This window comes from Dipodomys spectabilis, unplaced genomic scaffold, assembly GCF_019054845.1.
Source record: "Dipodomys spectabilis isolate Male_0828 unplaced genomic scaffold, ASM1905484v1 ptg000319l, whole genome shotgun sequence".
Lineage (NCBI taxonomy): Eukaryota > Metazoa > Chordata > Mammalia > Rodentia > Heteromyidae > Dipodomys > Dipodomys spectabilis.
This window is the reverse complement of record NW_024870996.1, coordinates 1,797,027-1,869,115: the sequence shown is the minus strand read 5'-3', so window position 1 is coordinate 1,869,115 and position 72,089 is coordinate 1,797,027.

Genomic DNA, 72,089 nt, shown 5'->3' with positions numbered 1-72,089 from the left:
AGCTTGAGCTGAGGGCCTAGCTGCTGATTTGAGGTTGACCATCTACCATGGCTTCACTTTAGTGGTTAACTGGAGTTAATGCTCTGAACAACTTTTCCACTATTGATGCTTTCAAACCTGAATTCTCAGATCTCAACATCCTGAATACTTAGATTACAGACATTTGTTACCAAGGTAGAGTAATGCCATGTTTTTAATATGGGGATTCAATGAAAAATGGTAAAGCAGCTGGGTGCTGGTGGCTCACGCCTGTAATCCTAGCTACTAGGGAGGTTGAGATCTGAGGATCTCGGTTCAAAGCCGGCCCAGCCAGGAGAGACCGTGAGACTCCTATCTCCAATAAACCACCAGAAAAACGGAAGCGGCTCTGTAGCTCAAGTGGTAGAGCTCTCTCCTTGAGCTGAAGAGCTGAAGGACAGTGCACAGGCCCAGAGTTCAAGTCCCACGACCGACCAAAAAAAAAAATAGAAAAGAAAAATGGTAAAGCAAATTAAAATGTGCAAAGGCTTTACAGCGTATTTCCTTTCCCATCCACAGAGTGACACAGAAAGCTCATTTCCCACAATTCCCAGCTGGATCCAGAACTATGCTTGCACATCTCCCCATGATAATGCCAAAGGACCATGGTAAACAACATTGTTTTTGTCATTGTTTTTTGGTTGTCTTGTTTTGTTGTGCTTGAAATCCTTTTGGGAAATAAGATCACATTATATTTGCTAGGCCATCCTAGAACTTTTTAATCCTTCTGTTCAACCTCTCCTCAGACGCACTTATTGCAACCAATTAAGGCTACGCTCTGTTAAGAGCAAATTTTCTGTTTGTTTTCTATCATTAAATTTACTGTATATACATACATAAATTTATTTCTATGCTACTATATATATACACACACACACAAACACACACATATATACATACATACATGAATACATTTTTTTTTGGAGGAGGTCTGGTCTTGGGGCCTGAACTCTGGACCTGGGCGCTGTCCCTCAGCTCTTCAACTTAAGGCTAGTGCACTACCACTTGACCCATAGCACCACTTCCGTCTTTTTTTTTCTGCTTATGTAGTGCTGAGGAATCGAACCCAGGGCCTCATACATGCAAGGCAAGTGCTCTACCACTGAGCCACCTTTCCAGCCCACATACATATATTTTTATGCTACTACAGTCCTAGGAATTCAATAAGTCTAAATAAACATGACAGAGAAATTCAGAGAAGAGCTCAACAGCTTTGTTGAGGAATATTTGGAATTGTCTGCTCTTTATACTTTAATCACTGTTGTGAAATGGTAAAAGCAATTTTTTGTCAGTTACAGGCCTGGGACCTGGGCACTGAACCTAAACTTTTTCTCTCAAAGCTAGCATTCTACCACTTTGAGCCACAGTGCTACTTCTGGCTTTCTGGGGGTTAATTGGTATAAGTCTTCATGGACTTTCTTGCTTGACCTGATTTGAATCATGATCCTCACAACTCAGGCTCCTGCATAGCGTGGATCACCGATGTGAGCCACCAGTGCTAGGTGAAAAAAGCATTTTAAAAGGAGGATAAGTGAAGAAAAATGCTAGACTGTTCTTCCTCTCACGTTTATAAGGTGGCAATATCAAGTTCATTTCCTTGAAAGCCAAGATTATGTTAGGAACTATGCTGCTAATTGTCCACAAGATGGCCCACATATCAGAGAAACCCCACAATATTTTTGCTGCTGTTGTTTTGAGGGCATTTTTGTTTTAAATTCAATTATTGACTTATTGAATGAGACTTGACTATACATGAGAGGCTGGTACAAAGCTGTAGCTGTACATCTTCTATTCTAAACTTTCTCTTGATTCACATGTTCTTCCTGGTGGATATGCATCTGCTACTGTTTTAACCTCTGGGTGCACATTCTTCAGTTGATACAAATGGGCTGGTTGGTCAACTCTCCCCTACTGGTGCCCATAAGCCTACAGATGAGTGAACCTGCTGGTGCACAGGCTCATGCTGGCTAATTGTCACTACTGGCATGCATGTATCAACTCCTGTGTGTGAACTTCTGGGTGTACATATGCCACCTGAGCACTGTCCAACTGCTTAGCATGTGGGCCTCTGGTGCACATGTACCACCTGTGGTTTTCTGGCCTGCTTTGGCTCCTGGGCCTGTTGGAATCCATGTGACTGCTGGGTGGCGCCAGATACCTACTGATAGCAGCACAATTCCTTTCTTTCCCACAGGGTGGTGCTAGAGTCCTCAAATCTCAATCTTTCACTTTAGTGGAAAGAAGTAGGCACACAAATTTCCACTCAGTGGAGCTAGAGGTATACTGAAAGCAACACAGTTATTCTCGTCCACAGAGTGGTACTATACATGTCAATTCCCAGAAGTCCAATCTGGTATCAAGAAATTATGCATAAAAATTTCCCTTGGGTAGGGCCAGAAATCTCAGGCACACAGGGTGGCAATAGAGTTCTCTGTTCTCATAATGCCAATCGGCGACCAGGATATTATGCACATAAAATACCACTGGATGGCACAAGAGATCTAGTGAAATCAGCACAATTTTTCTATTGCCCACAGTGTGGAGCTAAAGTCCTCAATTCTCAAAATTCCAATATAGTGGCAGAAATTTATGCACACATTTTTCCATTGGCTGCCACTAGAGATTCACTGAAAGCTGCAAGGTTTGGATTTCAGTTTGGTGGCCTTTTACTCTTTCTGTGTCTGTCTGTGTCTCTAAATCTTTCTCTCTCTCTTTCTCTGTCTTCCTTCCTTTGTAGCTTTTCTTGGTGCAAGCATTTTTGGGACTTGAGCTGAGTGCCTTAGTGCTGAGTTTAAGGTCAATAGCTTACCACTTAATTCACAGCTCCATGGTTTTGGTTGTTAGTGGGAATGAAACCTCTCAGCCATATTTATGCCCATACTGGCTTTGACCTGAGATCTTTATATCTCCACATCCTGAGTCCTTGGATTGTACTCTTCAGTTACCAGTTCATAGTCAGTATTGTGGATTTAATAAGGATTCTCAGATGAAAAACAATAAAAGCAAAATAATGTGTGAGAAGTTCTTACAGTACTTTTCCTTTCCCAGCCACACAGGAATACCAGTAAGTTTTTCCCACAATGCCCGGCTGGTGCCAGCAAGCTAAACATGCACATCTCCATTGGGTAGTGCCAAAAACAAGGAAACTGGCAATATTGTAGCTCTTGTTTCTTTTGTTGTTTTATTGTATTGCTTTGTTGATCTTATTGGATAATGAGATCCCCCAGTACTTGCTAGTCTCTAAGAATTTTTGTCCTTTTACTCAACCTCTCCATTGGTAAACTCATTTCAATCAACAGAGGCTCTTCTATATCATTTACTTATTTCCATTGTTTTGACATTTCATTCTTTTTTCTAATCATGCACATTTCTAATAATTTGGTTTACCTAAGTCTCCATGGCTATGTAGGTTCTACTGAAGGACACTTGAGGGGAATTTGCAATCTCCTGTTCTTAATAGGTGGGGTTCCTCTCAAAAGCTAAGGATATTGAAAGGGAGAATGAATAAGCAGAAACACTATCAAACACTTAATCTAATGTCCACATGGTGGCAGCTTGAACACAATTCCCAGAATGCGGTGCTGGGAGAATGAATATGCAGAAACACTATCGAACACTTAATCTAATGTCCACATGGTGGCAGCTTGAACACAATTCCCAGAATGCGGTGCTGGAATAAAGTTGCTATGACTGCCTATCACTCCATTTGGGGGCACCAGTTACACAAAATACATTAGCACTAATGGTTATTGTTGAAAACTAAAAGTAGAAAACTTGGCCTCAAGAAAGATCTTTCCTGACTTGGTTCCATTTATTCTATAACTTGACAGGCTGAGGCATGAAGGCTCAAAACAAGCTGTGTTGAAAACTAGCACTATGTCTCTGAAGAAGGGGCTGGGTGCAGTGTGTTAAACTCTTATCTAGGTAGGAAATGGATTTTTATAGACTGCAGTTGAATGCTAGCACAGGGGAAAAGTCAATAATTCAGTCATCTCAAAAAAAGTAGTAGAGCCAGGCCAAAATACAACCTATAATATGAAGTGCCTAAGAATATCTAGCCACAAAGAGAACAAAATAAAAGGGGGCTGACCAGACCCACTCTGGGAATATACACATGTTATCCCAGCAATATATGTGATAGAAGTAATGGATTTCTGGTTTGAAGCCACTTCTTGGTAACAATATGAATCCACCTAAAAAAATAACTACATGGTGGGGAAGGTAGATCAGTGGTAGGGTGCTTACATTGAGTGCATGAATTCCAGAGCTCGATTCATCACCACCACATAAGCAGAAATTGTCGGAAGTAGCACAGTGGCTCAAATGGTAGAGCACTAAACTTGATCTGAGGAGGCAAGGGACAACATCGAGGCACAGAGTCCAGATCCCACAACCGACAAAAAAATGTAACTAAACATCATGACAAAAACTAACTGCCATGCTCAAAAATAATTTGAAAGAGGATGAATGTGGAAAGTAGGTAGAGCATACTTCCTCTCATGGCAACAGAGAGCAAGTTTCCCAGAATGCTTAGATGGTGGTAGGATGCTGTGCCCTCATTTTCCACTGGGTGGCACGACACAGAGACTCTGAATCCAGCAATGGTTTTCCTGTTGTTATTATGGTCATTGTGTAATTATCTTTATTATTTTCTGGATTGTTTTGCAAAAAATACATTATAATGTATATACCAGAGTGGTCCAATATGACTCATTGACAACTTTCCAGTACTGTAAGCAACCCAATGTGTACCAAACTATGGTTATACTGACCTTTACTATAGTGTTTACATTTACTTCCTATACCATTAGATTCTTTCAGTTCGTTAAGTGCTGAACTTTCATATATGTGAATATTAATCTGTGTGCTTAATTATTATTTTAATTGCGAGACACTATTAGGCACTTTCTTAAACTGGATCTACATCTGTATACATTTTCTTTTTTTCTGTTTCTTTTTCTTTTATTGTGAAAATACTGTACAGAGTGGTTACAATTACATGGGCAAGATAATGAGTACATTTCTTGTCAAGCATTGTTGCCTCCTCCTTTGTTTCCCCTTCCCATCCCTTCCCATCCTTTCCCCTCCCCTCCACCTAATCCTCCCCCCACCAAAGTTGTAAAGTTCGTTTTTCCACATAGTTTGGGAAATAAACCCTAAGATATATATTCAAATGTTTTTTTTTTCTTTCAGGTGATTGTTTCTAACACATTTATAAGATTATTTCTTTGTTGATTTGTACATCTGTATACATTTTCTTTAAAAGGTAGCAGATTCTGGTTCCAAATAGGATTTGAAGTCTCCTACTCTTCATACTGAACACCAGCTAATAAAGGGAGAGCGAATGTTACAAGGAAAATTCCTACTCAAACACAATTATCTAAGTCTAACCTTCAGGCAGCTGTGGGTTTGGATGTTTGAGGTTAGACCAGACAGGAACATTGATGAAACCAGTGTTTCCTATTAACCATGAAATACTGAGAAATAGAAATACAGCCCAAGTGGTTGGGTATTATCTTCGAGCACAAAAGTTTATTGGCCCAGCCAATCCGTGTTTATGACTGGACACCAGAGCAAAAAGATAGACAGCTAGAGAGAGAGACAGAGACAGAGAGAAAGAGAGAAAGAAAGAGAGAGACAGAGAGAGAGAGAGAGAGAGAGAGAGAGAGAGTTTTCAAATGCCTGCCTAATAGTAGCAGGTAACAATTCACCTCTTCCCTACACAGTGGCACTACGGATCTCAATTTCTGAATTTCAGTTGGATAGCAGGAATTTATCCACACACAATGATTTGAGCCACTGATTCACTGAAAACGGCAATGTTTTTTTTTTCCTCCTGTAGTTTGCTGTTATTGTTATTGTTTAATTATTATTATTATTGCTGTCGTTTTCTGGGTTGCTTTGTGTAAATACATCTAAATATACATGCCAGTGTGGCCCCAAATGCCCCAGCCTCCATCTTCAACTTTGCTTCTAGTAATTCCATGCATATTCAAGTGTGGGTACATGAATCTTTAGAAAATGTGTCTCCAAAAAAAAAAAAAAAAAGAAGAAGAAAAAGAAAATGTGTCTACATTTACTTTCTCTTATATTTGATTCTTTAAATTATTTGAAATAACTTCCTTTTATATATTTAGACATTAATAAATAGGATTTGCAGTGTCTGCTGTTCATACATGAATCCCAGCTGGCAAAGGAAATTATCCACTTCAATGCCATTGTTTCATAGATTTAAAACAACCTCTCAGCATGCTGAGATATGAGTTTGGGGCTAGTCCAGGCAGGGGAGTCCATGAAAATCTTGTTTCCAATTACATCCAGATATGGGGTATGGCTCAAGTGATAGGGTACTAGCCCTGAGTCCAAATGCTCAAAGACACACACAGACCCAGAGTTCAAGCCACACAATTTTCACAAATTGGCACACAGAACTAGATTGAGACAGAGAGAGGGGGGCGAGGAAGAGAGACACAGAGAGACAGAGAGAACACCTGCAGAATAGTGCTAGGGAGCAATTGTTCTTTTGTCCCCAGGGTGGCACCAGAGAAGTCAGAATCCTAATCTGCTGGCAAGAAGTTATGCATACAAAAGTGCAGTGGGTGACACCAGCCATTCACCCAAAAGCAACAAGTTTTGGATCTCAAATTTGGGGAATACCTCTTTGTTTTTCTTCCTTCCTTTGTTTCCTTTCTTTCAGAGGCCTCTTCTGGGGCTTGAACTGAAGGGCTAGGATCTGAATCTGAGCTGAACTTCTACCCTTAAAGGCACAGGTCCATGGTTTTGCAGTTTAGTTGTATTTAAATCTCTCAGCCACATTTATTTAACCAAGCTGTCTCTGAAGCAAGTTCCTCAACTCTCAGCATACAGAGTAGTTGGATTATAGTTGGGAGCCAGTAGCACATAGCCAGATAAGAGTTTCCAGATAAAAAGTGATAAAAGTTATATAAAGTGTCACCACAGTGTGACACCAGGGAGGCCATTTCTCACAATCCCCAGTTGAAGTCAGGGAGCTATAGCTGCACATCTCCACCTGATGGCAGGTGAGGACCAGAGAAACCAGCAATGTGTTTGCTGTTGTGTCTGTGGTGGTTTTTGTTGTTTGGGGATCATTTTAAGAAAAAATAAATCTTACTCCTTGCTTGGCTGTCCTAGATTGTTCTGTCCTCTGCTGAAATAATTCTGTGGTGCACTCTCACTCACAATCAACTGAGGCTTCACTACTACTTCTACTACTAAGAACAAATTTTCTATGAGTGACATGTAATTTTCCTATTAATATAATTCACTATATTGCTATTAACATAATTATGTATTAATATAATAATAATATAATTAATTACTATGTAAGTATATATATAAGCATTAATTTCTTTCTAAGTCTATTTAATTATATTTTAATATATTTCTTTCATTTTTGGTGACAAAGTTGTTGGAATCCAGAGACTTTAGCTCAACCTGATCCTGTGTTTTTCAGAGAATAAGAAGCTAACTTTATTAAAGAGGAGTTCGAATCTCCTGGTCTTAATATTTGAATCTCCCTTAGCAAAGAGTAAAGGCAATTTAAAAGAGGATGACTGTGAAGATGCTGTACAGTGTTCTTCCTCACAAGGTGGCATGAGAGAGTACTTTTCACAGAAAGCAAAGATGATGCTAAGGAGTTAGGCTAATAAGTGTCCTCCAGATAGAACCACTGGTTAAGGAAAGCCTTCAATGTATTTTGCTGCTGTAGTTTCTATGGCATTATTTTAAAACTTTTCCTGTGGGGTGGGTGAGAGGCATCCTCTTGTTCAGCCCCTCATCCTCCATCCTAAACTTCTTCCTTGTGTGACTGCATATCCAGATTTGTGTGTGCCTGTCTGGTGTGACTTGGCTTCATGCTGAGCATGGACCAGCTGGTAAGAATAGAAAGCCTGGTGCGCATGGCCATAATATTTCATGCCCCTAATAGTGTGCCCCTAGGCCTATGACCCTAGTAGTGCGCAGGTGCATACCCCTAATAGTGCACTTGCATGTGTCCCCAGTAATGTGCAAGCCATTGGTAGTGTGCAGGCATGTGCCCCTAGGAGTACACAGGTGCATGTCCCTAGTAGTGTGCGTGCCCCTAGTGAGCATGCACATGCATCTAGAAGCATACATGTGCATGGCCCTAGTAGTGAGAATGTGCATTGCCACAGTAGTGGGCATGCCCATGCCCCTTTTAGTGCTCAGGCCATGCCCCTCGTAGTGCACACATGCATTCCCCTCTTAGTGTGCATGTGCATAGCCATCGTAGTGCGCAAGCCCAAGGCCCTAATAGTGTGCATGTGCATGCCCCTAGTAGTGTATATGTGCATGCCCCTTGTAGTGTGTTTGCCCATGGCCCTAGTAGTGGGCATATGCTTGCCTCTTGTAGCGCTCAGGACCATGCCCCTAGTAGTGTGAATACACATGCCCCTAGTTGGGCTCAGGAACTTGCCCCTAAAAGTGTGCATGTCCCAGTAGTGAGTATACCCCTTCTTGTGTGCACACCCATGCCCCTAGTCCTATGCTTACACATGCCCCTAGTAGTGCACACTTGCATTGCCATAGTAGTATGCATGTGCATGCTATTAAAGTGCTCAGGCCCATGCCCCTAGCAGTGCGCAGGTGCCTACCCATAGTAGTACACATGCCCATCACCCTAGTAGAGCGCAGGCACATGCCTCTAGTAGTACAAAGGCAGAGGCCCCAGTAGTGCACCTGAGCAAGCCACTAGTACTGTGCATACCTCAGTAGTGCATATGGGACTCAAGAACATTTGATCCTACTCCCTCACCCCTCCCATGCTGTACCTACTGCAATCAATTGTGGTGACACTTCTTTTTTTGGCAGTCCTGAAGCTTGAACTCAGAGTCTGTGCACTGTCACCTGAGCTTCTTTTGCTCAAGGCTAGCATTCTACCATTTGAGCCACAGCACCACTTCCAGCTTCTTCCATGTTTATGTGGTACTGATGAATAAAACCCAATGTTTCATGCATGCTAGGCAAGCACTCTACCACTGAGCCACATTCCCAGCCCCTACATTGTTCTTTATAAAAATTTGTCTATGGTAATTTTCAAAGAAAGACATAAATTTCTTTGTATTAACTCAATCCTTTATATATAGTTGCATATTTATTCATTCATTTATTCTATAATGAAAAAGTTTTAGGAACCCAATTAAGTGAAATAATATGATGCTGTGCTTTTCAGGAAGGAATACTTGTCTTAGTGAAGAAGACATGCAATCTCTGGCTCTTAATTCTTTAATCTCACTTAGAAAAGGGTAAAAGCAATTTAAAAGGCAGATGACTATGGGAAGTTGCCAGAGCTTACTTCTTCTCATGTCCCCAATGGCAACAGAGAACTCATTCCCCAGAATTCCAAGTTAGTTCTAGGAAGCTATACCTCAGAACTACACTGAGTAGTGCGATAGGACCCCTGAAGCCAGAAAAGTTAATGTGGCTGGTTTTTTTGGCTGCTGTTGTATGTATGTATATATATATTTTTCATGGTGAGACAGTTATATGAACCCAATTAAACTAGATATAAACGTATATGTGTTTGTTACAAAAAATACATTCCTCTTAAAAAAATAGGATTAACACTTTCCTGCTTGTAATACATGAACTCCAGTTGCCAAAGACACACTGCATGTTAAAAATTGCCTAATCCAATACTGTTGTCTTATGACTCTAAGGCTAACTGATCAGGATGCTGAGATATGAGGGTGGAGTTTAGAGGCTGGCCTGAGCAGGAATATCCATGAAACTCTTGTTACTAGTTAATCAACAAAAAGACAGAAATGAAGATGTGGCTCTTGCGGTAGGGCATAAGCCCTGAGCTCAAAGCTCATGGACATACTCAGGCCTGCATTTCATACTCCAACATCAGCACACAGAGAGACAGAAACAGAGAAAGAGAAAGAGAGACAGAGTGATAGTAGGGAATCATCCTGCTATCCACAGGGTGACACTAGAAAACTGAATTTCTAGAAGCCAATCTGCTGGCCAGAAGTTACAATGTACAAAATTCCCCTAAGTAGAGCCAGAGATTCACTGAATGCAGCAACTTGTATACTTATTGCTTCATTTCATCATTCTTTTTTATGTTGTATTGTGATCATTGTGCTTAATTTTGTTTGTTTGTTTGTTTTACCAATCCTGAAGCTTGATCTCAGGAGGTAGATACTGTCCCTGATTTGCTTTTGTTCAAGGCTAGTGCTCTGCCACTTGAGCCACAGCGCCATTTCAAGTTTTTTTTTGTCTGTGGTACTGAGGAATCAAACACAGGGCTTTATGCATGCTAGGCAAGCATTCTACCACTAAATAACATTCCCAGCTCTGTGGATCACTATGAGAAAGAGAACCACAGAAGTCAAGTCTACAACTCATTCCTTCCTCCCTCAACCTTTCATGCTATGCAATTGAACACAGTGACTTTATTCTTTAGAACAAATTTAGTACATTAACTTTGCAGCTCTGACATTACGTTATTTTTTTTGTCTTTACTTTTTTGGTACTGGGGATCAAATCCAGGACATTGCACTTGCTAGGCAAGCACTTTGCCATTGAGCTACATCCCAGCCCAACATTACATTATTTATATTGATAAGTATTTGAATTACTTCTTCATTTATTTCTTACTTAGCACATGTCTAGGAATCTGGTTCAACAGTCTACATGACTTTCTACTTTCTATAGAAGAATACTTCAGCCTTGTTGAAGAGAATTTGCAATCTTCTGTTCTTAATAGGAGGATTCCACTGTCAAAGGGGAAGGGGAAGTTAACAGGAAACTGTGTGTGAGTGCATTCTGGAGTTCTTAATTTCCTTGACACAGGGTGCCAGTAGACAGCTCATTTCTCAGAATGCCAAGCTGGTGCCAAAATGCTTATGTCCTCCTATGTCACAAGGGGGCACCCGGTGTACAAAAATACATTGAGCAACCTAAATATCAGAGTTGGAAATTAAAAGCAGAAAATTGTTTTCAAAAGAAATCTGCCTAGATTGCTGCCTATATCTCCAGGATTGGGAGAACATGGCAGATGAAAATCAGCAAAAGCAAAACAAAATGTGAGAAGGCTTCACAGTGCTCTTCCTTTCTAAGCCACAGGATGACATCCGAGAGTTCATTTTCCCCAATGCCAAGCTGAAGCCTGGGAGATATACCCACACATCTCAACTGGGTAGTCCCAAAGGACCATGGAAAACAGCAATGTTTTTGCTGGTTTTTTTTTTTTGTTGTTGTTGTTGTTGTTGTTGTTCTGTTTCATTGTTTTAGGGATCATTTTGGGGAAAATGATCTCAGTGTACATGCTAGGTTGTACTAGAATTGTTTATCCTCTCCTGTGCACCCATTGCAATCAACTTTGACTGCTATGTAATAAACAAGGTTTCCATATATTATCCAACAATAATTTTGATTCTTATTAACTTATCTAACTATATGCTCCCCTAACTAACAGAGGTGATGTTAGAAGAGAGCACTTCATCCTAAAATTCCTCTTCGGGTACATGCACTTCCTATTGGGCATGTACTTGCTGGTATGCCTTGGCCTCCTTGTGCACCAGTAGTAATACTGCTCAAGCACCTGACTGTGCAAGAATGTCGCCTCAGGCACTTGGTGCATGTGGACTTCCTGCTATGTGAATAAGAGAACTGTTGGTGAAAGCAGATGAACTGTTCAGTGAGATATTGGGGTGTACATCAGTGTGCTGTTATGTATAGGCATGTTGGTGGGTTGGGCTTCCTTTTACCATTGCATTTGAATGTGGTTTTTTTAAAATTCCTGTGTGTGTATGTGTGTGTGTATGTGTGTGTGTTGGTATTGGGGGCATTCCAGTTTAATTTTTCTGCTGTAATTTGGAGCATTTGTACGTGTATTCATTTATGCTGTTCCACATATAAGTATAAGTAAGGTGAAGATCTGAGTCTGTCTGTAGCACTGGCCAGAGTGTCCTGCCCATGCCATAACCTACGTGCTTTGCCTACTGAATGTTAAACTCACAGTCTGCCCCTTAAACTCAGACTGCGACCTTGAACTCAGGGCCTGGAACTTGAATTCCAAGCCTGAGTCTTGGACTCAGGGCTGAGACCTGAACTGAGGACCTGGATCTGGAACTCAGAACTTAGGATTTGAATTCTCAGCCTGAGCCTTGAATTCAGGGCCTAGGCTTTGAATTATTGGCCTGAGACTTGAATTTAAAGCCTGGGATTTGAACTTTTTGCATGGGACTTGAATTCAAGGCCTGGGCCTTGAACTCAGGATGTGCGACTTAAATTCCCAGCCTGAGCCTTTAACTCAGGGTCTGGGAATTGAATTCAGGGCCTGGGTCTTGGACTTACAACCTGGGCACTGAACTGGGTTCTGGAGCCTTCAACTTTGGTCCTCGGACTTGCCCTCAGACTGAGCCTTGAACTCTGGGTCTGGGCATTAAAGTCAAAGACTGGGCCTTCAACACTCAGCTTAGTACTTGAACTGGGGCCCTGGATGTTGAACTCAGGAGGTAAAGTGGTATAGGGCTTCAATTTGAAGCCTGGGCTTCAAATTCATGGCTTAGGCCTTAAACCTTAGGCCTTGTTCTTAGTCTCATGGTCTGTGCCTTGAACTCTAAGGCTGGGATTTGAACTCTTGGCCTGGGCCTTGATCTCCGACTGGGCATTGACTCAGGATCTGGGACTTGAACATATTGCCTGGTCCTGAACTTTGGAGGCTGGGACTTGAACTCACAGCTTGGGTCTTGAACTCATGGCAATGTATTGAGCTGGTGCCCTGTATATTTATATTAGGGACTGGGACTTGACCACATGGTCTGGGCCTTGAACTCAAAACCTGGTTCTTTAACTGGAGGCCTGGGACATAAACTCATGGCTGGGCCTGAAACTCAGAGCCTGAGCCTAGAACTCACAGCCTGGACCTTGAACTCATGAACTCGTACTTAAACCTGGACCTTGAATTCAGGACCTGGAACTTGAATTTTCAGCCTTGTTCTTGACCTCAGGGCCTGGGCTTTCAGGTTACAGGTTGGAACTTGAGCTTACTTCCAGGGAGTTGCTTTGGGCCTTAGCCATTGAATTTGGGTCCTGGGCCTTGAATTCACAGTCTGGGTCTTGAACTCATGTCCTGAGATTGAACTGGGACTTTGGACCTAGAACAATGGCCCTGGGCCTTGAACATTGAGCCAGGGCTAGGAACTCACAGGCCAGGTCTAGAACTTGACCTGGGCCTGAACTCAGGGCCTAGGACTTAGATTCAAAGCCTGGTCTTGGAACCTGAACTCTTGCCCTGGAATTTGAATTTATGGACTGGGAATTGAACTCACATATAGAGTATTTAACACAGGGTCTGGTCCTTGAACTCAAGACTTGGGACATGAACTTGGATCTTAGGATTTAAATTGTGACTAGAACTCATAGACTGGGCCTTAAACTTGCATCCTTGGAATTGAACAGGGACCCTGGTCCTTGAACTCAGGGCCTGAACTTTGAACTCAGGGCCTGGGACTTGACTCCACAGCCTGGGTCTTGAACTCATGGCCTGGTACATGAACTGGAACCCTGGACATTCAACTCAGGGTCAAAGTCCTGAATAAGGAGCCTGGGACCTGAACTCAGAATCTGAGAATTTAAAGCAGAGCTTGGGCCTTGAACTTGGGGTCTGAAACTTGAACATGGGGCTTGGGACTTGAACTCATACTCTGCACCTTAATCTCAGGCCTTGGGCCTTGAACTATTGGCCTAGGACTTGAACACGTGTACTGAGTATTTAACATAAGGCCTGGGCTTTGAACTTGGGACCTGGGACCTTACGACTTAAATTAGGACTAGAACTCAGACTGGGCCTTAAACTCACAGTCTGGGAATTGAACTGGGGTCCTGGACCTTGAATTCAGGGCCTGTGACTTAAACTCAGGACCTAATAACTGTGCCTGAAACTCTGGGTGTGGGTCTTGAACTCATGGCCTGCTATTTGAACTGGGGCCCTGGACCTTGAACTCAGGGGCCTCTGAATTGAAATCTGGGCCTTGGCCTTGCACTCAAGGCTTGAAACATCACCATGAGGGCTGGGATTTTTACTCATGACCTGAGTCTGGTACTCTGGCCTGGGATTTGGTCTCAGAATAGGGCCTTTAACTAAAAGTCTTGAGCTTGAACTCAAAGGCTGAGCCTTGAATTCTCAGCCTGGGACTTGACCTGGGACTCTGGATCTTGAACTCAGAGCCTGGGACCTGATCTTGGGACCTGGGCTTTTTACTCCTGACCTGTGACTTGAAGTCGGACCTAAGACTTCAACTCAAAGACCTGGCCTGCGACTTGTAGCCTGCGTCTTTAACTCAAAACCTGGGACTTAAACTCACAACTTGGGTCTTAAACTAAAACCTGGGCCTTGCACTGGGGGCCTGGGACTTGAACTCATTAGGCCTGAAACTCTGGGCCAGGGATTGGAACTCAGAGCCTGAGCCTTGAACTCACAGTCTGGTATTTGATCTGGAGACATAGAACTTGAATTCACAGGTGAACTTGTAGCCTAGAATTCACAGCCTGGGCATTGAACTCAGTCCTGGATCTTGAACTCAGAGCTTGGGACTTGAATTTGCAGCCTGAAATATGAACTAGGGCTTGAGCCTTGAACTTTCAAGTTGGGACTTGTATGGGGGGCCTGGGCCAGGATTGGATTTCACCATCTGGCCTTGAACAATGGTCCTGGGCCTTGAATTATGAGCCTGAGCCTTGAATCTGGGGTCTGGAATGCAAACTAATGTCCTGTGCATTTATCTCAGGACCTGGGCCTTGATCTTGGGACTTGGAACTTAAACTGGGGCCTTGGAATACAGCGACTGGCACCTTTATTCTTGGCCTCAGACTTTAATTCTGGGCCTGGGATTTGAACTCGAGGCCTGCTCCTTGAACTCATAGCCTCAGCTTTGTACTCAAAGCCTGGGACTTGAACTTAAAGATTGAGCCTTGAACTCTCAGCCTGGGACTTGAACTGGGGCCCGGGACCTTGAACAAGGTACCTGGAACATGAACTGAGATCCTAGACCTTGAACATTGAGCCTTGTCATTGAGTTATCACCTCGGGCCTGTGCCTTGAACTCAAGGCCTGGGCCTTGAATTTGTGGACTGGAACTTGAATTCACATCCTTAACATATCCTCCTGGAGTTTGAAAATGCAGCCTATGAATAGAACTAGTACCTTTGGCCTTAAAATCACAGAATGGAAGTTGCATCAGGGCCCTGTACCTTGAACTCAAGGCCTGGGAATTGAAATTGGGGCCTGGGCCTTGAACTTGGGGTCTGAGATTTGAACTTGCAGACTGAACTTAGAATTTGTAGCCAGACAGTAGAACTAAGACCCCGGGCTGTGAACAAGGAGCCTGGAATTGAACCTAGAGCTTGGGCCTTGAACTCAGAGCCTAGGCCTTGAACTGAAAGCCTGGGCATTGAAGTCATAGTGTGGTACTAGAATTGTGGCTCTGAACTTTGAACTTGGGGCCTATGCATTAAACTCACATCCTTGGCCTTGAACTGAGTGCCTGGGCCTTGAACTCACAGACTGGGATTTGAAATTGGGGCCTAGACCTTTCACTTGGGGCCTGTGATTTGAACTGGGGACCTGGGATATTGACTCAGAGTCTAGGCCTTGAACTCAGGACCTGGTACTTTCACTACTGCCCTGAACCTTGAACTTGGGACTTGAAATTGGGATCTGGCATGCCTGCTCATGGCCTGAAGCTTGAACTCTTGGCCTAGGATTTGAAGTTGTGATTTGGACGTTAAACTCAATATGGGACTTGAACTCAAAGACTGGGGCTTGAGTTGAGAACCCCAGCCTCGAACTGGTGCCCCAGGCCTTGATCTGGAGACCTGGGACTTGAACTCATAGCCTGGGCAGTGAACTGGGGGTCTGGGCTTTGAACTGGGACTTGAACCCATAGTCGGGCCTGAAACTCTGGGCCTGGGCCTTGAATGTATCGACCTGGCCTTGGAATCATAGCCTGGGTATTGAATTGGGGCCTAGGACTTGAATTGGGAACCTGGGATTTTTACTCAGAGCCTAGGCTTTGAACTCATGGTACTTAAACTGGGGCCCTGGGCATTGAACTCAGAGCCTGAGAATTCAAATCAGCCCTAAGCCTTAAACTCAGGACCTGAAAAGTGTGCCTATGGCTTGGAACATAAATTCTTTGCCTGGGATTCATGGCTTGGAGCTTGAACTCAAAGCATGGGAATATAACTCAGTGACTGTGACATGATTTGAGAACCAGAGCTTTGATCTGGTCTCCTGGGCCTTGATCTGGAGGCCTGGGACTTGAACTCATAGCCTGGGCATTGAACCATTGGCCAGGTCTTGAACTCATGGCTTGGTACTTGATATGAGGTTCTGGATTTTGAATAAAGACTTGGGGGTTGGGAGAGGGGACCTACAATTTCAACATGGAATGTGGTGCTGAAACTCACATCCTAGGCTTTGAACTTGGGTCCTGAACTTGAACTCAGGGTCTGGTAATTGAATTCATTGCCTGAGCCTTGAACTTGGGGCCTGACTGATTTTTGGTCTACTACTTGAAGTGAGGCTAGATCCTGGAATTTAGGACCTGGGACTTGGATTCACAGTCTCTAGACCTGGGCCTCAACTATCAACCTGAGACTTGAATTTGGCATGTGGGACTTGAACTTGGGACCTGGGCCTTGAACTTGGGGTCTGAGATTTGAATTACCCAGCTGAATCTTGAACTATTGGCCTGGGCTAGAACTATCAGCCTGAGATGGGACTTGAATTCATATCTTGGGCATTTAACTCAGGACATAGGCCTTGAACTCAGGACTCAGAATTTAAACTTGGGCTCTGAACCTTGAACTTAGGGCTTGGTTTTGAACTGAGACTTTGGAGCTTAAACAATTTGCCTGGGACTTGACCATGGAACCTGGGTTTGAGCTCAGAGCTCTGGCTTGAACTCAGGTCTGGGCCTTGAACTACTGGCCTGGAATTTGAATTTGGGGCCTATGACTTGAACGTACATCCTGAGCATTTAACTCAGGGCCTGGGCCTTGAACTCAAGACCTGGAATTTGAATTTGGGTCTTCGGACTTAAATTTGGGCCTGGGACTAGAACTTGTAGCAGCGACCGGAAGCTTCCATATGGGGACCTGAACTTGGGCCATGGACCTTCAACTCGGATATTGGGGATTGAAACTGGGGCTTTGGCCTGAAGCTGGGGCATGTAACTTGAACATGGGGCCTGGGATTTTTACTAATGGCTTGAGACTTGGACTTTGGGCATGGGATTTGAAATTGAGGCCTGGACCTTGAACTGATAGCCTGGGCCTTGCACTCAAAGCCTGGGACTTGAACTCACAGATTGAGTCGTGAACTCTCAGCCTGGGACTTGAATTTTACCCTGAACCTTGAACTTGGGGCCTGGGAATTGAAACAGTAACTTGGCTTTGAACTCTTGGCCTGTGACTTGAACTTGGAACCTGTGATTTTTACTCATGGCTGGGACTTGAACTCTGTGCTGTGACTTGAACTCACAGAATTAGCCTTGAACCCTTGACCTGGGAGTACAATTGGTGCCGTTGGTCTAGAACTCAGGGGGAGGAAGGAGGGCCTGGGACTTCAATTTAGGGCCTGGGCCTCAGATTCATGGCCTGGAAATTAAACTTATGGCCTTGGCCTTAATCTCATCATCTGGGGCTTGAACAAAATGCCTGGGTTTCAAATTCTGGGCCTGGGCCTTGAACTCAGGGACTGTAATTTGAACACATGGCTTGAGCCTTGCACTTACAACTTGTGCCTTGAACTGGGGGCCTAGGTCTTGAACAGGGGTCCTGGGACTAGAACTAATAGTCAGGGCCTGAAACTCTGGGACTGTTCATTGAACTCATTGGCTCAGTCTTGAACTGATACCAGAATAGGGGCTCTGGACATTGAACTTGGGACCTGGGAATTGAAATTGAAGCCTGGGACTTGAACTTGCAGCCTGGTGCCTTGACATTGTAGCCTGGTCATTTAACTAAAAACCTGGAACTTGAACTAAAAGACTGAGCCTTTAAATCCCAGCCTGCAAGTAGAACTGGGACCCTGGACCTTGACCTGATCAAGACCCCTGGGCTGGGATTGAACATGGAGCCTGGGCCTTGAAGTCACAGGTGGAACAATGAAGTCAGGCCTGGTACTTGAACTGTGGCCCTGGAACTTGAACTCAGGGACTGGGCCTTGAACTGGGGGCTTGGGAATTGACCTGGTAGTTCAACCTAAAAACCTGGGTCTAGACTTTGAACTCACAGCCTAGGAATTAAAATTAGGCTTTAGGCCTTCATCTCAGGGACTTCAACTTGATTTCAGGAACTGGGATTTTTACACACAGTTTGGACCTTGAACTCAGGCCTGGTGCTTGAACTGGGTCCCTGGACCTTGAACTCATGGCCTGGGAATTGAAGTCAGAGCCTGGGCCTTGAACTCTGGACCTGAGACTTGAACTTGGGATCTGTATTGTGTGCTCTTGGCCAGGAACTTGCACTCTTGGCTTGGCATTTGAACTCAAGGCCTGGACCTTGAACTGATATCATGGATTAAACTCAGGACTAGGACTTGAATTGAGAACAGGTGGCCTAGGCTCTAAATTTGGGTCTGGGACTTTAACTCATAGGTTAGGTCTGAAACACTGGGCCTGGACAATATACTCACAGCCTGGTCCTTTATCTTATAGTCTGGGACTTGAACTCATGGATGGTATTAGATCTGGCATCCTGTACATTGAGCACAGGAGTAAGTAGGGTACCTGGGTCTTCATCTTGGGACCTAGGCCTTAAACTCAAGCTAAGCCTTGAATGTGGGTCCTGAACTTGAATTTAGGGCCTGGGAATTGAATTCACAGCCTGAGCCTTGAACTAGGGGCCTGGACTTGAACTTTAGTCTGGTATTTGAAATGGAGGTCTGAGCCTGGAACTCAAGGCCTGGGACTTGAATTGGGAGCATCAGCCTTGAACTAGGGGCCTGGGCCTTGAACTAATGTTCCTGAGACTTGAATTCAGGAACTGGGACTTGAACTTACATTCTAGACCTTGAACTTAGGAATTGGGAACTAACCTGGGGTCCTGGGCTTTGAACTTGACCCTGGATCTGTAACAAGGGGCCTGGTACTTGAACATGGAGCCTGAGCCTTGAACTCACACATCTGGCCTTGAACTTGGGCCTGGGCCTTGACCTCAGATCCTAGGACTGAATTCACATCTTGAGCCTTGGTCTCAGGGCCTGGGCCTTGAACTATCCACATGAACTTTGAATATGGGACCTGGAACTCAAGTCCTAAGAATTTAACTCAGAGCCTGGACCTTGAACTCAGAGCCTGGGAGTTTTTACTCATGGCTTGCAACTTGAACTATGGGCATAGGATTAAAACTCAGGGCCTGGACCTTGAACTCACAACCTGGGCTTGGAACTAACAACCTGGTACTTGAACTGGGACCCTGAACCTTGAATTCATGGCCTGTGACTTGAACTCATGGCCTTGACCTTGAACTTACAACTTGGGCCTTGAATGGGGGTCAATGTCTTGAACTGGGGGTCTAGAACTTGAACGCATAGGGGCCATGAAACTCTTGGCCTAGGCCTTGAACTCACAGCCTAGGAACAGATATCAGGACCTGAGACTTGAATTTGGAAGCTGGGGTATTAACTCACAGCCTGGCCCTTGAACTTATGGCCTAGTTCTTGAAGTGGGTCCCTGGACCTTGAACTTAGGGCTTGGCCTTCAACTCAGGGCCTGGGCCTTGAACTCAGGGCCTGCAACTTCAATTCCAAGCCTGGGATGCTTACACATGACCATTGGATTGAAGTCTGTGCCTGGGATTTGAACTTACCACCTGGACCTTAAACTCATAGCCTGGGACTTCCTAGCCTAAAGTTGAACTCAGGAATTGGCATTTGAATTTGGAGCATGAGCCTTGAATTACTGGCCTGGGCCTTAAACTGGGGACTGGCACATGTACTGATACATTAGGCCTGAAACTCTGGGCCTGGACATTGAACTCATAATAAAACCATGAAGTCCTGGCCTTGTACTTGAATTGGGGCCCTGGACCTTGAACTTGGGGCCTGGGACTTAAACTGGGGACCTGGGATTTCACTTACAATGCGGATGTTGAACTGGGAGCCTGGGATTTTGATTGATAGGTGGGCCTGAAACTCAAGTTCTAGGCCTTGAACTCACAAACTGGGCCTTTACTGCACAGACTTGGAATTGAAATCTGGGCTTGGGCCTAACTCGGGGCCTTCAACTTGATTTCAGGGACTGAGATGTTACTCACAGCCTGGGTCTTGAACTCAATACCTGATACTTGAACTGGGGCCTGGGAATTGAAATCAGGGCCTAGGCTTGACCTTGGTGTCTGAGACCTAATCTCCGAATCTAGGATGTTTACTCATGGTCTGGGACTTGAAGTCTAGGCTTGGGATTTAATCACAGGGTCTGAATCTTGAATTGGTAGCTTGGGCCTGGCACTGGGTCTGGGCATTGAACTCACAGCCTGGGCCTGGAACTTATAGCATGGCCTTGAACTCATGCCCTCCTATTTGACCTAGGATCTTGAACCTTGAACTCATGGAGGAAGTGGGAACCTGGGACTTCAACTTGGAGTCTGGGCCTTAAACTCACAAACTAGGAACTTGAACTCTGGGCCTTGGAATTGAATTTGGAGGCTGAGGCTTGAATGCAGGGCCTGGACCTTGAACTATTGTTCTGAGACTTATATTCAGGGCTTGGGACTTGAACTTTCTGCATAGGAATTGCTCAAGGCCTGGGCCTTGAATTCCATGTCTGGCACTTGAATTCCCTACCTGAACCTTGAACACTTGGTCTGGGTCTTGAACCATTGGCCAGAGACTTGAATTTGAGGTTTGGAACTTGAACTCATATCCTGGGCTTTTAACTTGAGACCTGGGACTTCAACCTGGCGTCTGAGCCTTAAACTCATAATGTAGGCCTTGAACTAGGGCCTGGACCTTGAAGTCTTACCATGAGTCTTGAACTCAGGGCTTGGGACTTTAACTTACATCCTGAGCCTTGTCCTTCTACTCAGAACCTGGAACTTCAACTGGGTCCCTGGACCTTGACCTCACGGCCTGGACCTTGAACTGAGACCCTGGACCTTGAACAAGGAACCTGGCACTTGAATTCAGCCTGAGTCTTGAACTCAAAGCTTGAGCCTTGTATTGTCAGCTTGTAATTTGAATTTGGGGCCTGAAATTTGAACTCATCCAACAGATTTAACTCAGGGCTGGGCCTTGAACTTGGGATCTTGGATTTGAACTTAGGTCTTGGGATTTAAACTAGGGGCCTGGGACTAGAACTCATAGCCTGGGCCTTAAACATTCAGCCTAGAACTTGAACTAGGGCCATGGACCTTGAATTCTGAGCCTTGGAAATGAAATCAGAGCCTAGGCTTGGAACTCAGGGCCTGAGAATTTAAGTGAGGCCTGGGCTTTGAATTCAAAGCCTGGGACTTGAATTCATATACTCAGCCTTGACCTCTTGGCTTGGGTCTTGGACTGGGGCCCTGGACCTTGAACTCAGGACCTGGAACTTGAACATGAGGCCTGGGGCTTGAACTCAGGGTCTGGACCTTGAACTCAGGGCCTGGGACTTGAACTGTGACCCTGGATCTTCAACAAGAGGCCTGGGACTTGAAAGTGAAACCTGGGCCTTGAACTCACAGTTGAGACATTGAACAAAGACCGGGCTTGAACTCAAGGCCTGTGCTTGTCCACAGAGACTGGAATTTGCGTTTGGAACCTGATTCTTGAACTCATGGCTTGGGCCTTGAATTCAGGGCATAGGATTTGATTTCCCATTCTGAACATTGAACTCAGGATCTGGAACTTGAACTTTAGGGCCAGAGCTGAAACTTGGGTCTGGGTCTTGAACTCACAGATTGGGCCTTGAACTCCAGTGAGTATTTGAACTGGGGCCCTGGACCTTGAACTCATGGCCTGTGACTTGAACTAGTTGCCTCAGCCTTAAAATCACAACCCAGGAATTGAACTGGGTGCCTAGGTCTTGAACTGAGGGCCTGGGACTAGTACTCATAGCCTGGATCTGAAACTCTGGGCCTGGGCATTGATCTCACAGCCTAGGCTTTGAACTTGTGGCCTGGGAATAGAATTTGGGACATGGGCTTTGAACTCAGGGCCTGGGATTTTTACTCATGGCCTTGGATTTGAATTCATGATCTAGATCTTGAACTCATAGCCTGGGCCTCAAAATCTGGGACTTGAACTCATACACTGAGCCTTGAACTCTTGGCTTGGGACTTGAACTGGAGCCCTGGACCTTGAACTTGGGGTAGGGGTTTTGCACTTGGTTCCTATACCTCAAACTCAAAACCTGGGTCTGGAACTGAGTACCTGGACATTGAACTTGGGCCTGGGACTTCAATTCATAGCCTGAGTCTTGAACTCACTAGTACTTCAATTGAGGTCTTAGATCTTGAACTTGGGGAGATAGCTGGGGCCTGGGATTTCAATTTGGGGGCTTGGCTTCAAATTCATGGCCTAGGCCTTAAACTCATGGCCTTAGCCTTAGTCTCATGGTCTGGGCCTTGGATTCAAAGGGTAGAATTTGAGCTCCAGGCCTGGGCTTTGAACTCAGCCTGGGCAATCAACTAAGGATCTGGGACTAGAATTCATGTTCTGACCTGAAATTTTGAACTCACAGTCTGGGCCTTGAACTGGGGCCCTGGATTTTGAATTCAGGGCCTAGAAATTGAAATGGGGGTCTGGGCATTGTACTTGGGACCTGGGATATTTACTCAGGCCTTCAGACTGGTAATCTGGTCCTAGGAGTTGTGCTCCTGTCCTGGACTTTGCACTCTTTGCCTGGGCTTTTAACTCAAAGCACAGGATTTGAACTCAAAAGACTGAGCCTTGACCTTTTGCCCTGGGAGTAGAATGGGAGCTCCAGAACTTGAACTAGGGGAAAAAGGGAATCTAGGATGTTAATTTAGGGTCAGAGATTTGAATTCTTGGCCTGGGCCTTAAATTCATGTCCTTGGATTAGTTTCATGGCCTGGTCCTAGAACTCAAAGCCTGGGGCTTGAACTATGGGCCTGGGACTTGAACTTGGTCTGGACATTGAATTCAGGATCTGGGACTTGAACTCAAAAGTTTGGGCCTGAAATTCCAAGGTTAGGCCTTGAACTCACAGAATGGGCCTTGATCTCATGGTATGGTACTTGAACTGGGGCCTAGTACCTTGAACCTGGGGCCTGTGATTTGAACTAGTTGCCTGAACCTGAACTTATATCTTGGATCTTGAACTGGGTGCCTTGGCCTTGAATTGGGGGCATGAGAGTTAAACTCATAGTCAGCCTGGGCCTGAAACTCTGAAACTGAGGATTTAATTCAACAGTCTTGTCCTTGTACTCATGGTCTGGTACTTGAAGTAGGGACCTGGAATTTGAACTCATGGCCTGGGAATTATAATTGGGACCTGGGCCTTTAACTCAGAGTCTAGTATTTTTTATTCATTGCCTGGATCTTGAACTCATAGCCTGCACATTTACATCAAACCCTGAGACTTGAACTCACACACTTGAGCCTTGAAATCTTTGTCTAGGAATTCAACTGGGTCCATGGACCTTGAACTTGGGGCAGGGGACTTGAACATGGGACCTAGCCTCACACTCTAAACCTGGACCTTGAAGTCACAATCTGGGCCTGGTACTTGAACTGGGGGCCTTGACTTTGAACTCGGGGCTTGTGAATTGAAATCAGGGCCTGGACCATGAACTCATAGTCTTGGCTTTAAACTCAAAGACTGAGACTTGACCTTCATGAGACTTGACCTCTGGGCCTGGGACTTGAACTGGGACCATGAACTGTGAACGCTCAGCAGGGGACATGAACTCACAACCCAGACTTTGAATTGGGGGGGCTGAGCCTTAAACCCAAAGCCTGGGCCTTGAATTCACAGCCTGGTACTTGAACTGGGTCATTCAACCTTGAACTCAGGGCCTGGGAATTGAAATCAGGTCCTAGGCCTTGAACTCGTGGCGTGAGGCTTGAACTCACAACTGGGCCTTGAACTGGGGTCTGGGGCTTGAACTCAAAGTTTGGACCTGAAACTCTGAACCTGGGCATTAAACTCACAACCTCGGCCTGGAACTCATAGTCTGATATTTGAACTGGGGACCTGAACTTGAACTTGGGCCATGGGTCTTGGACTTAGCATCTGGGAATTGAAATAGAAACCTGGGCCTTGAACTAGGAACTGTGATTTGTACTCAGGGGCTTGGAACTTGAACTCTGGGCCTCAGATTTGAACTCATGGACTGGACCTTGAAATTGTAGCTTGGGCCTTTAACTCAAAGCCTGGGACTTGAACTCAAAGACTGAGCATTTGAACTCTCAGCCTTTGACTTGAATTAGGGCCCCAGTTGAAGCACCATGCAAAGAGTTCCGTGCCGAGGATGTGAGTGCAAGGCTCAGTCTATGAGTTTAAGTCCCAGGTTTTCAGTTAAAGACCCAAGTTACAAATTCATGATCCAGGCCACAAGTTCAAATCCCAGGCACTGAGTTCAAGGCCCAGGCCAGAGTTTAAGACCTGGACTGTGAGTTTAAGGCTTAGGCCTCAAATTCAAGTTTCAAGCAAATAGATCAAGGCACAGACTGAGAGTACAATGTTCAGGTGGGGATTTTAAGTCCCAGGTGCTGAGTTCAAGGCCCAGGCTGCAAGTTCAAGTCTGATGCTGAACATTCAAATCTCAGGCCCTGAATTCAAATCTCAGGCAGATAGTTCAAGCCCCAGGCCACAAGTTGAAGTCTCAGGTCCTCCCTCACTCCCCGGTACCTCAAGTTCAAATGCCAGGGCCCCAGTTCAAATAACAGACCATGAGTTCAAAACTCAGGTGGTGAGTTTAAGGCCCTGTCTATGAGTTCAATGCCCATGTCCAGAGTTTCAGGCCCAGAGTATGAGTTTAAAACCAAGGTCCTGAGTTAAAGTCCCAGACCACAAGTTCAAGTTGCAGGCCATGAGTTCAAGGCAAAGGTTTCAATTACCAGGCCCTGAGTTCAAGGTGCAGGCCAAATATTCAAGGCTCAGTCTGTGAGTTTCAATCCCAGGCTTTGACTTGAAGGGCCAGCCCTAAGTTCAAGTGCCACAGTGAGGGTTGGAGTCCCAGGACTTGAATTCAAGTCTCAGTTTGTGAGTTCAAGGCACAGCCCAGAGTTCATGACCCAGGTTGCAAATTCAAATCCTAGGTCCCAAATTCAAGGTCTAGGGCCCCAGGTCAAGTCCCAGGCTGAGAGTGCAAGGCGCAGTCTGTGAGTTCAAGTCCCAGGCTTTGAATTAATGGCCCAGGGCCTCAAATTCAAGTGGCAGGCCCTGAGTTCAAGGCCCAAGTCCCAAGTTCTTGGCCCATGACATGAGTGAAATGCTTAGTACATGAGTTCAAGGCTCAGGCTACAGATTGAAATTCCAGATGGATTGTCAAAATGCAAGCTCTGAATTCAATGCTCACACTGTGAATTCAAGTCCCAGGCCCTGAGTTCAAGGCCCAGGCCTGAGCTATGAGTTCAAGGCTCAAGCTCCATGTTCAAGTCCCAGGGCCCTTGTTCAAGGTCCAGGGTCTCTGTTCAATTCCCTGGCCCTGAGTTCAAAGTCCACGGCCCCAGTTTAAATCCTAGGTCCTGAGTTAAATGCCCAGGATGTGACTTTAAGTCCCATGTCATGAAGTTAAGTCACAGGCACCACGTTCAAGACCCAGGCCCTGATTTCAATTCCTAGGCCCCAATTTCAAGTTCCAGGGCTCTAGTTCAAGGTCCAGGCTATGGGTTCAAGTCCCAGGACCCAAATTTCAGGCAATGAATTCAAATGCAAGATCTTGAGTTCAAGGCCTAGGGCAAGTTTAAGGCCCAAGCCCAGAGTTCAAACCTCCGCTTTGAGCTTAAGCCCTAGAGTTTGACTCTAAGGCCCAGGACATGAATTTAAGGTCTAGGCCAAGAGTGCAAGGGCAGGGTCCCAAATTGAAGTCCTACTGTGTTCCTTTCTACCCAAATTCAGTGTCTAGGGGTGTGATTCAAGTACGAGGCCATGATTTCAAAGCCCAGACTGGGAGTTCAATGTCCAGTGCCAGAGTTTCAGGCCCAGGCTATGAGGTCAAATCCCACACCCCCAGTTCAAGGCCAGGGTTATGAGTTCCTATGCAGGGGCAAGTTCCTTCATTTAAGTATCTAGTTTATATGGACACACTACTGGAAATAAAAGAACTTGGTATTACAATAATAAGGACAGGACATTGTGGATTTACATATCTGCATCTTTGAATTACTGTTTTATGAAATCTGAGCAACTGAAACATTTCAAGGTTGCTATGTGCAGAAGAATAGAATGTGGTTTGAGAGAATTTTAACAAAACTTACATGGAAGAAAAGTTTTAGAAGGCATTATGTGTCTTCAATTGGAGAATATGACACCATCCCTGAGTGAAACAAATAACGTGGTCACATAGCTATTGATCAAAGTAAGAATGGTATGAAAGTGCTTGCTCTCATGAAGGTAATCAGACACTAAAGGAGAGAAGGAATCCTCTCTGAATTAAATAGAAATGATTCCCATCAAAAGGCTTCTCAGAAGCAATACCCAGGTTGTAAATGTTTATTGTGAGTGTGTTCATCATTCTTGTGATATGACAAATGGATCTTATTTAAAAGTCATAATCTCAGGTCTTTAAGCATAACTTGTGCTTCTGTCAATTGAATTAAAGTATAAAGCAATATCCAACTTGTTCTTATTGTGCTTAAATGAACTACCATTTATTTCAACCATGGTAACATTCAATACATTGGATGTATAGATGGAATTCCCTTTATGTTGGCCTGGCTGCAAGCTGATCCTTATTCTAGGTCCTTCTGCTAAGTCAGTGGTGTTTTCTCTGTCTTCCGTTGTATTAAAGTAGGCTGCAACATACAAGTTACTTTGGTTAACCCCCTTTTCCAATGAATGTAACAGAGATACATTTAGACACAATGTTTGAAAGAATTAAGCACATTGCACAGATGGAGTAGTCTTCTACTGGTGTTCTTCTTAGAAGTTGCCTAAGTGTAGTGATAATTACAAATACTGCATATTGTATGCATTTGGAAAATATAACTTGCTTTCAAGAAACAGGAAAAAAATCACTGAACTTGTATTATAATCAGTGACATTTAAGCATTTATGAACATTTGGCATTTGTACTAAGAACATTCATGTAAAAAGTACACACATATTCAGAAGTAGGGAAAATGAAATAAGGAGCATTTCTATTTGTGGCATTAGTAGAGTAAAAATGACAGGGAATACCTGATACACTGTCCCAATATGAAATCTCACAAACCACACTCTTCTGAGATAAACATCCATACATTGATTGGTGATAGAGAAATTAAAAATTGAAGAGTACATATAATTCTCAATGACTATACTGACTTTAAGTCTCTTGTCTAGTTGTTTTGTGCCTGAACATCAGCTTAACAGAGTCAGAAAATGCAATCATTAATTATTGCTCTACCTATCATATGCAGACACCCATTTTCATGCCATGAACACTTGTGGAAAAATGTAGAAATTTATAAGAAAGGATATGTTTCTTAGTTTGTGTTGGTCATTGTTTGGAAAGGCAGAAATACTCAATGTCATTATATTCCCACATATTTTACTATGACACATGATAGGTTTCTTTTTCTTATATTGATTCCTTGAGAATTCTACAGTCTACAAAATCCAATTTTTAGAGAAAATTCCTAGGTTGAACTGCTGACCCTCTTTTCCAGGATTTCCTCTAAGCATTAATGTTGAATCAATCCCAACAAGTGTAATCATGCTCAAATGTTTCTGCAAAGCTTGCATTCAATATTTATTATTATTCAATAGTAACAATACTGCAGTGTAAATATGCACATCAAAGAAACTACCTGTTTCCAAATCACCATATCCGGTGATCATCATCTAAACTCACATAACTTTTTCCAACTTTTTTTCACAAGGTAGATCTTTATAAAATATACTTGCTTTCAGAATATTCATGTGCAATACTGTTAAAATAAACTGTATTTTTAAAAAGAAAGGCAAAACAATGATTTGTATGAATAGTGAAAATTTTGAAAAACAAGTAGTAATTAGTGATTATACTCATTTTTAAAATTGATTGTTAACATTGGTATGACTTTGGGTAGCCTTTGCTTATGGCACATCACTATTTTAAAAACATGCAGGTAGTCAGGTTCTTAGCATTTATCCTAATTTTTTTATATTAATCTCTGGCTCACATAAGAAAAAAATGATCAAAATCATTATTCAAAATTCTCATGAAGAAGCATTTTTAAAAGCCCAGCATTGCATTTATCTCAAGCAAAATGATATCAGATATTTATGCTTCCTGTCACTCTCTGAAAAGGGATAGGATGAGGGAGAGCCTTCATTGATTCCCTTTGTTCTTCACATTTCATGCATTTTTTATTGTTATACTTTGTTAATATTCAATAAGCAATTTCCATGCCTTCTTCAGCCTTTTATTACTACAGTAATGGAAATCTCCAAGTATTATCCCTGATGACTATCACCTGAAATTAAACATAATGAAGAATATTTGAAAGGAGAATTTGAACTATTCATATAGATGGTTAGAATAAAATCAATACCTGCTATTTCTTTGTGCAATTAATTATCTCATACTACAATCAATAGGTCAAACATTTTTTATGTAACTTTAGTCAAATTGTTTTGAAAGGAACAGGTATGAATGAAAGGGCTGTCTTGGGCTGGGAAGGTAGCTCAATGGTAGAGCATGCCTTGCATGCATGAGGTCCTGGGTTTGATTCCTCAGCACCACACAAGCAAAAAGAAAAAAGCCAGAAGTGGCACTGTGGCTCAAGTGGTAATGCGCTAGCCTTGAGCTGAAGATCTGAGGGACAGTGCCCAGACCCAGAGTTCAGGCCCCACAACTGGGCTCCCCCCCCAAAAAAAAAGAAAGTGCAGGTCTTCAATTTTGATCATCTCAAATGTACAGGAAACAAATAGTATAAAACAATAAAATATGTCAAAATGAATGAGAAATGCCTTAAAATCAATTGATATTTCCAAAGAAATTGGACAAAACCATATTTATATATTTTCTGAGAAAAACACCTTAAAATACATTCTGTATTCTAGAAATACCTAACAAGGATATTCATAGGGATTGCTATAGACACAAGAATTTTGAAAATAGCTCTTGTCTCATTAGTTTACAGTTCTTTTATGCTCTATTCATCTTGCATGTCCAAAAAGTAGCTAAATGCATAAGTAGAATTCAAAGAATTATTAATATATATTGCCATTGTCATTAGTTTCAAAGAGAACTGAATATGTGATATGTAACACTAGTCATTCCATCAGTTCTAGGAATTAAGTAGAATTTTTCATTTGTGCTATAATTTTATTGTCGAGGTGAGGTACAGCAGGGAAATATTTACATGAATGAGTTAGTAAATACAATTCTTTTTTTGTGAATACAATTCTTGTTGAACATGTTATCCCCTTCTTCATTTCCCCTCTTCCTAGTCCCCCAAATTCCCCCCAAGTTGTCCAGACCATATCCAACATATTGTCTAGTGAATATTGCTGGTACATAATATTGGCCATTATTGTTTGTCCTGCCATTTTTGTGGTAACACTAGTCATTGCATAAGTTCTATTGTTTAATTCTACCTTTTCAAATTTATGGTAAACACTATCTCTGCAAAAGTCTATAACGCTTTTAGAAATACTTGTCATTTATAAACCTGAGTGTACCATCAGGAATTACAGACATTCAAAAATTATGTCAGGATGTGATATAAAAATACAATAATACTTACTTTGGAAGTATTTTATTCCTGATTTTATATGAATTCATTAAAGGTCGGTTCTCCTTTGCTCATTTCCTAAACTCTTGCACATCACAGTGTGTTGCAATATTCAATAATTTGATGAGAAGACTAACATGAATTGACTCAAGAATTATAGCAACGGGCTGGGAAGGTGGTTCAGTGGTAGAGTGCTTGTCTTGCATGCCTGAGGCCCTGGGTTCAACTCCTCAGCACCACATAAGCAAAAAGAAAAAAGCCTGAAGTGGCACTGTGGCTCAAGTGGTAGAGCACTAGCCTTGAGTTGAAGAGCTGAGGGACAGCACCCAGCACCAGAGTTCAGGCCCTACAACCAGAACCCCCCCCCCCCCACAAAAAAACAACAAAAAAGAATTATAGCAACATATGGAAAATATTGAAGTGATGTATTACAAAAATTATCAATACAATTACAAAAGAAACGTCATGCATAGGACTACCATCAAACAAACAACTGATTTTTTTTCCATTAGGAAGTGCAAAAATGCAAAATGTGCAAAGTAATAACAGGTAGAGTATGCAGTGTTATTAAGGAAAGATATAGAATGAGGTAGAATAATTAGCTATATTTTTATAAATATATGAATGTCAACTATCTGTGTGAATATTACAATTCTATAGAGCAATATTAGGAGTTTCTAAAGACAGCCACCTATTAAAAATTGTTTTTATATACCTGTATCTTGCAAACTGGTGGGTATCCTAATTGTGTGATAAAAAGACAGTAATGTACACAGAAGTGGGTAAAAATAATTTATTTTAAATATTATTGCAATGTGCGATATTACAAATATCTATTGTGGATTAATGTTATTACAATAATAGGAACGTCAATGCTTCCCTAATTCATGTAAGAAACTTTTGGTTTTGCAACCAGGAAGAGATTAGTTGAAAAAAGTTTGCACCCTGTCAAGCCAAATACTTCAAAAACATGCATAAGAGAGAATTACACAAAGAAATTGACACAAACATAGAAAGGATTAAGAATACATACATTAACTCAGTTCATCACCAACAAGCAAAACAATGATTTAAAGAATATTTGGAATAACATGATGCTAGGGAAATGAACCATAAGATATGTATTCAATTTTTTTTTCTTTCATGCGATTGTTTCTAACACATTTATAAGATTATTTCTTTGTTGCTTTGTATGTCCCTCCCCCACAGTATAACCTCTGCTTTCACTGTATTTCATGTCGGTATAATTTGTGGAGGGGAAGGGGAAAAACAAATCATTTAAATAGGGATACAGGCGGACCCATTGAACTTTACAACTTTGGTGCGTGGGCGTGGGGGAGGGGATGGGGAGGATTAGGTGAGGGGGGGAGGACAGGAAGGGATGGGAAGGGGAAACAAAGGAGGAGGTTATAATGCTTGATAATAAATGTACTCATTATCTTGCCCATGTAATTGTGACCCCCTCTGTACAGTATTTTCACAATAAAAATAAAAAAATAAAAATAAATAAAAGAACAAAAAAGAATATTTGGAGACAAAATGGAAAGTATTAATATGGCCTCCATATTTTCACACATTCTAGCAAAACAAATATCTAGACAATGGTTACTCTTCCTTCCCAGAAGAATTACCATTTATACAGATTATTATATATTCAATATGAAGTTAAAAGGTTTGAATTATCATGGAGTTACATGGAAAAGTGTTGTCTAAGTTTATAATTGGGAAATATTTCCCAAGCAATCTGCCTTTGTGGAGAGAAAATAATATTTCAAATACAGCAAATATAATGCTACACAAAATTGACTAACTAATAGAAGATTGCGTAATGTTTCATAAGTAAATTAACATTCACCTGAAAAGAAACATAGCTGGTGATTTTATATCCCCTCATACAGTGTTGTTCTTGTTAGGACATATGCACATAATGCACACCTGAAGATATATAATGTGAGTAAAATAAATATTAACTGCATGAAATCTAGATGCTATAGAATGTCATCTGAACAATCTTTATGTTCTACCAGGACACTTACATTGGGAGACTTCCGATTAATCAACCCATCCTTTTGTGGAAAATAAATAACTGAATTTAAAAAAAAGTTTCAGGTAATGTAAAATGTCACTAATTTTCCAATAGAGAGTTAACAGAAGATTATCTTGGGAGCTGTTTCTCAAATGGTGTTTATTAATGAAATATGTGCCCTTTTTGTCAATGACTATTTATTTATGATTATTTATGATTATTATTTATTTATGATTATTTATTATTATTATGATTAACTGCTTATTTATGATTAAGCAGTTTATAAAAATTAGATAATTTTTTTCCTCCCTTACAGGTTTCTGTGGGCTACTTTCCTATTTTCCTGTTTCTTTCCCATACATCTCTCATAAAATGTGCTTACCTTATGGATTTTCTATATCCAAATTTGCTACAAGCATGCATCATTGATTATTGCAGAAGATGTTTAAGTACTTTCCTATTTTCCTCAAATCAATGGCATTGCTATGTCGCCTCTAGGGACATATTTTGAAACTATGTTGATATGAAGAAGATAAAAATATTGTATCAGGACATAGTACATATGTGTAAGTACTAAATTCATTTGAAGTCCTATTTTAGATATGATGATTTTCTAGAATTTCCTCACTATTTATTTTGACCTTAAAAGTTAGTACTGTTTGTGGAATTAATTCACTACTATTAATTGGCACATATGAAGGAAGAATAAGCAACATAGCAAGTCAAATGATTTTTTTATTACATATGTTTTTACTGTAAAATTATTACGAGTTTACATGAGTAGGGTAATAAGGACATATCTTAGTGAGCATTGTTGTCTCCTCCTTTGTTTTCTCCTACCATCATTTCCTTCTCCACTTCTCCAACTTCTCCCACTCCCCCACCCCAACATTGTTAATTTTGTTTTCAACATAGTATTGTGTACATCTCATCATCACAATGGGTCAAACTGCATCCTCATTTAAGCATTCCACTGTATCCCTTCCCTCCCCTCCACAAATTACAAAAATGTACATAACAAGTTGCAGAACACCAGAATCAAATACAGTGAAAACAGGGATTGTACTGTTGGGAAAGAGCATAAAAAAGGAACAAAAGAATCACATAGTGCATTGTAAGTACATTAAAGACAATAGCAAGAAAAAAAAAATACTTGTGTCCTTGTCTTAGGATACATTTTGCTTAACATTATCTCATGTCATCATATGTTCAGAGCCTTTCACCTTCTCTGCCTGTTCTAGTCAGGTACTAGTCATTGCAAATAAGGGAAACCAGGGAATTTATGTTCTGTTGGGCCTCACTTAGTTCACTTAATATATTTTTTTCCAAGTCTTTCCATTTGCTAACAAATGGGGCAATGTCATTCTTTCTGATGGAGGCATAGAATTCCATTTTGTGTGTGTGTGTGTGTGTGTGTGTGTGTGTGTGTGTGTGTGTGTGTATCACATTTGTTTGATCCATTCCTCTACTGAGGGGCATCGATGTTGGCTCATATCTTAGTTATGGTGAATAATGCTGCGATAAACATGGTTGTGCTGGTAACTTTGGTATGACCTTGTCTGTGCTCGGTTGGTTAAAGGGCCACAATGGGGATTGCTGGGTCATAATGGAGCTCTATGTGGAGTCTTTTGAAGAATCTCCATCTGCTTTCCAGAGTGGTTGAACAAGTTTAAACTTACACCAACAATGCAGTAGTGTTCCCTTTTGGCCACATCCACTCCAGCACCTGTTGTTGTTAGATTTCTTGATTCCAGCCATTCTGACTGAAGTGAGGGGAATCTCAACGTGTTCTGATTTGCATTTGTATTCTTGCTAGAGAAGTTGAGCATTTCCTCTCCAGAGAAGTCTCTTTTTAAGTCTTTTTTATTGTGAAAATACTGTACAGAGGGGTTACAAATACATGGGCAAGATTCATTTCTTACCAAGCATTGTAGCCTCCTCCTTTGTTTCCCCTTCCCATCCCTTTCCATCCTCGTCCCCCCCTCTATCCTCTTCACCCTCCTTCCCCCCACTAAAGTTGTAAAGTTCATTTTGGACATAACGACTTTTACATATTATTGCCCACTTATTATTTGGGTAGTTGTTCCTTTGATGATTTGTTGTTTGAAGATTTAGTTTTTTGAGTTCTAAGTATGTTTTAGAAATGAGACTTTTGTCCATTGTATGGCTAGAGAAGATCTTCTCCAAGTCTGTGTGCTTTCTATTTACCTTGCTAGTTATGCCCTTTACCTTACAGGAGGTCTGCAATTTCATGCAATCCCATTTGTCCAACCTTTCTTCAGGGTATCTCTTAAGAAAATTTCAGCCTGTGCCAAGGAACCCTAGAGTTTATCCTATTCCTTCGTGTAATGTTTTCAGGAGTCTAATTTTATTTTGAGGTCTCTTGTCCATTTGGAATTGGTTCTGGTGTATGCTGATCTATACAGATCAATCTTTAGTTTTTCACATGTGTTTAACCAATTTTGCCAGCACCATTTACTGAAAGTGCTGTCTTTCTTCCATTCTCTTTCTTAAGCTACCTTGTCAAAGATTAGGTAGCTATAAGTCTGTGGGTTCATTTCTGAGTCTTCAGTTTTATTCTATTGGTCCTCAGGTCTGTTCTTGTGCCAGTATCAAGCTGTCATGATTACTATGGCTTTGTAGGAGAGTTTGAAATTTGGAATTGATATTCCTCCAGCACGGTTCTTTCTATTTAGGATTGTTTTTGCTATTCGGGGTCCTTTATTGTTCCATATGAATTTTTGGATTACTTCTATTTCATTGAAGAATGAGGTTGAGATATTGATAGGTATTGGATCTGTAGACAGCCTTTGGCACTATTGCCATTTTCATGATGTTAATCCTCCCAATCCAGGGGCATAGGAGATTTTCCTACTTGCTTAGTTCTGCTTTACTTCCTGAAATTATTCAGGTTTTTAAAGTTTTCATCATACAGGTCCTTCATCTCTTCTGTTAAATTAACTACTAAGTATTTTATTTTTTGTGGGGCTATTACAAAAGGGGTTGCTTTCCAAATTTCAGCCTTACTTGTCACTATATTGGCATACAGGGAAGTCATTGATTCCTGAGGGTTAATTTTATACCCTGCTATTTGCCAGTTTCTAATCAGCTCAAGTATTTGGAATTGGAATCCATGTCATCTGCAAATATGAGAGTTTTATTTCATCTTTTCCAATTTGGATCCACTTTATGTTTGCATCTTGTCTTTTTATCCTAGCTAGGCATTTTAATACAAGGATGAAGAGCAGTGGAGAGAGTGGACATCCCTGTGTCCTTCCTGATTTAAGAGGAAATGGCTTTAGCTTTTTGCCATTAAATATAATGATGGTGGTATGTTTGTCATACACTACTTTTATTATATCGAGGAATATTCCATAGATTCCTATTTTTCCAGATCTTTCATCATAAAGTGGTGTTAGATCTTGCTTTTCCTGCATCTATTGAGATATGGTTCTTATCCTTGCTCTTGTTGATGTTATGAATTTTATGAATTGATTTGGGTATATTGAACCAGCTTTGTATTCCTGAAATGAATCCTGTTTAATCTTGGTGTATGATTTTTTTAATGAGTTGTTGAAATTGATTGGCCAAGATTTTGTTGAGAAGTTTTGCATTGATGTTCATCAAAGAACGGGGTCTATAATTCTCTTTTTTTGAGGAGCCCTTGCCTCATTTAGAGATGAGGGTTATGCTGGCTTCATAGAAAGAGTTTGATAGTGAATTTTCACTTTCAATTTCATTGAAGAATTGGAGTAGTATTGGTGTGAACTCTGCTTTGAAGGCCTTATAGAAATCAGTTGTAAATCCATCTGGCACTGGGCTTTTCTTGGGTTGGAGGTTTTTTTTTTTTTTTTTTTTTTTTATTTACAGCCCCAAACAGCCAAATTAACATTGCTAGCTTCAGAGGTTGTATGGCACCACCCAGTGTAGTTCTGGCCCATAGCTTCCTATCACTAATTTGGCATTCTAGGGAATACTCTGTGTTCCCATGAGAGGAAGTGTGCTATGTCACCTTCCCATAGTCATCTTCCTTTCAAATTATTTTTACCCTTTGCCAAGTGAGATGCAAGAATTAAGACCAGGAGGTAATACTGAGATATTCCTCCCTGAAAAGCAAAGCATCAGGTTGATTCCCCTTAATCAGATTCCTAGAACTGTCTCAGCATAGAATTAATAAATGAATGAATAAGCACACAACTATGTATAAATGACTGAGTTAATACAAAGAAATTAATGTCTTTCTTTGAAAATTAACATAGATTTTTTTTTTAAATAAATAACAGTGTAGGGGCTGGGATTGTGGCTCAGTGGTAGAGTGCTTGTCTAGCCTCCATGAAGCCCTGGGTTCAATTCCACAGTAACACATAAAAAACAGAAAAAAAAAAACTGGAAATGGTGCTGTTGCTCAAATGGTAGAATGCTAGCTTGAGCTAAAGAAGCCCAGGGGAAAATACATAGACCCTAAGTTCAAGCTTCATAACTGCCAAAAAAAGAGCAGTGTCACCAAAATTGTTTGCAATTTGTACAGCATGGGACAGGTGAGGGAGTAGGATCTAGTGTTCTAAACCAGCATAGCAGGTACAGTGAGATATTTTTCCAAAAAGGTGAATCACAAAACAACCATAGAGCAAAATAACCACAGAAACATCAAAATCAATAACTTGATGATTTCCATACATCTCTAGTGGCACACAGTACAGCTGTTATAGTTACTTGGCACTAGTTTGGCTTTCTGAGAAATTAATTCTCCAGGGCCAACCTACATATAGTATCCACATTTCTAGGAACCATGTGAAGGTGATGCCACAGCTTCACTGAAAGGATACTTTGAAATTTTTTGAGTAGCACTTAGATACTATCTGGGAATGAGTAAAAGCCATGTAATGGAAGGAAGAGGGAACAGGTGGTAGACAAGCCTTCCTGTCCCCTCCATAGTGTGGAATGAGTGTCAGCTGCCAATTTTGCAGGACAGCACCAGAGAGCCCCAGCTCCATATAGTCCCCTATAGTCAGCGACCTCACTCACTCACCTGTCTCTTCTTGGACTCTGCCATTCTTTTTTGGGGGGAGGGGTCAGTCCTGAAACTTGAACTATGTGCCTGGGCATTGACCCTGAGGTCTTAAGCTTAAGGCAAGTGCTGTACTGTTTGAACCACAGGACCAGGTTTCTGGTGGCTTATTGGAGTTAAGAATCTCATAGACTTTCCTGTTTGGGAAGGCTTTAAATTGTGATCCTCAGATACCAGTGCCCTGCCCAGCCATTCTTTAGTAGGTCTACCTTATGCAAAACCACTGAGTGGTATGGCCTGAGTAGAACATTGCATGCACAAGCCAGGACCAGACACAATAACAGACAATTCCTTAATAAGCATGTCTTGCTCACATATTTGTGGTCCATTTTGTGGCTGTAGACCCAACATACACCCAAGTCCCAATGCTAGGGTTTCATATCATGAACCCTGAAACCTGTACAGATCAAATGCACTCTTGCAGGCCATGTGCCCATCATGCAGACAGATCATGTGCCAATCTGCAGCTGCATATTTTTCCCCAGGGAGCCCTGATCAACCTAGGAGATCAATGAAGGGATTGCACACAGTGAGGACCCTAGGAGATCAATGAAGGGATTGCACACAGTGAGGACCCTAGAAAGATGTGCTGTCTTTCTAAGAAAAAAAGAGAGAACAACCTGTAGACAATCAAATGGTGTATCATTATTATCAGCTAAGATAAGGGGAATGCCATTATTTGAAAATCTCTAACAAAATGTAAGTGGAGATTGTGGGGCTGGAAGCCCCTTTCCCTGTAAGGATTCTCAGAGCCAAGTGGTTCTTAGGTGTCCATGGGAGGAGAGGAGGATCTGGATGCTGGCTTTGCAGGTGTGGCTGTAACAGGCAGGGCACAGCCAGTTTCTTCTTGGTCCTAAGTTGGACAGCCGTCTATCAGGACTCCCGTGGGAGACAGGTTGAAATGCTTTTGCTTCTTTCTGCTGCTGATTGGCTCAAGGCTGCTGAAAATGCAGGGCCGGCTCCCTTTCTTCACGGTGCTGGGTCTGAAGTAGTGGGGTTCCACCTTCTGCTTGGGGTCCAGCAGTTCGAACCAAGAGGTGCATCCAAACTTCCTCTTGCCTGCTGTACTGGCAGAGCACCTAGTCTCTTTGGCACAGGGGCCCCAATTTTTCTCCACTGGGGCACAGGTGACACAGCCCTCAGGGCAATCATTGGGATGGATATGGATGGTCATCTCATTGCTGCTACTGATGCCTCTAGTAATAGTAGATCTGGCGGGGGCGCTGGGGCACTAGGCACAACCAGAAGGGTAGCGACGAGGAGGGTGCGGGGCCTGGGGTGGGTACCTGGTCATGAACCTGGTGATCAGGGGACACAGGGTGGGGAACCCAGTAGGCCTGAGGGTTCGGCCCCCCAGGGCTGCTAGCCACAGGCCCTCAGTTGGCTCTGACTGGTGCCCAAGAAGATGCCCCAGAAAAACACAAGCTCTGCGAGCCTGGATAGCACTATGTTCTGCTGCCTGGCTGAGGCCAGGAACAAGGCCTTCATGGGGCACAGGCATTGGCCAGGTTTCTGCCCAGGCAGATACCGAAAAGCTGTCTGCAGTTGGTGCACCTGAGACTCAGAGGGCAGCATTTCTGGACACAGGGCGGGGGTTGGGTCCTTGGGGTGCACTGGTATCTATCCAGGGCTTAGCTCCAGGAGATGTCTCTCCACCGTCCTCTCTAGTGTAAGGTCCCAAATGGCCCCTTGGGGAGGCCCTGAATGACCTCTGAAGAAGGTGCCAAATGGCCCCTCGAGGCTGCACCAAATGACTTCCTTGAGAAGCTCCAAATGGCCTCTGGAGGCTTTCCTGTCCTCCCCAGGCCTTCCCTTCTCAGGCAAGCTTTCCACTCCTGCCGTCTCTCCACACCTGCTCCGCTGTTTCCTTCACACTCACTAACTCCATACTAGTGGTTTTCCCCTATTCTCCATCTAACCTCTCCACTCCTCAGGACTTGGGTTTTTCTCCTACTCCTCCTGGGCCTGAAGCACAGCCTATATATTCCCAGATAGGCTGTAACCTCCCTCACTAATGGTTTCAGACTGCTATTCATGCTCCTCCCTCAAGATGTCCCCTCTCAAATCCCCATAGACAGCTTACCATTTGCGGCTGGTTAGATGCCCCACCTCCTCCAATAGCACACCCCACCCAATTTTAGCACCATGTCCTGCCCCTTCCAGTGGCATGCCCTGCCCCTATCTATGGCATGGAAAACCCCTCCAGTGGCACACCATAGGGATGGTGATATCAGCCTCTCAAATCCCTGCTCTGTCCCATGGCCTGGTGTGTGGGGCAGTGAGGCTTGCCTCTTCATTCCCTGCCACCTTCGGCAGGCTGGGCCAAGGAGCCAACAGGACTCTGCTGATTATGGGGCCCCATGGGTTATTACATTCCCCACTGGTTTTAATGTCCAGTCAAATCACTGGTTCCTTCTGAACCAAATCCTAAACTTTCCCTCCTCTCACCCAATTGAACTGGCAGAAAATGCAAATTTAACAGAAGAAAAGGAGAAAACCATATAAACATACTACTTAACTATAATTAACACTTGGTAAGTCTTATCCTTAAGGGATCCACTGAGTGTCTCTGAACAGTCCCATTTGCAGCCTTCTGTGGATACTGTTCCACTTGAAAGTGTTGGCTCCAATGCTATTTTCCTGCAATTTTAAAAGCCAAGAGTGTATTTCGCACTACCAAGTAAGATCTTTGCCACTTGGGTTCCAATTCAGGAGCATGATGCCTTTTTATCCAGACCACCTGTCGAGGCAGGAAAGAATGGGGACAGTTTATCTCAGGAGGCCCATAGGCCTTGGCTACCAAAGAATAGGCATGTAAAATAACATGTTGCAATCCTGCAGGGACTGCATAAAATTGTGGTTAGTCATTTCTGTTAAAATAGATTCCCTAAGTTTAGGAAACAAAGGAGATGGGCTACAATAAATTATTTCAAAGGGAGTAAATCCTCTAATACAAGGGGTGCATCTTGCCTGAGAGCAAAGGGGAGGAGGATTACCCAGTCATTGCCAGTCTCTGTAATTAATTTAAAGTTTCCTTTAAGGTCCTATTCATTCTTTCCATCTGCCCTGAACTCTGAGGTCTATAAATATAATGGAACTTCCATTTTATTCCTAGAGCCTTAGCAAACAATTGAGTAACTTGGGCTGTGAAGGACAGTCCATTGTAGGATCCCACTGCTAAGATTAAGCAAAATCGAAGAAATATTTCGTGGAGTAATGTTTTAATTATTAGCTGTGTGGTTTTGGTTTTTCTCAAGAATGTTTCTACCCAGCCTGAAAAAGTGTTCAATAGTACTAACAGATACCAATACCCATACTTTCCAGGCTTTACCTCTATGAAATCCACTTCCCCAAATTTTCCAGGTGAGGTTCCTCAAATAGGCACATGCGGTCTTGTCAACATTTACCTATTAGCATTTTTCTACATTAGGTTTGTCAGGCTGAGGCCTCACTGGTTTTCATGACACTTTTAGGCAGTGGCCCATGCAATTTAGAAGGGAGACAAATAGCCACATATAAACATATGGAAGGCTTGAGCCCATAACCATTTTTCATAAATTCATTCTCCACATTTGCACACTTGTTACCACGGTTTTCGCTTCTTCCTTTAATGTTAATGACTAGTAACTCTAGAGACCCCAGTGGTTTTAGGGTCGTCTCCCAAACTACCTGATCAACTTGGTTGTTTCCTTGAGCCTGGTAGATTTCTAGTTTCTTTAACTCCTGTTTAGTACTCTGAACCTCAGTTTGCAACTTGCAGACTTCTTCAGTTGTATCCTACTCTTTTTCTCTCAAACTTGCTTTCATGACCCCAATTTGCTTCTCAAAGTCTTCCTTAACCTACAAGTGTTCTGCTGAGATCATAGAAGAGTACCTTTGACTGTCCAACTGCTGCTCCTTCTCACAGAACTTTACTTGCTCTTCAGCTCCTTCTGTAAGTTATCAGTGGCATTATTGAGAGGGTTTTTTCACACCTTGATCTTTTCCATTGGGACAATCTGATTTTGCATTACAGTTACATTAAAGATTTCAGCAGTCTGATTGCTTTTTTCCTCTGATAACTTCTTTCTCATTTTTCACTTGGTATTTTTGTGACAGATCTTTCAACTGTTTTGATTTTCTGCCTAAAGCTCTTTCTGTTTCCTTAGCATTTCCCATTATAGCATGTGTGTCCTTTAACTCTTTCTGAAGAATAACAATCTCTTTCTTGAGCCTGATACTTTCCTGTTCACTTTTCTTGGCTTCTTCTTCTGTAACACAGCACTCCTGTGTCTGCTCTGCTAGCTGCTTTTTCTGGGCCTTGATTTCTGCATGCAACATTAGATCTTCTCCTGTCCTTGTTTGTAGCCAGCAAGGATGGCAGGATTGGCATCCTGTGCCTCCTTCAGCCTCTGATATGTGCCCCCCGCTCACTCAGGCTGAAGTACTTGGATTCCATTATGTGTGTTTTGAGCAATTTGTTCTCTTCTTTGACTCTTAAAAGTTTCTTATTTATGTCTTCAAATCTTTTCTTCACTTCTGATAATTCTACCTTAGTTTTCTCCAGTTTGCTGTTCAATCCTCTTGTAACCTCTTCAGGGGTTTTGACTGGCAAATACTGGAGATTCATAGTCTTTTTTAAGCCACCACAGTTTTTTTGAAAACGGTTTCCAGGTTGCTAATGTGCTTACTTAACTTGTCATTTTCCATCTTTCTTCTCCTTGGATATTCCTTTTTCCAATGTCTGTTTTACTTTCAATAAGTAAAATGATCTAGTCCTAGAGGTTCCTGACTTCCATTTGCAAATGAATTTTACTGTCTTTACTGAGAGTTTCTTGATCCCTGTCCTGTAGCTGCTACCAAAACTTGAACTTCTTTCTTTGAGTATTTCTTGGAGGGTACCTTTGTTATCAAACACCCTCTGGGCAACCACTACCAACTCAGATAACACCTTCCCCTGAAAACATTGTAACTTTTGAAGCTTTCTTCTTATATCTGGGGTGGAGTGAGTAATGCAAGCAATATTTAGAGCTCTTTAATTCTCTGGGACCTAGGAATCTATAAGCATGTATGTCCTATAGACCTTCAAGAGATGTTCTAGAAAAGCAGCAGGGGACTCACTGGGGAGCTGTAGAGTTTCACTCACATTAGATAAATTAGTTGGCTTTCTAGCCACTCCCTATATCCCTGATAACAGAGTCTGGTGATAATTGGTAACTGTCTCCTTACCTTGTTCACTGCTATAATCCCAGTTTAGGTGAATCAAGGGAAAGACTCACTCCAAATGGGGTGGATCATCAGTGGGTGGACCACCTGATCCCAGTCACTGTGCTGGCTGTGCTCCCTTTCCTCCCAGGTGAAAAGCACAGGTAAATGTTGTTGACAATCATCCCAGGTTGGCTGGTTTGAACAATATTGTCTCTAATAAAAAGATGAGCCCCTTGGTTTTTCAGAAAAGAACAGATTTTTTTTTTTGTTTCTAGTTAATACAGGTCACTAGTTGTAAAGGGAACATACACTACAAAGGGGATTTGCCTATCATCTCTGCCATGCACCTGTCTCAAGGGTAATAAGGAGACTGTACCTCCTAGTACCGTCTATAGCTGGTACAGGAACTACTTCTAGTATGGGAGGGGGACTCTGATGACACAGAATAGGAGGGAAAGTACATGTGTGGGTCTTCCTTGTGGGACTTTGTAACATTTGGATAGAAGATTTTTATAGTTTTGAGAACTTTAGGACATTGTTCCCCTATCCTAGAATAAAGGAGTAAGCTGCGGTGTATACAAGACATGGATAGAATTATAAGCAAACACACAGATAAATAGCCACGAAGACTTAACCAACATGTCATACATCTCCCAGATGCCCTATTTTAGAAGCCACCAATGACTTCCAGCAGAAGTCCCAAATGGCCTCTTGAGGAGTCCCAAAAGTCCTCTCAAGAAGATCCCAGGTGTCTTCTTGAGGAGACCCCAGATGACCTCTCAAAGAAATCCAAAAACCTTCTGGCAAGCTTGCCCAGACTCACCCCTAAAGGGTTTTCAAATGATTGCTGTCCACATTGGTCCTTAGGAAATACTTGAGGGAGGCTTTCACCCCTGAGTTCTATGAGGTGGTTTACCATAGGCCAAGGCCTCATGCTGTCCAGATGTATGATCTCGCTGGTGCCTTCAAAACTTATGATCTCCAGAGTGGGACAATCCATCGAGGCACAGACAATGAAAGGAAGTTTATTTACACTCTTTACATGAGAAATGGTCTTGAGACTACCTTGTCCTGGACTAGATACCCAGAACCAAAAGCATCCTCAATCAACAAACTTTCAAGCCTCCAATAGTCAGTCTGCCTCCAGCCACCTTTATTTCTCCAATAGTCAGTCTGCCCCCCGCAGCCACCTTTATTAGTTGGTCTGCATACACCCCAGAATTCCAAAGCTCCAAAGGGGAAGGCTTTTCCATTTCTTCTCTTCCTCCTCAACTGCAGGCCTCTCCACTCTCCACAGGCCTGCTCTGCTCTGCTCCAGGAGGCTCATCAACACAGGCCTTTCTAGAGGAAGGTCCCAAATGGCCTCCACATGAGGCCCTGAATGAACTCTGGAGGAGGCCCAAATCACCTCCTGGAGAAGCACCAAACATTCTCTTGAGGCTTGCCCTGTCCTCCAAAGGCCTGACCTGCTCTGGCAAGCTTTCCCTTCCTGCTATCTTTCCTCCACTGCTACTACTCTCCTTCCTCCACACTCCCTAACTCCACACTAGTGGTTTTTCCCCTAGCCTCTATCTAACCCTCCTCTCCTCAGGACTTCGGTTTATCTCCTACTCCCCCTGGGCCTTGCAGCACAGGCTATATATACTCAAATAGGCTGTGCCCTCCCCCACTAATGGTGTCAAACTGCCATTCATGCTCCTCCCCCAAGCTGTCAGTCTCCAGTCCCCATAGGCATCTCACCATGTGGGGCTCAATGCCCCATCCCCTCCAATAACACACCCCATCTCCTTTTAGCAACATGTACTCCCCTTTCAGGGGCATGTCCTGTGCCTTTTGGCAGCATGTCCCATTACTTTGTGCAGCATTGCACCAACTTCCCATGATACCTGATGGGGCCAGTAATGACATTCACTCAAAGCCATGCTCTGTCCAGTGCCCTGGTCTTTGGAACAGTGAGGCTCACCTCTTGATGCTCTGCCCCCCCCAAGCCAGCTGCGTCACAAGGCTGCAAAGATTATTGGGCCCTGATGATTATCTAGGCCCCATTACACCTGGGGCACTGCTCACGTTCCTGCCAATGAGAGCTTGCACTGTACAGCAAGCCTGGAGTTGTATGGTTTGGAGATTGGAGCTTCCCTCAAGCAAATGTCTTTGGATGTGTGGGATTGCCACAACAGGAAGCACACAAGGTTCGAGTATCCATTGTTCTCCAGGAAGCCAGTAGAGTATATGGGTGCTGGCTATGCGGGATGCTCTGTCTAGCATTGCTGCTCAAGCCTGTGCATGTTTTCTGCACACATGGGGAACAGCACAGGCACAGAGGAAACCTGCGTGTCCCATGCTGCTGTGTAAAATCTTGGAGCACCCCAAGGCCCATGAACATACCCAATACACGAATAAAACACACAAAATCTCAGGTTCATGCCCACACACACCATCAGACCCTCATTCATGTCAGCACAACAGTGTGCAACAGGAAGCCCACATGCACAAGCAGACTCCTGGGCACCCAGACTTGTATGAGCACCAGAAGTCCCACGAGCACCAGAATGTGTGTGTGCACCAGGAGGCACATGCTAAATACAATGCTCATGTTTACCAGATGCACATGTACACTAGCAGTTTCATACATGCCAGCAGTCTCTCCTGGACCAGTATGGGCATGCTCAGCCAATTGGCACATGCTCATTGATGTGCACTAGCACCGGAAGGCTGACGTTTACCAACAGGTGCTCCGGTCCAGGTAATCAGGCCAATAGCAGTCGTGTGGACTCCAGATGACACATAAGTCAGCAGGTGCATGCACATAATGAGGATTCTAAGAACCAGCAGGATCAAGGACTCCAGAGGGTTCATGGGTATTATGTGTCTCACATATATCAGATGCACAGAATCAGGAGGTGTAGGCACACAGGGACTGATATGCACCTGTTGGTGCACATGCCTGAATGTCGCCAAGTACCAGCAGAGCTTCTCATGCTTGCACACCCACATGCACCAGCACATGCACATACACCAGTATACCTATTCATGCCGGCTAAATACACACACCATCGCTTGTGCACATGCTCTTTAGCATGTGATGCAGGATTTGTGGGGCCTTGCTCCCAGCAGTGCTTGGATCTTGTGGGCATCTCTGGATGCCACCAAATAGGAAGCACATGGGACGAGTGATTGTTGGTCCCCAGACTTCAGCAGAGAACGTGGGGTGTGTATTATAGTATCCAGCGCAGGCAGCACAAGGTGTATGTGAATCTTTGGAGCCATATGCACACTCAGGCTCTCATGCACTGCTCATTATGATTGCCACATGCACCACTAGGTTCACGCATTCCTGTAGGAGAATGCACACCAGGAGGTCCGTGAGCATTAGGATGCTCCAGGGTGCCAGCAGACACACTGACTCCAGGAGGCACATGTGAATCAGGACATATGCCAGCACTAGCATGTACACATGCACTAGAGGGCTGGCACTCACTAGCAGGGATATGGGCTCCTATAGGAGCATTTGTACCAGGAGGTCACATGCCTTCCCGGAGACCCATCATTTACAAGAGGCCCATGTGCAGCAAGAGTCTTGCGTGCACCAGCTGAAAAGCGCATGCATGTTAGCTTTCTTATACTCACTAGGATGCTTGTGCTTATCAACAGATGCACAGGTTCAAGCAAGAGCATGTGCACCAGGAGGCTCATGTGCTCCAGTAGGCCCACTAGCATCAGATATCTCTCAAGCTACAGTGGGCACACAGGTACCAGCAGGCGCTTGCCCACCAAGAGTCTCAAGCATACCAGCAGGATCCTGCACAGCAGGTAACATGCAGCCTGGATGATGCATAGGCACACCAGGAGGTCCGCATGCTCCAATAGGTCCACTGGCACCAGATGGCTCTTGAAATGCCATGGGTGCATGGGCACCAGGAGGCACACATGCACCAAGAAGCTGGAGCTTACTGAGAAGAACACACACAGGCAGACACTGGCTGGATGAGGTGCATGTGCACCAGGAGACCCGCATGCACCAGCAGACGCTCATTCTACAGGAGGTGCAAGAGGGCATCAGTTTGTGCACATGCATTAGTATGCTTAGGTTGTTCAAAAGATGCATGGTCGCCAGTGAAATCATGCACACTAGGAGGTTCACATGCACCAGCTGGAGTACAGCTACCAGGAGGTGGATGCCCATGGAGGCCCACACAAACCACCTGGTACTCATACACAGGAGGCTGACTTACACCATAAAGTTTGCAGGCTCCACTTAAAGCATGCACACCAGGATGCTCTTGCACATCCACCAGGAGGTGCATATGCACCACTAGGCATATATGCACAGCAAGCCCACCTGTCTACAGGTCCAGTGGTATTTGGGATCCACACAAGCTGAAAGCAGCATGGGGTGCAACATTAGTACTAATGCTTCAAGCTTTAGTATGAATAATAAACTGGACTGCCCAATTCCAACACACACACACACACACACACACAAGGAATCAAAATATTAGCTTCCTGTCTATGTGCTTCAGAAAGCACATCCTCACCATGCTGATATACACCAGTATGCCCACACACATCAGCATGCCTGCCCAAGAGCACAAGTATGAGCATGCACATGTGTGACTGCAGAACCATGTGCACCCAAAGTAGGGGCATATGCATCAGTATGAGCATGCACACCAGCAAGAGAATAAGCACTAGCATATATACCAGTAGGTCCATGTGCACCAGCTTGCACACTAGTAGCCACGTGCACCAGGAGGTCTGTATCAGCTGGCACATGTGACCAAGGGCCAAGGTGAGTGTGCAGGCACATGCACACAAGGAGGCTTAAGCATGTGAGTCAGGCACATAATTGTTACATGGTGCATGAGCAAGAGGAGGCCCAGACATTTTGGCAGGTGAAGATAGAGGCCCATGTGACCCAAACAATGAGACATGAATGCATATGAGGATGTCCACACACACCTGCAGATGCTACACCTGTGATCCAGGTGTCCTAGCACTGATAAGGGACAGGTCTCTCAGTATGTGTGCCACGCACCATTCATGCATATGTCATGGAAGCACCCTGTTTTCCAGGATATTCAGCACTTCCTCAGGGGCTATGGTGTAGTCACTGCATGAGGCAGCCTGGGTATGAGCCCCAAGGAGCTCCTCACCACACAGTGGTGCTCCCTCAAGTACAGAGTGAATCTGCCCACGGAGGCCTGTCATTTTATTTTACCTTTTGACAGCTGTGAGCAATGACACAGGTCTGAGGGGTGCAATTGTGTTTGAAGGGCTTCTGCTGAGTTGAGGCCTACTGTGTTTTCTCATACAATTTTGGCATTCCTGGGACCATGAGTGTTAACAACAGACAAAAATTTGGCCTGAATTGCAATGGTGTGGAGCTGAGACCCTTAATCCAGCTTCAGATCATGAGACCTTCCAAAATCATGATGCTGGGCCAGCGCAAACACTGCACAAGTTCATTCTAATCAGAAAAAAATCTTCATCTCTAAATGGTTTTAGAATTATGGGTTTGTTTTGAAACTCTTGATTAAACTGAAAACTGTAACCTCCTCACTCCATTCCTTCCCATTTCCAAAAACAATGTCCAAAACATTGTGTCTAAAACTTTGCTTCTAATCTTCACCTGACTGACTAGTGCTTAATGTATCCCAGAAAATCCATGTAAGTCTATATTCATTTGAATGGGTACTAAAATTAGGAATCTACTTTGGTGGCATGTATAGGCTGACATGTACTATATGACTAATGGAGAGGAATGGTAGAAGATAACAGATGTGATGATTCCTTGCAGTGAAACACAATTATTGTCCTTATACAATCATTCTTGGTTTTCTCACTTTTTAAATATCTCATATAGTGGCACAAGAGGATGATGTCAGACCTCTCACTGTTAGTCCCACTATGAGTCTCTGAACAAAAGAATATCTAGGGGCACAGCCACAGTTTACTTCAAGAGATCCACTCCAAAAAAACCTCTACATATCTAAATACTTTTCCTACTACAAGAGGACTATCCTAGCAGGAAAATAAGGAAAGGGAAAAGAGAAACAATGAACAGGACCCCTGCCGAGCAGCTGCACCACGAGGCACCACATGCCACACTGGGCACTGGGACTTTCTACAGACTTTAAGCAGAGGATCACCCAAAACCTGACAAAAGTGGCTCAACACCAAGCCCATGGAAAGTTAGGAGGGAATCTGGTGAAGACCTCAGGTCCAGTGAACACTCCTATGCCAACCCATCCCTGACCCCCCTTCTACCCCCCAGGAGCATAAAGGTAAGGAGTGCACTCAGTAGTCCCATCATTACAGTCACCAGAAATTAATACTACTGAGTAAGCCCAAATTACCCTATGCCAGGGTGTGGGCAATATTCCTGTGGGCCTCTACCAATGACAGCTGCAGCCAATCCCTCACTCTATGGCCCAACCACCCTGCCAACTGAGTGGTCCTCTGGGAACTGCTCCCTCCCTGCTGCCACTGGGAGTAGGCCAGGGGCTCTCACAGCCACTGCAGCAGCAAGCTGCTGCAGGCATCTTTGCTGATACAGCTTATAGCTGCAAAAAGCCAACCCCAAGGCTGCCTGCCTCCTCCCACCTCCTTTGCTGCAAACCAGCATTGCCTTTGCTGTTCACAACAGCCTATGATAGCACTCTACCAACCTGAAAATCCCAAAACTCTCTGCCACCAGGCATGAGAGTGGGACTCTAGATAGTAGGCACTCTCCCTCATCAAAAGGCCATCAGTTCCCAGTCAAGCCACAAGCAAAGTAGACAATAGCAAATCATACAAGCTTCTATCAGGAAATGGCTTTGAAGACTATGTGGAGACCAAGATGGCTGAACAACCCAAAAAATGACTCTTTAGTTTGTTTTTTCTTTGTTTATTTGTTTTTATGTCTGATTGTTTATTATTTTTGTGTGTTACTTATGTATATTGTGATTTAGGGTTTGCTATTTCACTTAAATCTTTTATTTTTCATTATTATTTTTCTTCTACTTCCCAATTTTCTAATTAGTATTTTTTTCTTTTCCTTTCACTCTCCCATGCTTGTTTCTCTTCACATTATACTACTACTCCATCAGATCTACCCTGTCTAGTTCTATACACAAAGTAAGGCCCCGTTCTATGTGTGTAAACAATAATTACTGGTGTTATCTTAGATTAAGTGATTTTCCAATAATATCTGAATAAAACTTTTTCTAATCTCAGCAAGTCTCCCAAATACATTTATATATAATTTCTTTTCTTCAACTATATCCCTAACTATTCCCCACATAACCTTTCTTTTAATTCTTTTCTACCTCTTACTCTCAGAAACAAGCCTCCATTCCCCTTCTCCTCCATATACCTCTCCTCCAAGCTGTTCTTACTCTCTACTATCAGTATATCCAAATTCTCTTCTGAACAACATATCTCTCTAATCCCAACGCTACTCTGCTCCATCTACTCCAATCAGTTGATCCCTAATAGTTTATATCTGACCCAACTTTCAGTTGGTTCAATTTCAACTACTAAATGGGTTCTATTTGACTATTTTGAGTACAAGGGGCCCATCCTGTTAGGGTTGTCTCAAAAGATACACCTATAAATAATCTCAAACCTACAGCAAAAACATCCCTCTCCAAGCAGAGAAAAAGAGAGCTAAATGGGGAAATACATACCATAATTCTGAAACCCTAAGATCTATTCATGTACAGACACCGGTTTAGCTCTGATCTTAAAAGACTGTCCTATTGTCATACTGGTGTGCTTCTTGTCTCCAAGTAGGTAGAGCTAACCACAGAAAGACAGGAAAAATGGCCAATCAACTATCCCCAACACCATTTCCACATAAACAAGCTATAGAGCAGTCCTATAATTCTCAAGATAGTTTAAAAGGAGGGGTGGTAAATCTGTTGAAAGAAAAATTGGACACCCTGCATAGAAAGGCCTACACAAGTTAGTGGATGACTACATGGCCTCCACAAATACAAGGATAAAGGAACTCCAGCAGAGGGAGAAAGAATCTAATGAAAGATAGATACCCCGATAAAGGAGAGGAAAGAGAATCCTGAAAAACAACTCTAGGAGATAAGGCAAACTATTCAAGACTTAAAAGAAAACCTTAATAAAGAGCTGGTTACCATTAAGAAAGACCAGCAAGAAGGAACTGATAGAAATAGCAAAGTAAAAAAGCCTTGAAAGTAGAATGGAAGAAGCAGAAGAAAGAATAGCAGAGGCAGAGGACAGTTTGGACTCCATAGAGAAAGAGCACACAACTATGCATAACAAAACAAAGAAGCATACCAGATCACTGCAGGAAATACAGGGTACATTCAGAAAGCATATTTTGAGAATAATAGTTATAAAAGAGGATCTGGAGAAGGAAGCCGATGGATTAGGAAATATATTCAGCAGAATCCTTGCAGAGAACTTTCTAAATATACAAAAGGACAGGCCCATCTAGATACAAGAAACTTTTAGAGCCCCAAATAGACCAGAGTAGTACAATCATCCCTCTGCCACATTATAATCTGTGCCTGATCAATCGCCACTAAGGAAAGAATTCTTAAAGCTTCCAGGGAGAAGAGAACAATCACATATAGAGGTAACCCATTCAGAATCACCTCAGAATTCTCAGCAGACAATATAAGAGCAAAGATGGCCTGCAAAGAGGTATGTCATGCCCTGGAGTCAAATAGCTACCAGCTAAGAATAATCTACCCAACTCAGCTCTCATTCATAGCAGAAGGACAAATGAAAACCTTCAACAGCAAGGAAAATCTGAAGCAATATATGGCTACCAAACTAGCTCTTCAAAAATGCTCAAAGAGTTTCTACATATAGAAAACCAACAAGAATGTAGCAGTCCACAGAGAACTAAGTTATCACAACAAGAACAGCCAAGGCACAGTTCCACACACCTCAAAATGGATAAAAATGTAGGAACAAACACCTCCCAGTCCTAACTCTCAATATTAATGAACCTAGCTCTCCAATTAAGCAACAGATTTTCAAGTTGAATCAAAAAGCAAGATCCTGCTGTTCGAGGAGGGATCGGAGAAGATGGCAGAGAAGAAGCTGGAGGCATAACAAGCTCTCGCATAGAAAGCAGTTTTAAAGTTCCAGTGAACAGTCCTAAGCCAGAGAATCACACCAAGTGTGCCATCACAGGACAGAGTTAGGCCAGAGAGGGAAAATCCAGGCAAGGAGACACATCTGATATCTTGCTGGCAGCTGCCGCTGCAATGGCAGTGGCGGCGGCAGTGGCCATACTGCCATACCTGAAACAGAGAGAGTCCAGGACGAAAGATCCAGACACGGCGGGCAAGCGGATTCTACTCAACACCAGCAAGAACCGACAAGGAGCACACATCTTCATCCTGCAGTTCGCAAACCAGAGATGACCCAGGAACCAAGACTCAGTGTGAGTAGAAGCCTGACGTCCTCACTCCTTCTCAGGGAGAAGAGGAGGGAAGGCCACCCCTCCCCTCCCCAGTACCAGAGATCTCCATCTTGGATACCGAAAAGCTCAGTGGAGCTGCTAGCTCCAACTCAGGCCTTGGAATAAAACTGGGGTCATTTAACAGGACACAAGAACTTAATGGCGGCGTGACCTGCCAGACTCAGCTCCACCCAGGGAAAAGTCACCCAATTCAGGCACCAGCCCTAGGAGTGACTTTCTTCATAGGGTAATCAGAGCCAGAGGCTGCCCCTCCCTTTAGCAGCCTCAACAATCCACTGAAATTCAGTAAACAGAAAACCTGAGAGTGGCTCCAGGCTAGGCTCTGTGAGTTTCTCACAAACTAGCCCCCAGGAAAAGCTACTGCTTGCAGAAAGGTCTCAACTCTACCCAGAACCTAGCCTCATCACAGCATCTCCAAACTTGAGGAAAAAGCCATCTCCCTCTTTTGTGATACTCAAAGCACACACCTCCCTCCCATTGAACTAACTTGGGAGGAGGATCAAAAAATCCTGGGTAAAGCAGAGCATTTTTCTACCTGTCCAAACAAACTGAATTAAGAAACCAACCAAGCCACAGGACCACAAGCAGACCAGAGACTCCAACCAGAGGCTGATTACACACACCCTCCCAAAAAAATCAAAGAATTTTTTTTCCTCTTCTTTTTTTTTTATATCTTTTACAAAAATTTTTTTCTTTTCTAAAACTTTTATTAATTTTAAATTTTTACCTTTTTTGAAAAAAATTGTTTTCTAGTAAATTTTTTCCCCCTCATAATCTTTATTTTAGGGATACATGTGTGTGTGCATTTTTCTATGTTTGTTTGTTTTTCCTCTTTAAAAATTTTTTTTCTTTTTGTTTTTTGCTTAGCTCTACTAAACTTCTGTATCTTTTTTTTTCTTTCTTCCTTATACTTCTCACCTTTTCCTCTCTTCTGTTCTTCTTTATGGGACTTAATTGTTGTTCTGCACATCCTCAGATAAACCCATAGTTGAATATTAGACCCTATCCCCCATTGTGTACACACTTAATCCACAAATTTATTACTCAATTCAAAACTTCTGAGACTTAAATTCCTTAATAGCAGTACTACCTCTTTATACCTATATAATATTTTAAGTATTTTTAAGTTTTTCACATCTCCTTTATATCCCTCCCCTTCTCTCAATATATTAACGTTCTTTGAATAGATTGTTCTTGAATCTGCATATTATTAACTTTTATTTTTCTATATTTTCTGGTGTCTTTTTTCCCTTTCCCTTTCTTCTTGTTTTCTCTCTCTCTACTTTCATCCTATCTAACCTACTTCCTGCTTTGAGACTAGGACTTAGTTAAGTTATCTCTCCCTGTACCTTCCTACATCACTCTATTCCTATTTTTTACCCACATCTCCCCTAACCCAAATAATTTCTGGTTTACCAAATTCTTCTTTGCAGTTTGTAGCCCATTAATATATAGTTGTTTGATGTAGAATAGAGGTATCTGTTGAACTAGATTGTATCTGCAGACTATTGACTGTGCAAATTCAGACTTTGGTTGATGCTTGCCTTAAGTTAGTGTTCTAGCACAAACCTGGTGTTACTTTCATCCCAAATGGGCAGAGTAAGCCAGAAAACCACAAGAAAAATGGCAAGTCAGGGTAACTCCACTCCCACTCATGATTATCAGGGGACAGAACAGATAATGAATAATCCAGAGGAGAGTTCCCAAATAGCTCTACAAACACTGCTGGCAAACACGATAAATGAAGAGATTGAAAATATACAAAGAACTCTGTATGAGCATGATAGGGAGAGAGAGGAGGCAATCCAAAGTTTTATACAGGAATATCATGAGCTTGAGGAAGCTACTCAAAAAATGATACAGGATTTGCATGAGCAGCTTGAGAATAATCAAAGAGAAAGGCAGGAATGGCATGAACAGGCTGAGAACACTCAAAGAGAACTACAAGAATGGCATGAACTGGAGGAAGCTAAGCAAAAAGTAATACAGGAATTGAGAGAGCAGGATGAGAATACTCAAAGATCACTAAAGGCATTCATGGGATCCATTAATAAAGAGCTGAAGGAAGTCAGGGAAACCTCAAAGGGAATCCTGAATGGAACCCAACAGAAGGAATGGGAGTCCAAGGAAACTGTAACCAATCAACTAAGTCATGTGAGAATAAACACAGAACACCAAATTAAGGAAGTAAAGAAGTCCTTACAAGATCTAAAACAAAGCTTCAACAAAGAATTTGAAGCCATCAAAGCTGACCAATTAGAAGGAAAAGAAATAAAAAAACAAAGTAGAAAGTATTGACAGCAGGTTAGACCATGCAAAAGATCGAATCTCGGGGATTGAAGGTAGACTAGATATTATAGAGAAAGAACATACAACCATCCAAGATAAGTCCAAGAAATATGAGAGATCTATCCAACACTTGGAAGACACAATCAGAAGGCCTAATCTAAGGATAATGGATGTAGAGGAGCACCTAGAAACAGAAGTTAATGGTCTAGAAAATTTGTTTAAGAGGATCCCAGCAGAGAACTTCCCAAACATACAAAAAGATAGGCCTATTCAGATACAAGAAGCTTTTAGAACCCCAAATAGACCAGACCAGAATAGGACATCCCACCGTCACATTATAATCCACACAGGATCAACTCAACCAAGGAAAAGATCCTTAAAGCTGTCAAAGAGAAAAGATTAATCACCTAAAAAGGGAAAACATTTAACATCACCTCAGATTTCTCAGCAGGGACAAGCAAAGCAAGAAGAGCCTGGAATGATGTATGCCATACCCTAAAAACAAACAACTATCAACCAAGAATACTGGACCCAGCTAAACTCTCCTTCATAACTGAAGGCCAAATAAAAACCTTCCATAGCAATGAAAAATTGAAACAATACAGCTCCACCAAACCAGCCCTACAAAAGATTCTTAAAGATGTCCTACACATAGAAAACCAACAAGACCACAATAAAGGCCAAGAAACAGCAGCCAAACTGAGAATCCAAGAAACATAGGAAGAACCCACTGTTCGCAACCCCCAAGAAGGTGGATAACATGGCAACTCCCAAATTCCTCTCAGTCCTATCTCTCAACATAAACGGTCTTAACTCTCCAACTAAGCGACATAGACTGTCTAGTTGGATTAAAAAACAAGATCCTTCTATCTGCTGTCTTCAAGAGTCACACCTTGCCCATGAAAACAAATACATTTTCAATGTTAAAGGCTGGAGCAAAATCTACCAAGCAAACGGCCGCAATAAACAGGCAGGAGTTGCAATCCTAATATCAGATAAAATAGACTTCAAACTAAAATTCCTGAGAAGTGATAGACAAGGTCGCTACATACTAATTAAGGGATCTCTCCTTCAGAAGGATATTACAATTCTAAATATCTATTCGCCAAACAATGGAGCACCCAAATTTATCCAAGAAACACTACTTTCCCTCAAATCCCACATAGATCCAAAGACATTAAATGTTGGAGATTTTAACACACCATTCTCCCCACTAGATAGATCAACTCGGCAAAAACTCAACAGAGAAACTGCAGATCTAAACAGCTACATAGATCAACTAGATTTAACAGACATCTACCGAATATTTCACCCAGCAGCATCAGAATACACATCCTTCTCAGCAGCACATGGAACATTTTCTAAAATAGACCACATTTTAGGCCACAAAGCAAACATGTCCAAATTCAGAAACATTGAAGTTGTACCTTGCATTCTCTTTGATCACAAGGGAATAAAATTAGAACTCAACACCAAAAGCCAACAAAGAAAGTCCAGTAACATATGGAGGCTGAACAACACACTAATGAATCACAAGTGGGTCATGGAAGAGATTAGAAAGAAAATTCAAATGCTCATGCTATTCAACAAAAATGAGCACATAAATTATCAGCTCCTCTGGGACACAGCAAAGGCAGTACTCAAGGGCAAGTTTATAGCTCTGAGATCCTACATCAACAAATTGGAGAGATCTGAAACCAACAATTTAATGAGACATTTGAACCTCCTTGAAAAACAGCAGAACATAAACCCCAATCCAGTAGACAGAAAGAAATAATTAAAATTAAATCAGAATTAAATGAATTAGAATCCAAAAAAACTATAGAAATAATCAACAAAACAAAGAGTTGGTTCTTCAAAAAAATTAACAACATTGACAGACCCTTAGCAAATCTTATCAGAAAAAGAAGAGAACACACCCAAATTAATAAACTTAGAGATGAGAATGGAAACATCACCACATAAACAACCAAGATTCACAATATTATGAGGGAATACTTCTCAAAACTTTATGCTAATAAGTTTAAGAATGGAAAGAAATGGACCTTTTCCTAGCAAATATTGACATGCCAAAACTAAACCAAGATGAGTTTAACCAGATTAACAGGCCCATATCAAGCATTGAAATAGAAACAGCAATAAGAGATCTCCCAGCTAAGAAAAGTCCAGGAACAGATGGTTTTAAAGCGGAATTCTACAATTCCTTCAAAGCAGAGCTCACACCAATACTCCTCCAAATCTCCAATGAAATCCAAAGAGAAAGGTCACTACCGGACACATTTATGAAGCCATTATAACCCTCATCCCAAAACCAGGCAGGGACTCATCTAAGAAAGACAACTACAGACCCATTACTTTGATGAACATTGATGCAAAACTTCTCAACAAAATTTTGGCCAATCGACTTCAACAATTCATTCAAAAAATCATACACCACGATCAAACAGGATTCATTTCAGGGATGCACCACTGGTTCAATATACGCAAATCAATTAATATTATTCATTACATCAACAGGAGCAAGGATAAGAACCACATGGTTATCTCAATAGATGCAGAAAAAGCATTCGACAAGATCCAACACCCCTTTATGATGAAGGTTTTGGAAAAATTAGGAATCCATAGAACAATCCTCAATACAATAAAGGCTGTATATGACAAACCTACAGCCAGCATTATACTTAATGGTGAAAAACTAAAGCCATTTCCTCTTAACTCAGGAACAAGACAAAGATGCCCACTCTCTCCACTTCTTTTCAATCTAGTATTAGAATGCTTAGCTACAGCAATAAGACAAGATGCAAACATAAAGGGGATCCAAATAGGGAAAGAAGAAATAAAACTCTCCCTCTTTGCAGATGACATGTTCTTGTATTTAAAGAATACCATGGACTCCACTCCCAAATTACTCAAGCTGATTCAAATCTTTGGCAAAGTAGCAGGGTATAAAATTAACCCTCAAAAATCAATGGCTTTTCTGTATGCCAACAATGAGAAAAATGTGGCTGAAATTAGGAAAGTAACTCCATTTGTAATAGCCCCTCAAAAAATAAAATACCTAGGAATTAACTTAACCAAGGAAGTGAAGGACCTCTATGATGAAAACTTTAAAATCTTGAAAAAGGGAATCCAAACATAACTTAGAAAATGGCAAAACCTCCCATGCTCCTGGATTGGAAAGATTAACATCCTGAAAATGGCAATATTTCCTAAGGCTATCTACAAACTCAATGCGATACCTATCAAAATTCCAACCTCATTCTTCAAGGAAATAGAAGAGGCAATCCAAAAGTTCATATGGAACAATAAAAGACCCTGAATAGCAAAAATGCTCCTCAATGGAAAGAACACTGCTGGTGGAATATCAATACCAAATTTCAAACTCTAATATAAAGCCATAGTAATCAAAACAGCTTGGTACTGGCATAAGAACAGACCTCAGGACCAATGGAATAGAATTGAAAACACAGAAATGAACCTACAGACCTATAGCCAACTAATCTTTGATAAGGGAGCTAAAACAATAGAATGGAAGAAAGACAGCCTCTTCAGTAAATGGTGCTGGCAAAATTGATTAACTACTTGCAGAAAACTAAAACTAGATCCTTATATATCACCCTGCACCAGAATCAACTCCGAATGGATCAAAGACCTCGGAGTCAAAGCAGACACTCTGAAATCATTACAGGATGGAATAGGAGAAACCCTAGACCTCCTTGGCTCAGGCCGAAATTTTCTTAATAGAAATCCAGAAACACAACAAATCAAAGAAAGGTTGGACAAATGGGATTGCATGAAGTTGCAGAGCTTCTGCATGGCAAAGGACATAGCTAGCAAGATCAATAGAAAGCCCACAGATTGGGGAAAGATCTTCACTAGCCATACAACGGACAAGGGTCTCATATCTAAAATATACTTGGAGCTCAAAAAATTAAATCCCCCAATAACAAATCCTCAAAGAAACAACTGCCCAATAAATAAGTGGGCTAAAGACTTAAAGAGAAACTTCTCTGAAGAAGAAAAAGGATGGCCAACAGACACATGAGGAAATGCTCAACCTCCCTAGCCATAAAAGAAATGCAAATCAAAACAACATGGAGATACCACTTCACCCCAGCTAGAATGGCTATAATCAAGATCTCTAACAACAACAGATGCTGGAGGGTATGTGGAGAGAAGGGAACCTTACCTCATTGTTGGTGGGAGTGTAAACTTGTTCAACCACTTTGGAAAGCAGTATGGAGGTTCCTGAAAAGACTTCATATGGAGCTCCCCTATGACTCAGCAATGCCACTTTTGGGCATTTACCCAAATGTTTACAAACAAGACCACACTAAAGCTAACAACACAACTATGTTTATTGCAGCATTATTTACCATAGCTAAGATATGGAACCAACCCAGATGCCCCTCAGTAGATGAATGGATCAAGAAAATGTGGTGTATATACACAATGGAATTCTATGCCTCCATCAGAACGAATGGCATTTCCCCATTTTTTAGGATATGGAAAGGCTTGGAAAAAATTATATTAAGTGAAGTAAGCTAAGCCCAAAGAAACAAAGGTCCCATGGTTTCCCATATTTGCAATATCTAGTATATGTATGAGTCAAGCAGGAAAGATCAGGTAATGTGATGTTAGGAAAATGAACCCTTAGATAAGTATTTAAATGTTTTTTTTTTCTTGCATTTGTTTCTAACTCATTTATACGATTATTTCTTTGTAGCTTTGTATGTCCCTCCCCCACAATACTACCCCTGCTTTCACTATATTTGATGTCACTATAATTTGTGGAGGAGATGGGGAAAAACAAGTCATTTAAGGATACAGGTAGACCCGATGCAACTATGAGAAGTACAAGTCGTCATGTCAAAAACAAACTTTACAACTTTGGTGGGGAATGGGTGAGGGAGGGGGGATGGGATTGAGTGGGGGGGCGGGAGGAGGCTGGGAAGGGATGTGAAGGGTAAACAAAGGAGGAGGAGGCTGCAATCTTTGATAAGAAATGTACTCATTATCTTGCCCATGTAATTGTAACCCCTCTGAACAGTATGTTCACAAAAAAAAATTAAATTAAAAAAAGCAAGATCCTTCTATCTGCTGTCTTCAAGAGACACACCTTGCCCACAAAAGCAAGTATATTCAGAAACTGAAAGGCTGGAATAAAATCTTTAACGCAAACAGCCCCCATAAACAGCCAAGTGTTTCAATACTTATGACAGATAAAATAGACTTCAAATTAAAATCATTGAGAAGAGATAAAGAAAGTTACTACATAGTAATTAAGGGATTTCTCCTTAAGGAGGATATTATGATTCTAAATATCTACTCACCAAATAACGGAGCATCCAAATTCATCCAAGACACACTACTTTAACTCAAATTACACATAGATCCATAAACAATCATTAGGGACTTTAACACACCACTATCCCTGCTAGATAGATCAACTCAACAAAAACTCTACAGAGAAATCTTGGATCTTAACATCTACATCGATCAACTAGACTTTATAGGCATTTACCTAATATTTCACCCAGCATCAGCGTACACCTTCTTCTCAGCACCACATGGAACATTCTTCAAAACAAATCACATTCTAGGCCACAAAGCAAATTTGTCCGAATTCAGAAACATTGAAATTATGTCCTGCATATCCTCAGCCCACAAGGGAATAAAATTAGAATTCAACACCGAAAGCTACCAAAGGAAATACTGTAACACATGGAAGCTGAACAACACACTGTTGAACCACCAGTGGGTCAGAGAATATGTTAGAAGTTCAAATCTTCCTGTTATGTAACACATGAACACACAAACTATCAGTTCCTCTGGGACACAGCAAAGCCAGTACTCAGGGACAAGTTTATAACTCTTGAGTTCCTACATTAAAAAATTGGAGAGATCTGAAACCAACCATTTAATGAGCCACTGATAGCTCCTTGAAAAAGAACAACAAGCTAAACCCCAATCCAGTAGATAGAAACAAATAACTAATATTAACTCAGAATTAAATGAATTAGTCTAAAAAAACTATAGAAAGAATTAACAAAACAAAGAGTTGGTTCTTCGAAAAAATTACTTGAATTGACAGACCATTAGCAAATCTTAGAACAAAACCAAATAAACAAACTCAGAGTTGAGACTGAAAATATCACTACAGGTCAAAAGATTTTTTTATTTGTGCGGGGGATCCCGTCGCGGGGCCTGAACTGCGGGCCTGGGCGCTGTCCCTCAGCTCTTCATCTCAAGGCTAGCACTCTACCACTTGAGCCACAGTGCCACTTCTGGCTTTTTTCTTTTTTCTTATGTGGTGCTGGGGAATTGAACCTAGGGCGTCATGCATGCAAGACAAGTGCTCTACCACTGAGCCACCTTCCCAACCCAAGGTCAAAGATTTTTATAAGTAACTTTTTAATAAAAATGTATTTCAAACTATATATTAGTGAATTTTGTAGAGCTTTTCTATATTGTGGGTCATAGATATGCCTGAAAATTCTCAGGAAGCTATTGCAAATATATAGTCTTAAGAAAGTTCATATCCCTGAATAATATCATTTTTCAAAGTTTACTTTGATATTTATTTGCCTGATAGGAACAACTACTACATAATATTGCTGAAAAGCTTTCTACCAAAGATAAAAGTTTAAGTTTGGGGAGTTGATGGAATATCGGGACAGAATTTAGAGACTGAAGCTATAATTCCTGGTATTTCAATCAAACCTACAAAATATATCAGGTGATGAACTTTTAGGAAGAGATGATCTGATATAAAGAAAAGCTCTAATATGAACAACATTTAGATCAATGAATACACTGGAAGCTTTGATCCACCATCCACGAGTCTGAGCCTACTAAGTATCTAGGATTATAGGAGTAAGCCCCACCAACCAGCTAGAAAATTGTACACAAGAATATGTTAATGAAGATTCTTAAGTGAAGGGAAAGGGAACTTTGGGAATAATTACATTCAAAATTGTCCTTGGAACTCTGTTTGCAGTGGTAGCAAACTTCCTAATATACGTATTTTGAATCACACAAGAGAATACATATGAATATCTTCTTTATTTTAAACCTATAACATGAATATCAGTGACTTTTGTATTTATACTGGTTTGATAAGGCACTTTTCTAAACTGATAGGGACAGAAGCATTCTAGTGCTTGTGCACATAAAATGAAAGCTGCAATACTAAGAAAATTCCATTAAAACAGATATGGGAATATAGAGATAGAAGGATATCTGTTCATTGTTGGATAATCAAGAAACATGCAAGAGACAAACAAATGTCCTACAGAATAGTTTTTGCAAGGTGGAAAATGGCATATTTTGTTTGATATCTACTAAAGTAAATCAGACTCAGTAACCTAAAAGGATCCCTTCCATAAGAAGGAAGAAAATATCGCCACGGTTGTTTTTTGTTTGTTTGTTTGTTTTTTAACAATGTATTGTCACCTGTGATAGTGTCTCCCTTGAGACTGGTCTTTGTTATTGTAACAGTAAAGAATGCTGATTTCTAGTTCATAAACTCAGGACTCTCAGATCAACTTGTGCTTCTGTCAACCAAAACACATAATAAAAACATGTACTGTCCAACAAGTTTTAAGGTCTTTTCACTATTCTTTATGTAGTTTATGACAATTACTAATAGGAGACATGTGCATTGTTGGAATCTTCTGTATTTTGCACAATTCTCCAAATGGGTATCACATCTTTCTTCTGTTTATTCGTTACTCATGTCTCTATAACACTTTCATTCTAATCCATTTATTGTCTAGTATTACAATCAGAGGAAATTGTTCAGTGTGTTAGTAGCATTTCTCACAGCAAGAAATATAAGTTTAAATAACATAGTTTAAGTACAAAAGCATGTGTGGAGTTAGACATTTAGTAGACTGGTCTTTTATGAAAACTGAAAATCAAATGACAAAGAACAATAAGGTTTTATCTACTCTGCATGAAAATTTGAAGTTGTAATTTTCTCTAATGTGGGTGGAAGAAAAAGGAAAAAATGCACAATCCATATCTCAAATTCTAGCAGCACATAAATGACACCAGCTGGGTAGAAAAATAGGCAACACATATACCATTGCTTACATATTTCACACTGTACATATTTCATTCTTCTTGCCAACAACAAACCTAATTTAGTTGAAGATGTAATCCTCAACATGCTCCTTTTGTTAGGAATACCAAGGTGTTTGTTCTCTTTACTTATATATAATTTTATTGCTCATTCTAATTTATTTTTTAGAACAATATTCTGGAGAAAGTAATGATCAATATTTTGTTATACTAAATCATAATATTTCTCATGTGAAACAATATAACATTCTTTAGAGTCATGAAAGCAGAAGATCATTGTCTGAGATGTCTTATTCCAAAGTCATATTGAAACATAATAAGAAACAAAAATGGACTCAATAGTTTCACACATGATTTATGTAATTGAAATACAGCAGTCAAGTACTGGAGGCTCATGCCTGTAATCCTAGCTACTCAGGAGTCTGAGATCTGAGGATTACAGTTCAAAGCCAGCCCCGGACACAAGTCTTTGAGATTTTTATCTCCAAGTACCCACCAGAAAGCCAGAAGTGGTGCTTGGGCTCAATAGGTAGAGAACTCACTTTCAGCTGAGATGTGCAGGGATAATACCCAATCCCAGAGTTCAAGCCTCAAAACCAAAACAATAACAAAAGAACAAATAGAAGCTATATAGCATTCTTGGTAGTTTTTCCTGGAAGTATATAACAAATTCAGAAATATTAGGCCTACAACCATTTGTCCATAATGTGCAATTCCTTCATCAAGAATAGAAAACGTTTCCAAATTTAAAAGTACCCAAGAAAATCTGAAATCCTACTACAATTTTGTAATCATAGATGGGGGAGTTGCCAGTTCGATGCCACTGTCCTATCTATGTCTTTAATTCTTCCTATGCTTCTTTGAGGAATTATAAGAAGTGATATATATGTCTATATGCATATATAGACACATATATGTATATAGGTTTTCTGCAGATAATTTTCCACTAAAACGCTGATGGAAATTTATAGTTATTGAAGTTTAAATGTTTACAATGGAACTATATTTCAAAATTGAGAAAAATATATATATATTGAAGATACTGTACAGAGGGCTTGCAGAAACCTTACTTATAATGTGTCATGGAACTAACTATACCTTTCCACAGTAGAAATATGACTTCCTTGGACTGCATTGTGACAGCATATATCTCAGAGACTATCAGAACCAAACAATTTTGAAATTCTTATGTCATGAATTTGAAAAATCAATTTGGTTATTTTACCTACTGGCAAAAAACAGCACCTTTCACAAGTCATGGGAAAAGATGTATGAATAAGTGTTTTGGAAGGCAAGAGTTCTTTAGAAAGTTAGCCAACAATATGGAAGAGCAAAACCTAATGAAGCTTACTAAAAAGGCATTAAAAGAAAACTTATAATGATCCTTGTTTGTATCTACTCAGCTTCTCTGGTCTAATGTAAGCAGAACTGGATGCATTCCTTCAGCAGGGAGAAATGCCACCCTCAATAAGGCATGACCATCACAATGATTAGTTTTCACTAACTTAACTTTTGGTTGGCAACTCAGTTGCCGTCTATGATGGCACAACAGAAGCTCCATTGCATTTAATGAACTTAGAGCACTCTGCCATGATTCTGCTTATGGTAACTGAGAACACACTGGCACTCTCAAATGGGAAGACAGGGTCCTACTTCATATTAGTGGTATTTTCCATCTTGAAGTCATTAACATAGTGTGATGAATCAATGGACAATTACCATGGGTGGAGTTTTTCACCTTTCAAACTGAATACGAAAGAAAATATACTTCTTGCACCTTCATCCTTCGACCTATCTATCACATTTATAGTATTCTAAACTTCCCATGTATAATTCATGCAAGGAGAATTGATTTGTACATGTTGCAGCTGTTCCAACAAGGAATTAATGGTAATGTTTAATTATACTCTTGCAGAATACTATCATGATAGACCAGCATGAAACTCAAAACATTTAGGACAATTGCCCACTGAACATGGGAAATCAATTTTCGAATAATGATGTCTTTTCCAATGGAAACATGGGTTACCAAATGAGTTCCCATTTTCTTGACTACAGAATTTCATACATGAATTATGTCTTCATTATGGAATAATGTTAAACCTAAACAATCAATCATTTTATTGTGAAGCCATACTAATATAATCATATTCATGCAGGCAACATCACTATATATTACCTGCAAGTTAAGAAAAAAGAATTTTTCCTAACAAAACTTTCCTTTCTCACAATCCACTCACAAAGAATCACTATACAAAAGATAATGAAACTATAAAATTTTTAATCAAAGACAATTCAACTAACCAGATATTATGTTTGGTATAGTAAAATACTTGTTTAGAGATGGTATTCTTCTTTCTTCATTTGGAATGTGCTTTCATTATTACTAGTTCTCAGTTACGTTACAGATAGCATTCTAATCTATAATCACTCTTGTTTTTCCACATTTTCAACCAATTACATTATGGTTCTTTATATGTACTATTTCTGCTTCTAAACCCGGAGTTTGAAACATTTTAGGTCAAATATTGACATGTGGCATTTTATCAGGAGAAATTATTACACAAACTAATAAACACTAAAATAGATTAATTATTTGTGGTTGGATTTTATGAGCTTATTTAACTATATTTTGCCTTTGTTCTTTCCTAAAATAGATCAGACTAACAACAAGAGTTGCTACCATTTTTTCTCATTCTTCAGCATCCATCATAAGTTTCTGGAGCTTCTAATATTTTATTTAAGAACAAGAATTTATAAAGAAATAGTAATTCCTCTCAGGTAGAATAATGGGGGAGCAAGAGTAATCTATATTTGCTGGTTCTTTTTAATAATAGAGCTTTGGAAACAATGTATATTTCCCTTTGTCAACTTCACATAGCATCAAAGCCAATTAGGCAATTTGGTAAAGGAAATCAATACACCAAGCTAGTGAATGAATACAAGTAATAAGAATTAAATTGGATTTAAAAAACAATGGTCGGAATAACCATAATAAGAATTGAGTAAACAAATGGTAGGCTGTATGAAAAAAATTAACAAAATAGATAGATTCTTAGCAAATCTGAATTGAAACAAAGAGAAGGTAAGAGAGAGAGAGAGAGAGAGAGAGAGAGAAATTAGAGACAAAGAGTGAGCCCCCAAATAAGTGAAAGCAGAGATGAGATAGGGAACCTAAGATCAGAATCAAGATTCAGAAGAGGATAAGGAGATACTGAGAAAACTCAGAAAAATAAAGCACAGAATGAAAGGATTTAGATGTGATTTCTTCAAAGACAACTGACTATAATAACTTCAAAAACATTAAACAGAAAGGGAAAGTTCACTACAAACTTGTGTGAGGCAAGCCTGCAACTCATCTGAAAAAAAAAAAAAGACATATGGACTCATCATTGAAAGGAGTATAGACATAGTTCTTGTGTGAACGTCGATGGAAATCTTTCCAAAAAACGGCTGGATAGCTGACATGAAGAACAAATTAAAAACCCATAAATTCTGATCAAAGGGGAATCGTATCAGAGGTGTAAAATTGGTTCAATATATGCAAGTCAATCCATGTAATTCAACACATCAATAGGAAGAAGCACATGAATTAAAGATCATGGAAATAGTTGTACAAAAGCCTTTGATAAGATCCCACACCCCTTTATTATGAAAACTCCAGAGAAAACATAAACGCATAGAGTATATAAGACATACTGCATAATACAAGTCTACAGCTACCTTTATGCCTAATGATGAAAAGGAAAACCATTACCACTAAAATAAGGAATGAGAGAGTGATGGCTTTGCTCTTCACTCCATTTCAGTATACAATTGGAATTCCTAGCTGAAGTAATATAGCAAGGCATAAATAAAAAGGGAATCCAAATAGAGAATCCTTCAGACTCCAATCCCAAATCCATTTACTATTCCAAAGTTTTGGCAGAGTAACGGGGTTATAATGAACTCACAAATCAGCAGCATTTCTGTATGCCCACAATGAGAAAAATGAAGCTTAAATCACAAAAGCAACTTATTCTGTTGTGCCTCCAAATGAAAATACCTAGGTTTTCACTTAAGCAAGGGAGTCAAGGACCTCTATGAGTAACACATTAATAATCTGAGAAAGGAAATTAAAGCAGATTTAATAATGTGGGAAAACATCACATGCTCCTGGATTACAAGCATTGACCGAAAATTTGGGAAACTGCCCAAAACTATTTCCAAGGTAAAAGCAGTATCCCTGTATCCCTACAACATTATTTAATGAAACAGAAGAAATAATCCAAAAAGTTACATGGAAAGATAGAACCACAAAAAAGAAGCAACCGATTAACAGGATTAACAGGAAAAACATTGTTGCAAGAATATCAATTCTGCAAACACACACACATACTAACACACACACACATATATGTACAGATATATGCACGTGTGTGTGTGTGTGTGTGTGTGTGTGTGTGTGTATACACATGTGTATATATATAAAAAGTTGAGACTGGCACATGAATACACATAAAGACCACTGGAATAGCATTGAAAACAAAGAAATGAGCCAAGAGACCCATGGCCATCTAATTTTTGATGAAGGAGCTAAAATCATCAGGCAGAAAGTGCTATACTTGTGTAGAAAACTGAACATAAATCTTTATATATCACCTTAAACCACAACCAACTCTAAATTGGCCACAAACCTAAAAGTGGGTTCAGGTATCATGAATATTACTGTGTAGAATAGATGATACCTATCTCCTTGGATACCCAGTTTGAAACTTAATAAGTAAAAATGCAGTAACAAAGTGAATCAAACATGGGCTGAGTAAATGGGTTTGCATGAAATTATAAAACTTCTTCATGGCAAAGATCATAGTAGCAAAATAAATACAAAACCCACAGGAAGGAAGACCATCTAGTGAAGATCTAGCTATAGAATACACAAGGGCCTCATATCCAACTGCACCCAGAGATCACAAAATTGATTCACCACCAAAACAAATCCTCAAAGAAACAACCACTCCATTTATATGTGGGCTAAAATATCCAAAGAGATTTCTCTGGGAATGAAACAAGAACAGCCAATAGATACATGAAGAAATTTTGAATATCTCTGGCCATAATAGAAATGCAAATAACTCCAGTGTACATCAAAAGATTTGTGTCCATCACAAGTATGAATTTCTATACATCAAAAGTGATAGCAAGGGAAATATGAGCTTGTTATAAGGCTGTAGGACTGTTTGCAATAGTGACACATTTTCTAGACTCTTGATAATTGTCTTTGAATTTTGGTAAGATATTTGTTCAACCCAATTTTCCATAGGATGGCTGACAACTATTTTATCCTCATTTGGAATTTTTATTAATTTACAATTACTTTACTTATCCCATTTGATGCAACTTCCTTTGAGTTTTATATGTTTCATATTAATATTGTCTCAACTTTTAAGAGACCATATATTATGATATATCAAGTATCATATACATCATATATATCATATATCATATGTTTGATAAAGCATTTATAAAATACATCATCATATGACATTATGATACATGAGTGATGAGTAGGATATATGGGATCTATATACATCATATTCCCTAATATATACAGAGGTACATATATACAATACACATTTATATCATTTAATAAATATAAAATATAATAAATATAATTGATACAAGTATGTAAACTGCTTGTTTATATATAATACTGAATATATGATGCAATCGATGTTGCATGTGTATTTGCTAATATATTCTAATGTGCATATATTCTAATATACATATATATTACATATGTACATTATGACATGTATTCTATATGATGTATAATATGCTATCATATATCATGATATATCATAGGATATATCATATTTTATTTCACATAAATGATATGCATAATATACCTTATATTACTTTGTCAAACATGTGTTTGTGAATATGGCATGTGACTATATCATACATGACATATTCATATACATATATATGTTTATATGTATATATGCATATATATATTTTTCATATATTTTCATATTCTGCTGCATCCTGTATGCGTACGTGGCCAAACAGAGGTTGTTCCAGGAGAGGTAGGGGTAGGCCTGAGCAGGCTGGCAATGGTAGCTGGCATGGTGAGGTTTGATGACCGACCCTGCATATCCCTAATGGTTCAAATGTCTTCCCAGGGGCTCCAACAATGGTATCTACAGGTACTTTGCCTCTGAGTTCAGTACACAGAAATTATGATTGAGCCCCAGTACCTACTGGTAGATGGCTCTACAAAGCCCACTTTGCATGAAATACTATATAGCCAGATAAAGTACCCCATGAGTACCATCCGATAATATATTTCTTCCAATGAACTCAGGAAAAAAGAGAAACAAGGAGGGTTTTTTGTTCTCTTTTGGAGTTGTCTGTTGGTTTCATCAGTCATGGGGAAGGATAAACTGGGGCAGCCATGGACATAACTATACACAGGGTGGACAATGAGGATTGGAAGTTATAGGTGAAGATGGGAGGGAAAAATGTGATGGAAGAGGAGGGGGGATATGGTGCCTCAAATAGAAAATTGAGTTATGGCTGTTGGTATGTCACTGTTATCCCCCTGGGTCACAGAATTATAGTTAATTTTTAGATGGTTTGAATACTCTGCTGTGAACCCTAGACTCTGTTTCCATCCTCTACCCCAGCACCATCTTGCTTTATGTTTGGAGCCTGGCCACTCTGCTGTTCGCAGAAGGCATTCTGATCCTCTATCTGTCCATGTACATGTGAGGAGCCCAGAATGGTCCTCTGAGGTGGCTGGGGGTGGGGTACTTGAACAAAACATCTTGTCCCTCACAGGCTTAGAGAACCATGGCCAAGCAGCTGATAACTGCAGAACATGCCTGTAGTTTCAGCCAACCCATTCCTGATAGGTCCCTGTGGTGATGTGTGGATGGATGTGCAGGACCCAATGTACACAAAGGTGTATATCTGACCAACTCTCCATTCTGCTAGCTCCTCTTCCTCCTTTACCTCCTGCTTCTTTTTTCTTCATCTTCTCCTCATTGTGATTCTCCAACTCCTCCTTCTTCTTCTCCTTTTTTCCTTCTCCTCTTCCTCCTTGTCCTCCTTCTGGTCTTTTTGCTTCTCCTTCTTCTTCTTTTCTTTCAGTCATTACACTTGAGGTCAGGCCGTGTGCTGTCCCTGAGTTCTTGCACTCAAGTCTGGTGCTGTACCACGCTGAGCCACAACACCACTTCCCGTGGTTCATTGGAGATGGAAGACTCAGGAAAACTTTCTCCAGCCAAAGGCTGGCTGGCTTCCAACCCTGATTCTCTAGATCTCAACCTTTTCTTAACTAGCTGGGTGATGGTTGTTGAGTAACTGAACAGCTTGGTGGTCTTGTCCCCATGTGTGAATGTAGCAAGGGGCAGACTGTGTCCTTGTGATTCCTGTGTGCTTATGGGAAAAACTTGACTGGGAGCCCAGGTCCATCAGGAAGAATCCCTGTGACCAGGCTTCAAAGGAGAAAACCAGGGCTGAAATAGAACCACCCAGGCACAAGAGCATGCTCACAACTGGAGTAAAGCTTCTTTTGTGTATTATTAATAATTTATTTACTTAGCTATTTTTATGTATGCATTTATATTTATGTTTCATTAATTTATGTTTACATTAATTTTATGTTTATATATATTATATTTATATTTTTCACTTACTATTTGCCATTACACATTATCCATTGTCATCACTTATTTATTTGCTCATATATTCATTTATCATTCATTTGTGTGGGTTTTTATAAGTTGCACATCATGACGCCTGAATTATTATCATTATTTGTTATTTATCTGTTATTTGTGTTTTTATTTACTTACTACTTATCGTAATTTAATATTTCCAGTTAATATCAATGTTATTACTTATTTATGTTTTTATTTATTGATTGTTATCCTCTAATACATGTAATCATTATTATTTCCTTATTTAATTGGTTTTATTTATTTTCATGATCTGATACTTTCTCTTTATTATCATTACTACTTGCTCATTTAGTGGTGTTTTATTTACTTATTATCATCATCTGATACTTGTCATTTGTGATCATTACTATTCACTTGTTTGGTTTTATGTATTTATTGTCATCTGGTACTTACTTGTGGTCATTACTGTTTAATTTCTTTTTTTTATTTTTTATTGTCATCATCTGATGATTGTCATTTGTAATCATCACTATTTACTTATTTGCATTATTATTTACTCATTATCATCTGACACTTGTCATTTGTGATTGTTATTGTATAGTTAGGCTATTAATGACTTATTGTTATCATCTGATACTTGCCATTTGTGATTGTTGCTATTTACTTATTTATCTGTGTTTTTATTTACTAATAGTCATCATTGGTTACTTGCATTTTATTACAATTATTATTTATTCATGTGTAGGTGTTCATTTTTATGTATTTATTATCTATCATTTGGTATTTGTGATTTATTCACAAAATTAATTAATTAATTAGTCTTTTGGTATGTGGGTATGTGTGTGTGTGTTGCCAGGCCTGGGACTTGAAATTGGGGCATGGGCACTGTCTCTGAGCTGCTTGTGCTCAAGGCTAGCACCTTACCACTTGAGCCTCAGCCCCACTGTTGTTTTTTTTTTGTTTGTTTGTTTGTTTTTTTGGTCAGTCTTTGGGCTTGAACTCTGGGCTTGGGCATTGTCCCTGTGCTCTTCAGCTCAAGGCACTCTACCGCTTGAGCCACAGCACCACTTCCAGTTTTCAAGTGGTTTATTGGAGATAAGAGAGAGTTTCATGGACTTTGCTGCCCATGCTGGCTTTGAATCATCATCCTCAGATCTCAACATCCTGAGTGCTAGGATTACAGGCATGAGCCACTTGCACTCAGATTTGTTTATTTTTTGTTTTGTTTGTTTTTCTGATGAGTAATTGGAGATGAGAGCCTCATGGACTTTTCATGTGCCATGGGTTGACTTCTAATCTGCAATGTAGCTCTCGGCCTCCTGAGTGGCCAGGATGACTAGCAGGCTTGGGGGTCAGTGTGGGATGAGTGAAGGCATGGGAGATGTGGGGCACATGGGAGATGTGGTGTGTCCTGTAAAGTGGCCTCTCTGCTGAAGGGGATTAAGGACATATTCAGTGACAACAAGAGGAGGGCTGGGGTGGCCTTCAAGACCCCATTCTTCAAGATCATGCTTGTGGTACTCACTTGGCAATATCTTATTTTTTGTTTTTATGTCATTTCTATACTGACCCTAGGGGCTTAAACCCAGGGCCTTGAACACAAAGCATTAAGCCAAGGGCCTTTAGCTCAGGACCTTGAACCAAGGGCCTTGAACTCAGGGCCTTAAACCAAATGACTTGAACCCAGTGCCTTGATCTCAGGGTTTTGAGCTAAGGGCATTGAGCTCAGGGCCTTGACCTCTTCCTTCCTTCCTGGCTTTTCACTTTCTTTCTCTCTATTTCTCCCTTCTTTCCTTCCTGACTTCCTCCCTTACTTCCTTCTTTCTTGCTTCCTTTCCTTTCCTTCTTTTTTGTTCAAGTTGGTTGCTCCACCACTTGAACCACAACTCCACTTGTGGCTTTTTGCTGTTTCACTCATGATAAGATGCTGTGGACCTCTCTCTATCCTGGGGCCTGGCCTTAGTGATGTTAGCCTCACATTTCAGCCTCTCGAGTAGCTGGAATAACAGGTGTATACCATTGCATCCAGATTTCCCCTCAGTCTCTACTCAGGGATTCCTGCCATCCCAGCTAACCAGGAGGACACTGATATCTGGAGGATCACAGATTTGAAGCCATCCTGGTCAGGAAAGTCCAGGAGATTCTCATGGCCAATAAACTATTCAGAAAAACCTGGGCTCCAATCCAGGAGGTTTTCCCACTTCCAAAGTTCTGTTTTAATTTGCTTTTTCAGGTTTTTAACATTTTTGTCATAGAGTTCCCTCACTTCTTTAGTTGATTCCTAGGTATTTTATTTTTTGTGGGGCTATTACAAAATGTGTTGATTTCCTGATTTTAGCCACACTTGTTTCATTGTTGACATACAGAAAAGCCATTGTTTCCTGAGCATTAATTTTATACTTTGCTACTTTGCCAAAGTTTCGAACCAG